Raw genomic sequence first — 52,727 nt, 5'->3', positions numbered from 1 at the left:
AAAAGGTTATGCTTTCTGTGCCAGTCAGCAGTTTACTCATGTAGCCTATACAGGCCCATTTATTTTATAATAGCCTACATAGTCCAAGAGCTTGGTAGGGGTCAAAGAATAATGTAATAAACCAAAACAGTAAATACAAGTGATAGGGACGAAAGAGAAACCCCAGTGTCAAAATAAATGACAATTTCACAAATGTTTGTGATCATTTACTGCAAAGTTTATACAGTGGCAAATGAGTTGAAGAATTTGGTATCAGTATATGTAGCCTAAGTTATAGAGTGTTTGTTTGAAAAGCAGAAAATTATATTATTTGTGTTGAATAGTTCAAATCTGAGATCTGAACAAATACACAGCTGGGATGATGTCATCGCCACTTTCTAACCATATTTCAATATCATTCTTTTATGTTTGAGAATATATCCAGACAATCAGTTTAGCGGTTGTTGTATTTGCACGTCATGAAGACTAAACTAATGACCTTCAGCCTGTCTTTGCTCTTCTAACTTAAGTGATATTAAATATCCGTCAGTGTATGCTGTGATGCAGACCATTCAAATAAGCTGCAGTGTGCTGAAGCCCTTTTAAACGTCAACTTTAAATCAAGACCGGCATAATCCTTTCCCTTTTTTTTGTAGAATTATGACATAATTTATCCATTCAGCATAAAAACGATTAAAAATACACCTTCAACCACCTTTCCAAAACACTGTCAAGGCTTGATGTAGTGAAGATCCACGTCTTTTGATTTACCTCTGCAATAATCCTGCCGGCTTAAAAAATCAGAGGGCACAAGAATTAATAAATCCAGTCAGGCATCTTCCTCCTTTGTCCTTGGGTGGTGTCAGGAGGGAAATTAATACCCAGATTTTATCGACTAAATTCAATTTGGAAGCATGCTGTCTCTTCGCTCGCTTCCCGGCCTCCTTGTTATTTGTGTAATAAATGAATCTTTCTATAAATAGAAACATTCTCCTGTCGTTTCATATTAATAGTTTTCCAGGGGAAGAGTCCTACATGCTAGTATTAAAAATGACACTATTGTGGTTACCATCAGCCTAATAGTGGTTACTGCGCTGTACAGAGGCTGTGGTCCTCAAGGCGCCTGGAAAGGGACTGAATCTGACTGGTGGCTCCTTATCCGACATGTTATTGTCCACTCTCTCTCTCCCTGAGTACAGAATCTATCCACAGTTCTGGCTGTAAAATAAAGACGTACAAAAGACAAAAACAAAAAATATTATATTGTACAGTGGCGGCAGTGGTTCAGTGGTAGAGTTGGACTCAACCAGAGGGTAAGGGGTTCAATTCCCAGATCCTGCAGCGTGCATTGTCTTTGGGTAGGTATGACCTGCAACGTACTTTGAGTAGTACTTTGAGTAGTAAGTCGACGAGAAAAGTGATAAACAAGCTCAAGTCCATTCTGCATTTTATAGTGTGTTAAGAATCAGATGAATTGTGTTGCCTCTGAGAGGATTTTGAAATATACATTTATAGAGCTGTGCGTCCCACCCCATGTCACTGAGAGTTAAATACTGTACTTACAGGTTGAATGTCCTCCATCATGAAAAGTGTCAATAATAGTGAGTTCAGTGGTTTGGCTGTTATGCAAATCCTTATCAGCATGTCTTTGTATTACACATTCAGAGCTCCCTTATGTGCTCCTTTGACATAACCTTCAAAAGTTACATCTTCTCTTCTGGAAATAAAATATATGGAGAACACATTATTTCCATACAATTAGATACAAAGTGTCTGTTAATGTGTGAGGCAAACGTTAGCCAAAGTGCTACTTTGACAGTGACTCATGCTACCTTACAGCCAGGACGCAGGCAGCAGCTGTCACCTCAAACTTCTTTCCAATTACAGATAATTGAATGTAATGTAAGTGCAGCCCCCTGAGCTTCCCTTATTCTAATAAGCTTTATGGCACAATAGCTTTAGGGTTGTCCAGCTAATAGGATGCTAACTGAGCGCTTTTATCTGACAATGGTGTTTAGAGTCAGTGTCAACTGGATCATGTGGAAAATGGATCTGTTTATCATGGAGCGAGCCAAGAGGACAGTGTTTTCTTATTGTTCATACTGACAATGCGATCTAAAGTTCCTGTAAATCCTCTTTTCTTCATCATAATACTGATGCTTTTTCAGCTCAAACTCTCCAGTTTTCTGTATCAAAGTAACCCTGTGGATCTAAGGGATTTTGTATTGTCTTAAGGGTGTCTCTGTTCTTCCTTTTTAACTCTATAGTAAATCCCTCCATATCTGTTCTGTCTGAGGGCGGAGCTAAGCCACTGATAGGCAAATAATGAGGACTGCTGTCTCGGGGATTTTGGCAGGATCTAGAGGGGGGATTGAGGACGCTGCACTGGGAGGCCCAGAACCTTTGTAGGATTACTGATTTCACCCTCTTTTTATTTTCCAGCTCCCTGGGATAGGTCACCACACTGTCCTGGACTCAACTTCGAAGCTAAATTTGAGCATTTCTTGCAGGGGTTTGATTAAAAATGCAGCAGTGGGGGTTGCGCATGAATCACACATTTCTTTCCGCTCCGAGGACTAAATCGTGTCTCTGGTCTTTTGTGCACTGCAGCTTGTTAATTACAGATTCATCATTTATTTTATAATGTATCATTAACAAGAGATCGCTAACAAGCTGCTGTGCTTCTATTACTGTACTCACATGCTTACATGCCTGTAGGTGCTTCATCACATGCACACACACCGATCACGTTCAGGCCCATTTTCCTCATTATTTCCTTGCATGTCTCTCCCCAGCAGATCCTTTTTTATTTACAGGTGTAGTTTGTAAGTTTGTGAGTTTGTAAGGTGATCAAAGTACAGTCGGTTACGAGCATATTCTTCACATTCTGCTGTCACTCCCCTGACCGTTGACGAAACGCTACTGTGTTGGAATGTGAACTTGTATATATTGTAAATAGCATCATTGTAATTTTGCATTCTTCACAAAAGCTAAATACTTTTTGGTTTCTAATTGCATAATTCTGATATGCAGATGTATGCAGCTGTTAATCATACTGCAGTATTGTTTTCCTCTGAAGGAATTCTCTTATCATCATGGCCCTCAGGAGGAGGAAGTGGTAATCTTATAAGAATTGTAAGGGAAGTGTTATCGCCTCTGTTCCACTCATAATATATATAATAACCAAGAAGTAGCCAAAAAAGGAAACACTGACAGAACTGATGGACACCTATAACAGTTACAGCTACATACTGTAGATATGCCCTCAGCAGCTCTGAGACATACAGAATTAATCCTGACTGTAATCCAGAGTAGAGGGGGTTGAATTAAAAACAACTAATCGTATGTAAGTGTGTGTGCATTCACGTGTGTAAGAACATCTATGTGTGTGTGTGTGTGAGTGTGTGTGTGTGTGTGTGTGTGTGTGTGTGTGTGTGTGACAAAGCTTCCCTGGAGCTTGACCTCATACCCTTTCACCCTTTGTTTATCTCTGTTGTGTTTGTGTCACTCTAAAGGAAACCCATCCATTTGACAATGAATAGATGATTTCTATCACAGACTGACTTGTGACTTTCTAAAAGTAATGAGATGTTTTACAAAAATGGCAAAGGAAGGTAAACAATCAATACACATTAAACAGTTCATGTAAAACAGGAAGTATGTGATCCTTATTTTTGTTTTGCTTTATTGGTGTTTTGTATCATACAGAATCAAATTGCTTTGTACTGCATCACGTCGAATTCACTCCTATTGAATGAAATTAATCATGTCATACCTTCTAAATCCAAATTATTGCACCTCACATAGGCTATTACAGTATTTGTCATTTTTCTTTTTTGTTGTTTTTTTCACTATGGTTATCTTGTTTTTGTTTAATCCAAATCAACAGGGGAAATTTACGTTGGCAATACTGATCAGTCTTGATACAGCTGAATGACTATTGGCTAGATGGCTTGTGATTGATATTCTCAACAGCATGTCATGCTCTAAAGAGGATGCATTCTATTAAATTTGGAAATCCGTTCTTCGTCTGGCATTTCAACTTGGACAAAATTAAAAAAATGTTCATGAAATCCTCTCAATAACTATTGTGTTAACCATAACTGGTGCCAAGAAGTTCAATCTTTTTGTGTTCACCCACACCAGCTGTTAAACACCAACTAAAATTTCAGTATCAAATTGACAGATTGTCACAACACATTAACGTTTTTTCTCAGATGAAACTCTCTGGTGATCCCTTACATTCCTGGTTTTACACCATCTGCTCAAGATTGTCAGTAAACTATGCTAACAAGTACTGATGGATTCCCATAAAATATTGGTAGTCATTCAAGCTCCTTCAAGGGCAGTTGTATGGGCTTGGCATTAGCTATATGATGTTAGCATTGTGACCTTGCTACAATAAGGTTGTGAACATTATTCCTGCAAAACCTTGCACAGTGTGGCTGTTAGCATGGTAGGCTAATGTTAGCCTCTTTCCTCTTCCACTGTGGCTTTACATTTTGCTCTGTTTTGCTCTATTGTCTGCCTCGAATTGTTTGACATTTTGTCCTTAATTCTTTCTGTAAAGTACGCTGTAACTTTTTCTACATTGAGCTCACTAGCTCACTCCAGAGGTAACATTCATGGTGACCTTGCAGTGGTTCTGCTGGTGCTCTCCTGATTGGTCAATTTAACCTTACTGAAACTTTGCCCGTTGAAGGTTTTCCTCCCTTCAAACAGAAGCAGAGGTCAAGACAAGGCACTCCTACACTCTCATTCACGTTTTTTTCCCGACCTCTGCTATTTTCCCCTGTCTCTCCCTCTCTCTCCCCCTCTCTCCTCATTGTTAGTTGTCATGGAAATGAAACCATGGGGAGGAGGGACTTCTATTATTGAGGCAGTTGTGGGATTGGTAGTGGGCTGGGAGTTGGGTATAGTGAAATGGAGCGATTCATGCACTCATAAACAGAGAGTGCGGTGGAGCAGAAGGGAGGCGGAGGGGCTGTGGGGTAGAGGCAGAGAGAAACAGGGAAAAAGGAGAATAGAGAGGGGCCCCGGGGGAGTGCGGCGAGAGGAGCCAACTCCACGTGTTTTGGCCCTGCTTCTAACTGATAGCACGTTTTAGACCATTACGTCATGGTCTACCAGGCTCTGTGCTGTTTGAGACATACTGCTGTGGAACCACATTCCTCATGGAAGACGACGTAATGAGCCCGGGGTAATGCCACCTGTTGTCAGAGAGGATGGAAAGACTGTTCAAGGAAGATCAGTGCACAAAGTGTTTACGAGCAGTGGTGGGCTGTGTTAACTATTGGATACCACATGGGAAACAGTTTAAAGTGATTACACTTGAAAATAAAGACACAAGCAGAGACTGATTATTCTATTTATAGTTTAAGACAGCAAATACTTGCTGCTGGTTAATCAACAGCTTTGAAAGTATAGCCTATACACAAATTATTTTGTTGGGGGAAAATATTAATGTTTCTCCTTTTTTAATGATTTAATGCTTAGAGGACTGTTGTCAACTCTTATTTTTTCAGACGTGAAGATCATTGAGTTCAAGTGCTATGAAGCTCATCAAACTATAGTTTTATGATGTTTCTTTTTACTTTAATAGAGGCTCATAAAAAATGGTACACAACCCTGATGATGTCACCAGGTTTATTACTACTTCTTGCCTTATGGAGCATGACCATACACCAAAAAGTGGTCAGGACATTTTTATAACAAGGTGAGGCAAATATGAAATATGAAAGTGCGTTAAACCTTATTGAATCAGAATAATTTTTGAATTGTCTTGGTGTATTGCTGCAGTAAACAGATGTTTTGGGGGCCTTTTGAGACTTTATTTGGATAGGAAGGTGGAGCAGGTCATGAAGGAGAGGGAGTGGGGAATGACATGCAGGAGAGGAGCTGCTGATCAGTCTTGAACCCAGGCTGCGAGCTTGGAGGGCTATTGCCTCTGTACATGTCTGCGACCAAGTGGCAACTGCAAGGGTTAAAAAAATTAAGCTCACGTGGAAGTGCAAAAACTGCAGTTCCCCAAGTATGCATTTGTAGCTTTCTGCAAAAGCCCCAGAAGTCAGAAACCAATGAGTGACATGACTGAGACAACTTCCATGTTATTTCTAACTGTTAGGCAATCAGCGCCCTGTAATTGTCCATGTTAGTACCCAATGTTTCTGGAGTATTCCTTTAATTATTGTGGGTTCATGTATTTAAAATAAATGAAGAGCTTTTTTTGCATTTTAATTTTTCCCCCAGCTGCAGCTGCAGGTGTCAACATTCAGTACCTCATTTACTGTAAAACATGAAAATAAAAACCAGACCTCTAAACTCAAGTCAAAAATCCTAGGCTACAATGAGAGGCAGACTAAATTCAGATGATTCATACTAAACAGGACTCTTTTTTCCCAGCACCCCAGAGAGACACACAAAGAAACAGGGAACTCTCCCACACTCTATGTCTCCCTATCGCTCCGTCTGCGCTTACACACACATTTTTCCAGTGTGACATGTGATGTAGTGTCTGATTAAATCACACTACAGCAAACAAAAGACAACAAGGTCGTAAATTATTTGAATCTGCATGCGTCCTACAGGTGCAGGGGACATTTGACCCTCCTTAGTCTGGACAGAGATTAGGAAACAAAGATGGGGATGCATTTAGAAACCTGACAGCTAAACTAGCAACCCAAATGAAACTTACAACATCACTTAAATATTTGTGCAGATCTGTCTTTGCTAAATGTCTTAACGAGAATAGATTAAGACAGTACCACTAAAAGATATTTCCTCAGTAAATCCATCATCGTTAATTAGTATCATATATCCACCCTTCCCTTGTGCTCCCCCACCCATGCTGCTGCTGCCATGTAGCATTTACTAGACACAGAGATAGTGTATTCAGTAGTCTATAACATCGGCTCGGTCTATACTCTCTGGGGACATTCTGAACATTCCTGCTATTGTTGTTTCATTACCAGGCCGAGGGTTACCCTTGCCATTCACTCTGGCTGACCTCAAGACTAACAGGCGGTGCTGCTGAGGTCCATGATCCTCGGAGGAGACTGATGGGAGCCCTCTCTTTACCAAAAGTGATGGTGCAAAAACGTTTTGAAAAGTAACTTCTCCTCAGGGCTCTGGCTAAACCCATCTCACTTTCCTTTGAGATGAGCATATGTGGTTTCGGTTTCCTAAATATAAATATTTGGTGAAGACATTCAAAGCAGAACATTGGTGACCCTTTTGTATATTTTTTAGTTTACACCATTTGGCAAACAATACAGAGTACCTTTATACAATCTGAACCTACATCGATCAAAATTCTGAATGTTGTTTCTTAAGCTTGAAAGGGTTGTGCTATAGCATCATGATGTTCTCTTATATGTTTTTTGCATTCTCTTACTTGTGTTATGATCTTGTGCAAAATGTGTAATGTGCAATATAGTTGTGTTTTTCTGTTTAACTTGTTGATAGGGTTTGTTTCTATTGTTTTTTGTTTTCCCCGAGGCAGCTGAATGTTTGCAGCACTTTGAGTCCAAGACAAATCTCCCAGTGGGGACAGTAATGTGTATCATATTATGTTGTGTTGTATCCTAATGATTTTAATTGATCTAAATCAGTGATTTATGACAAAACGTCATGTAATGTGAACTGTCCTCTTGATAGGGATATTGCAGGGCTCTGTCTATTTGGAAAAAAAAAACAAGCTTTATAATGTTTGATCTTGATCCTACAATCAGTTCCAGCTCAAGTGTCACATTACTCAAAGGGTTCAGAGGATGTACTCTGAATACTATCATTGCAAAGATAACTCCTCATCAGTAACTCTCTTCTTCTGCTGTATCAGTTGCTCTCTCTTGTGCCTGTTACTGAACCCTAAACTCTCCTTTCTTTTCCTTAGAACTTTTCCCAACCTTCATTTCCATCTATCCAGGCACTTCCCTTTGTTTTCTCAGTGTGTATTAACTGATGCAATCAAATCCTCACAGAAGTAATGACTTTTGTCTTCTCTTGTAGTTTCTATGGTCTCTGTATTTTCTTTTAAGGCATAAAGTGCTCATGGTGATCAGTGGCAGTTTAATTAGATGTGGTAGTGTGTTTGTATGTATGGGGGTCTCTGTGTTAGGATGGAGAGTGCAGCTGCAGGCCCAACATCAAGTCCTTTCTTGAGCACTGAGGGACAGAGAGAGGTGGAGGGGTTCCCCCCTGCTTCCTGTGTGCAGTGAAGCCGAAAGCAAGTAGTTTACAAATGGAGATGACACATGATCACAGGTTTTTTTTTTCAAATTGAAAAATGGAGAGATGGGTGTGACAAAAGTGGTAGTGGTTGTCAACAGCTCTAGCCTCAGGATCCACCAACTACTTCTTCATTGAAAAATGGGGACCTAAAATGATACAAAACCCAATAGAACAAGGAACTGAATGAAACAAACTTGTAAAAAAAAAGCACTTCTTATAATTTTTCCATGACAACATTTGCCACCCGCTGAAAATGGCCCCTCAACCCCCTTTTTGGTCCTGACTCACCAGTTGAGAACCACTGCTTTAAGGCACTAATGTGTATCTCATTCAGTCACTTCTGCGTGCAGAATGCAAAAAGGACATGCACACTTTCAGGATGTCAAAAAAAAAGCTAATGAGGGTCAAATTTGCTGTTTTCTTTCATTTGCATTCACCTTATTTTGAACGTCTCATTTGCACAGCATGGTACAGTGATGTGAGATAAACGGACACACGCCTCCCGACTCTGAGGTATGCTTTTATCCTGACTGAGCCCTTTCATTTTCCTATCAGACTGCTGGCACCTGGACTACAGTCAATTTTGGAAAGCTGAATAGTAATGACTTGGTGGCTCCAATGTCACTTTTTTTTTTCTTGAACAAGTCAAGGTTATCTCGTTCTTGGTGAAATATAGAACAAACTTCAGTGACTAAAAACTTCAGTGACTGGTTTTTATACAGATGTTGCATCCTTTTGTTAGATGTGAGTGACTTTATGGTAAATAAACCACACTGACATATCTAAAGTGAAACATTGCTTAGTGCCATGCTCATGATGGATTAATGTTGGGTCTTTGTAATATTATATAAAAAAAGAGTAGGTTATTTTACCTGTTTTTTTGTGTCTTGAGATGACATTTGGTGCAACACAATGATTGATTGATTGAAGATCAATGTTTATGGTCCATTTTTTCTAGAAGTTTTGTCTAATCGAAAGTAAAACTTTTAAGATGGTTGCTATAGAACTGCCGTCATTGTTGTGCTTTGCCTCTTTGTGCAGTGTCCGTCAGCACCTGTGTGTCTGATCAGACTGAAAGCTGATCGTTTGCACATACTGACATTGTTTCCTTTCTTCTAGATCTTTGCTTGTGTTCTACTTATTCCCCCCCCCAGCTCACTTAAATCCACAGGAGATATAAAATGAATTTGATTGATAAAAGACATTGTGTGTGTGTGTGTGTGTGTGTGTGTGTGTGTGTGTAGGTGTGTGTGTGTGTGTGTGTGTGTGTGTGTGTGCGCGCACAGGTGTTGGTGTCTAAAGGAGGAGGCACGTGCTGCCTGAGGAGCTTGGTGTATAGAGAGGAGAATTGAGTGAATGAAAGGAGTAGAGGGTTTCAATTTTGACTAAAGAGACAACACAAAAGATCTGAGAACATGCATCTGCTCCTGAAAGCAACTAAAAAAAGGAGTATTGAATGAATTTTAAGCATTTGGTTGACTTGTTTATGATCCATGACAGGAAGCTAAAATAAAAACAAAATCTGACCCTCAAAAATGAATTCATAAAACTAATCAAGCATGTTGTTTCTTCATATTTTCAAGATACAGAGGAGATGTGAAATTCTGCAGAAAAGCTTTTTTTTTTAATTTTGTCTTTTAGACAATAAAACAGAATACATTATGGGCACACAGAGGGGATATCCTAACAATCTAAACAATCTTACAATCTAGTATCTCCAATATATATATATAGTCTTTTTTCCCCCTTTATGCACATATAGTTTATTACGTTTATTTAGCTGGTTTTGAAGCATACGATGACGGATTATTAAAGGGCTGTAGTGAATGTGGGTCATAATAAGAAATGTTGCATCATTTTTCTTTTTAAATTAGAAATGCTGCAGAATTGATGCAATGACTAGGCATTGAGATTACAAAAACACAAGATAAGATAATAATTTATTCATCTCACAAACGAAGAAGTTTACAGTGTTATAGCTTTGCTTGACTTGAAAATAATTCAAACCTTACTCTCATTGCTTCCTGTTTAAATAAAAGATCCTTATCTTTGATTCAATTACAGATAGTTCTTAATCTGCACATTGTAATAACTTCAGGGAGACAAAACCACAAATGTGTCAGCATGCATTCACCAAGGACGATAAATAAGATGAATATAACAAGAACAAGAAGACTTTTAGACACGCATAGTGAACACTCCTCTTTAAACTTTTCTTCTGCAGATCCTACCATCCACACATTCAGCAGCACCCCCAACCCCCACCTCTTTCTACATCCCCCTTTTCCAGTTGCAGTGACAGGTGGCTCTTGGGGGTTTGGGGTAACACAGTTCAACAGCTGCACAAAAGAGCCCCACTGGGGTCCTTTTGAGGGGGTGTCCACTCTCAAGTGTGCCGGTCAGCCCCTGGCCCAGCCCCCGCCTTGGCAGATGCTTCGAGACATCCACAGGTGGTGAATGAGTGGACACTCTCTAATGCTTAAAACATGTTGCGTAACAAAGATTCCTCAGAGGTTTAGGTTTTGTGAAAATCTTGGTGCTGCATCTGGCTTTGACTTAAAATAAAATCTAAAAATATGTGATGGTGGTTTCTCATCTAGGGTGGAGTAACTTGTTTGACGCATCCAACATCCATCTTCCAAAACAAAACCTGGCTGACAGGAATATCCAGTGTTCTTGTTACACTTAAATTACATGCATGTACAATCTATTTGCTTAAACACATTATTAGCATTACATTTTGTTAAGTCTCAGTAGGTTGCAAGTTTTCTCTCTGGTGCCCCAAAATATTTTGGTTTGGAGATTTCTGATTTCATGCATCTGATGAAAAAGTGTTTTGCCAACTTTTCTTATTTCAATTTAGCCTGTAGAGTTTTTTGTTTTCTGCAAATGAACCCAGTGATGGGTAAATGACATGTATATTATTAAATGTTTAAAATCCAGGTATTGTGGTTGATTTTGCCAATTAAATACTGTGAATACAATAAGTTAAAACACCAATGATCTTAATTCACATGGCCTACTGCAGAAATATAGATGTTAAAAATGACTTTTCACAAGCAGGAATTACATAAAATGAGGATAAACATTATGCCTGTCGGTCAAAGGTTTTTAAGGGAAAAGGTTTAATTGAATGTGAACTGTGAACTGACTTGGTTGTGTGAGCGTTGTAGTTTTGCGGGTGGATGAGCCAACCAGAAGAGAGGGCGACAACTACTTTACTTCGATGAAGAAAATAGTTTTTTTCGCAAAAAATATTCCCTCAAAAATACAACAGTAGTTGGTTTTTAAGTGCTTAGATTATGTGTTTTTCTTTCATGACCTTAAATCTGGCTAGCAGTAAACCAACAACACTGTAGTTGGTAACAGTACCCCCCCCCGTTTGGCTAATGGTACAGTCCGATCCTGAGGACTCAGGCGCACGAGCGAGGCATCAGCTGTAGAGTGTCGGAGAGTGAGAAACTTCTCCCACTGCAGTTTTCTCTCTGATACCTTTTTTTTTAAAAATTATTTTACTTCTCTTAGTGCCCTTATGAATAGGCGGTAACAGGTTTATTATTTTTTTCTTTTAACCTTATACGTTGTCGTATTTTTTTTTGGAGGGGTGGACGCAGGGTTTCTAGCCCCCGGTTCGTTCAGGACTTCGGGTGCTACACTGGAGTGACTCGACCAAGTTTCACCCCCCCCCCCCACCTCTATTCTGTCCTGAGGAATGAGAGGAGTGCCGGAGAGGAAGAGCCGAAACTCGCATGTTTGAATGAACAAAAGAGCAGAAAGCGAGGGTATTGCCGCCGGAATGGAGGATAATATTCTGCCAGGAGCAACATGTAAGTGTTTATTGGCGCTACTTCATTCTACCTGGAAGCTGTCTGAAAGGAACTCACTGACTGCTGCTTTGTTATTTACGTCCTCTACGTAACCAAAATGATTTTTTTTAAAAACGTCTCGTCTGTGTTAACTTTATTGTCGGCTGACATGCTGATTTAGGGTCTGACAAGCTCTGGTGCAATCAAGGTGAAGCAATAGCCTCCAGTGCGGTCTGGAATAAAAAGGACTGATGAATTATGAATAATCCACTGTGCGTTTCGGAGACAAGACAGTCCACACATATACACAGGCTAATGCAATGTTGTTGTCCTCAAGCTTAACACCTAAACCTCCAACCAGAATCTAATCCGGTGACAGTGAAATATGGTTTAACAATCTCAAAAAGCTTTTGATGATGAAAACTAAACACTATGATCATCATCAGCTGCACGACTGATGATGTCGCTGAAAAAACAACATCAACAACAACAACAACGACGTCTTTTCTCTTGCACAGAGCTCAGTCAACAAGGTTATAATAACACAATTTGCTCTAGATGAGGTAATCTGACTAGTCCCACCCCATCCCCCTCCGTATGTTATGTTTAGCTCACTACTAACGTGATTCAGACCCATAGGAGGCGATCTGGCATCCTTTCATATCTCCTCTTTGCTGCAGCCTTCCCACAGGATGTTTTTTCTTCTTCTTCTCCAAATGCAGTGGATGTAGTTTTTGTATGCATAGATGCAGTCAAGCTCGTTTTTTTGCATCTGGTGCAGAGATGCATGTCAAACAATGCCTTACATTGATTTAAAGAGATGCACAGATAAAGAATTCAGTTCAAACTCTGGATAAATCTGACAGATTTGCTGTGTAATATGTTCCATTATAAATACAGCTGTCATGTCTGCTCACTGAGCTTTGACAACGTCTCAGTTTTACATGTTGAAAACTTGCCAATGTGAGCTTTCAGAACACCCAGCTGTGGTCCGATTTCATGCCTTAGAACGATGCACTGACATGTTGCCTCATTCTGGAAATAGAAGTGGACACACAATGTCACCTCCTCCTTCTGACAACAACAAAAAACTTCCTTCCTGCCAATAGGGGGCTTTGTGCCGGGAGGTCAGCTTGTTTTTGGCTCTGCATCAAGCAGGAGGAGAGACGTGCTCCACCCTGATCGTGAGAATCTTGACCAGATGGAATAGTGTGGGAAAAGATGTGACATAGGAAGGCCGGTAGCATCAGTGTTGGGACTCACAGCAGAGGTGGGCTCTTGTTTCCTGTGATGTCAGCCTTTGCTTCTCGTTCTTACTGGGAATAAAGTTGTTTCTGCAGCTTTTTCTAATAACTTAAAGTGCATCTGAGTTCCAACACTGATTGTGCATTATTCAAGCTGGGAGTGCAATACTCAAAGTCAGCCTATAGGGAAATATTTGGACTTTTACGATATTCTCTCCTGAAGGGAAAGTGAATGAATGTCCACAACTGAAAATCTTAAAAAGAAAGACATGTTTTTTCTTTCCTTTGTATTTTGCTAAATCTTTTGAAAAACACACCTCGAAGCAGTCAGGAAATCGGAACCGTCGTCTTCTTTTGTTGAAATACAGGCATAAAGAAAACTCACTTGATCCGTCTTGCTTAAATCTAGACTTAAACCGTCGCTGTTGAAAGCCTATAGCCCAGCATTGTGAAAGCCTTGCTGTCAGGAGATCGTCTAATCCCTCCTTTCTTTACGCAGTTTTCTTTTTTCAGTGCTCTCTGTTCTGCCGGTCTTTGACAGTCAGCTCTGTTTGGTCTTCATCTTTAATCTCCATATACCTGAGCAGCTAAGCTGTGACCAGCTGTGATGAATAGAAACTCTGATTTGCCTCCTCTGGGTTGAAAGTGGCTGCTCCATCTGGAAGATTCTCTCTGGAGGCATCCGTGTCACTGATCGAACCTTTATTCAAACTTTAGTTTCAAGCCGAAAAAGAGCGCTGCGTTGCTGTGGATGAAGGACCTCAGCAGACCTGAGAGAGACTGCGTTGTCCTTCCGTTGTCCTTGCCTTGTCGTGTGCTGTCAAGCCTGTATACTGTTAGTGAACAGGATCAGCCAGCTACACATCTTCAGCTGCTGGACTTGTTATGTAATCAGGGGGAATACGTGCAACCGTGTCCCATTTTTTTGGCAGGAGAGCTGCTTTGGTGTTTTTGTAAATTAGCAGTGGGCAGGGTCCTGATGAGCCTCCCAAGATTCCCTGCCTTATAAAGGAGCCGGATTACAGTGGGATCTGCCATTGTTTCATACTCAGGAAGAACACAGAGCACTGCAGTGGTGGTGTGTAACGCTTTAGTAAAAGTATAAGTTAGATATTAATCTGACTGTCGATGTCACTTGGCAGACTTCCTTGTACTATTATTTTTGTAAACTTGAATATTTAAAGACAAGTGTTTGAGTAAGCACAGAGTTCATGTGCCTTAATGAAAGGATAAACGCTCAGTGATACCTTTCATAACCTAGTGGCGATGAGTGGTCACAAGTGTTGCCACCTTCAACAGATCCAGGCTCAGCTGAAGCGAGCCAGCAAAGGAGGTGACAACACTTCGTACCCGAGTACCTCGTGGTCCCAGTCGTCCCTGACTAACAAAACACAACTGTTCATGGAGCCGAGGCTAACAGCAAAGAGAGCACCAGAGGAAACAGAAAGAGGAAGGGGGAAGTCGACTCCCCCCAGCCCCCGCCAAATCAGTTTGAATTAAAGTTGAATAAAAAAATCAGATGCTTTATACATCAGAAGCAGACAAAAGTGCCGTCACATTCAGACTATTTTGGCTATTTATATGTCATTATTATCAACCCATGGTGCACTGATAAGTAACCCACCAATGTGTATGCTTCTTACTTCCTTAGCCATTTTAATACACTGTATGTGGCGGCAATCACAATTTGCTCAATCAATCAAATGGCCTTTTTCCAGGCATGCATGGCTAAAAGGATTACCTGAGAGTGATCACCACACTCTTTTCAAAAGATAGCACTTTTCTTTGGGTGTATAGATTCATTGGTGGACTCCTGTAAAGCCACTTCAGGTGCTGTTGTTGGTTTAAAAAGAACTGGGAGTGGGGGGGAGGGGGGGGCTTCCCAGTTCCTGCATGTTCTCCGGAGTTCAAAGCCCCCCTTAGCACATTATTTGAGCCTTGTGAAGTCTGGAGAGAGAAAGGGAGAAGAACAGAAACATCTGAGTCACACAGAGTGGACTGAAGTCCTGCCAGCACTGTGACGTTCAGCTCTGCACTGCAGTTTTTTTTCCGAGACAGATTGAAGGGTGTTCACAGTTCGAGCGGTGCTGTATCACTTTTTTTAATTTATTTTGGTCACAGCCTGCATTTTGAAGAGCTCACCAGGATGTGATGGGGCCTCATTCCCTCCCTTCAGTCTTCATCCAGTTTGGATTACAGCGGCGCGTACACAGAGAGGTACAACATGAAGCTCCTTGTTTAACGTACAGATCAACCGTCCTGTGACTGGACACTGTTGTTTAGTTACTCTGCGCGCTTCATGCAAAAGCTGCACAACGTCAACGGAGGCTTCAAAACAAAGATTGAACATTCTTTTCCCTTCAAACTGAAATGATCTCGTTGGCTGCTTTGCTTTGATTTGCACTTTTTTTCTCAGCTGCTACGTTTCATCCGCAGATCCACTGTCTCCATTCGTGTCCCTCTTTGAGTCTCAAAACACTTGAAATCACCTCACAAACAAACTTGACCTTGATTGTTTTGACTTTGACTGTTGACATTTATGACTGGAACGTTTGCATTGAAAATATGAAACTATACAGCATGTAAAATGTAACTTATTGAACTTATTTTAGGTTAAATCTGCAATTAAAAAACCATTAGCCTTGCAGCTCTCTGACAGACTCCCTGAGAGTAACAGAGATGTGCAATTAATCTGTGTGATCATATTATTCCTCGTACAACAAGAAGTGTTTACTACTCTCACGTAAAGGAGCTTCATCAACATATATGTTTTCAACGCTTTATTACAAAAAACAGAATTTGAAAATGTACCTGGTCCTGTTCTGTTTTCTTCTGAAGCTCTAAAGTCAATGCAGAGAAGACTAAGGTGCTAAAACATCGCTGAACAGCCTTCCCCTGATCTAAACTCTCCACACAGAGGAGGCATCACGTCACTGCTCGTCCTCTCTGTAACACCCGGATGGTGGAAATCACACGGGCCTCTCATGAGGGAGTGTGGAGACAGAGCTCTAACCCAGCACTCTGGAAAAGCAAATCATGTTGAAAGCCTCCCCATTAGCCAGAACTGTGTCTGCCTCTGTCTGCAGAGTGCTCGACACTGTGCGTGCATCAGGCACCATGCATGTTCACTGTGAGAGCCTGTAAGACAGAGATCATTTCTTCAGGGGAAAACAAACTTGAAAAAAGACGGATTAAGGCCGTATTAAAGGTGAACTGGTCTAACTTTGAACGACCTCCAACCAGCTAACAAAGCCTGTTTGTAGTCTCACCTACAAACTCCTCTAATGCTGATGTAGTACAAATATTTGATACTGGCTCGTTCTTTGCCTTGGACATTTTGCACAGTAATTCCCTCACCTGCCACAGCTCGATTAAAGCCCCTCTGAAAAAGAACCAGGGGCGACTGTAATGGTGAATCAGACACAGTTACTCCACATATGAACCCAATGATCTGTCTGCTTTGTAAAAAAAAAAAAAAAAAAGACTTGAATGATCTATAACCTGTCTTCTCCCCCTCAGCTCCTTCAGTCTTTTCCCCCACAACAAGACTCTTTGATATCTAATACAGCTGATCGTTGAGGGAGCTCGGACTTGTCAAGGACCGCCGGGGGATCTAAGAACAGATAGCACAGCTCAAAGCTTTAGTGTTGATGTGTGTCTAACAACCCAGGTCAAACTGGCTGAACAGGGTGATATTTGGAGGAAGTCGGTTTCTTTGCATATAAAAAAACATGACAATGTAAACAGTATACATGTTGGTGGACAGACTTTAGGAGCTGAAGGTCTGTTTGCTAACTTCTGGATGAAGATGTATAGCTTGTGTTTTCAGCATCTTGGCTACTTTCAATTGATCGAGAGAAAACATGTTTAGACAATAAGTTTGTTGCGTCATAGCATTATTAAAGCAGGAAGGCTGCTTTGATTGAACAAATAAACTTAATGGACAGAAATAGTTGGCCTACAAAATGCTTTTAAACCATTGTTTACTCCTTAAATACCAAAGGAGCAGAATTCAAAGGATGTTCTGTTGGCCAATTTCTGGTCATATGCCTGACAGCTGCAGCAGCTGTGTAAGAATCTGAGGCCAAAAAACCCCCCAAAAAACATGACGTTTTTACCAATAAGCCTACACGCGTGTGCACGTGTTGAACACATCTAGTCTTTAACCCTTTCTGTCTTTCGGCCCTCACTGTGACTTACAGCGAGAAGGTCGATACCGCTGCGTGAACGGCCTTTACATTTAGAGTGGTGTCCTTGAGGCACGAGAGGAAAGGACAAAGGGAGGGAAGTCTCGATGTGGAAAAAGTCGCTCTCTCCAAACGCCTCCACTAAACGCTGGACATATCCCAGACGTGCAGCTCGGTGCTCTCCTGTCGTCTGACTGATCCAGTCACCAGACTGATCTGCTAATATTAGAGCAGGCCCTGTTCAGCTAAAGGGCACGCTTCCTTTACTGTAAACACATGTTGGACTCCGTGCTCATTGGCAGGTGCTCCACATTTCATCTGCAGCTATTGTCTGACCTATTTTTACAGTTACTTTGGTTGTCGTGTCTGCACTCTTTGGAAATGTTGAAATGGGTGCAGTAGTAGTTGGATTTGGACTTTATCACTGAAGCAGAAGGAGTTAGCTTGTTATCATTAAACCAATGACTGGACCCTGATGCAAGCTGAAAAACATTGTGTTTCTTTGAGAGAGACAGAAGTGCAGTTAATGATAACTGTTAGCTGTAATTGTACGTTTTTAAAAAAAGACGCACAAGACTGCTGCCTGTGCTTCATTTCGCCTGAGGTAATGTTGACAAAAACAACAACTCTGAGCGCTATACCCCAGACCTGGACACACACAGTCACCGCTCGTCTCAGCTGTCAACAAGGCTGTCCTGATGATAACACACATCTGAATCTACTCATTGATCCCAAACAAACTTCAAGAGCAAAGAACACTCACTACTGCTCTTCCTGCAGGGTCGTCGTTTAAGATGTTTCATCCGACAGTCTTTGTGCTCAGAAATCAGACTTCCATACAGACAGTAGAGTCTTATAGGGGACAGATACAGATGTTTGAAAACGTGATGTTGTATTTTCAGTCACACCAAGCTTTGTGAGCGCTTCACCTTCTGAGCTCAGCCCACCGAAGCCTGACACATCTATTTCTAATCTGGAATGAACTTTTCAGTGTAATGCTGCCTTCACGCTCTCCTCTGAGTCTCGTTCTCCTCAGTCGCAGACTTAAAACCACCTTTTACATTTTTTTGCTCAGAACTCTTCAAGTTCACATGATGGCGACGGAAAACTTTATCTGCACTTTTGAGACTATGAACACGTTTGTCCATCCAGCTCATGTTGACGTTGTTCTGCTGAATCTCTTTGTGACTTGACCAGTCAGATACTAAAACAGTCTGTCGTTCTGATATGAGGAAGCCTAGTTTCAAATACATCTTTCCCTTTATTTTGCTAACATGTGAAGGCAGGCTACAATTTAGACAACTCATCAACACGTTTCCTTGTTTCCTTCTTCCTCTCATCCTGTGGCTTGTCATCAGAGTCATTTTTAGAAATCCTGATAATGTTGCTGTTTGCACTTTAAAGCATCCTTCCTCTTGTCAAAAGATTCTTTGCCGATGTCTGGGAGCCAAGTAAACTCCAAAAGATCAAACTCTTCCCAAACTGGTACAAATGGATTTAATCCAAGGGGCCCTGAAAGCCCTGTTGACACCAGTAAGAGTTCGAGCACGCTGTCACTTCTTAACCCCCCCAAAGAGAGGGGGGAGCTGGTTGCCAGGAGCGACGGGATGCTATGTGGATGTGCTTCAAGTTGTGAATGGCAGCTTGTGCGTCCTCAGATGTGACTGGCTGGAGTTTGGCGGTTCTTCTCTCACCTATCCCCCCCGACCCCCCGCTCATTCATTTGAGGGTACTTATCTATTTCTGTTGGAGCAACAGAAGAGAGTGTCCTCAGGCCGGCCAGGTGGGAGGATGAAAGCTGCTCGAGTCACTGACACTGAGACGCCAGCTTTTCATACAACGCAGTTTTATGTCTTCAACTGAAACTTTCATGAAAGGATGATATGTAACTCTGACACGTATCCTTGATACTGCTGTTCAATTCCAAATATTAGCGAGGGCTTTTTTTCTTTCTTTTAGAAGCTCATATCCTTCATTGTGAACATAGTAGATGATCATACAGTGGAAACACTCATTTCCGCTCAAGTCAAAATCATCCTGGTGATGTCAAAGTGCAGCTTATAACATCTGTCTCAGCTTCTGTTTAAATTGTAGTCCTGAGTTGTTAGCAAACGTAATGAAACCGTGTTCTCCAAACACACACACACACACACACACACACACACACAGGGCCTGATTTGGCGTTGGGTCAGTGCTTGCTGTTTACACTGCGCTTCCTGTGTGTCTGGGCCCCCTCTTACATCACCCCTATTGGGTGCAGGAGGGACACAACAGGGTGAAGGGGCGACGGGTGAGGGGTGTAAGCGATGAGGTAGTTCATTAGTCCCCTGGCCCATCACAAATGAGATGCACATCCATTCTCTGTGTGTTTTTCCGAGTTCCTGCTTTCTTTATTCGGCTGTCGCCGCCCTTTTCCTTTTCCAGTCTTTTGATTTCACCCTTCGTTTCCTCGCTGCTTGTTTGCCTCCGTCTCTTTTTTTTTCAAGACAACATGCCTCATCTCCAACCTGTTTAACAAATATTTCTTCATGTGGGATCTGCGTCGTTGAATTATCCATCTTAAGTCCTTCCTGGTGGAATGCTGAGAGTGCAGCGTCTACTCTTCTTATCTGTTCAGCTGGAGACACAGAAGGTTGTGTTTGGCCTCATAAATATTCCATGCCTTGCTCTATATATTTACTCTGCCCAGTGTCTGGGAGGGAGAGTCTGGCACGAGCTCTGGTGGATGCTGCATTGAAACGGAGCAGCAGTTAGAAGTTGTAATCATATAATTGAGGTCATTAAAAAACGACTCAACATGACTTATTTGTACCGGTTTCGCTGTGGCACTGTCGCCTTGTTTTGGTCATCAAGTGGCTTCACATTGCTCTTGCTGTTTCCAGCTCTAGTCAGCCGAAAGCACCCCTCCCTAAGCCGTTCATGTGCTGTCATAGTTTGCTGATTCTGTCATACACTGAGTCATGTGTTTTGCTGTGCTGTTGAGGACACCAGCCTTCACGAATGTGAGCTAGGTGAGCATGAAGAGAGGGTTAGAGCAGGCAGATTCTAAAGCCTCTTCAGACAGGGGAAACCTTTTTTTAAAAGCTCTTTCACCCCCCTAAGACTTGGGGAGAACTCTAAAAATCTTATTGAGTGGAGTTGAGCTTGCACTACATGAAGAAGCCCTGTGTGTGCTGTGTAAACTGTGCTGACAAATGAATATATCTTTGCTAAATCATAATTAGTGTGGCGGTTATTACCAGTCGTCCCAGTTTGAGCTTTGGCTCCTTGCGCTCTATGTCATCAGCCAAATTGTAAAGTACTGAAGTGCTTTGTGATTGCACTTTGGGAGCGAATGCTTAATGAGCTTTGCAGAGCCTGTGCTACTTTTCCCCTAACCAACACACACACATTTGATTCATCCTAACATGCCGTGAACTGGAAAGTGGAACACAGTCTGTGCTAATTACCTGCTGATTCCCAACCTGCCGCTCTACCTTCACACTGTGCTCATGCATGCATGCATATCTACCCGCCTCTGCGGGGGTCCCTCCACCATTCACTGCTGACTTCTACACATATCTTATTCTATTGTAGCACTTTGTTTTGCATCTTAATCGCGGGTTCAAGCTTTGTGCTAAAGGCTTTGTTTGACACCGGCGGCTGGAGAGAGGCACCCAAGGGAGGCATGATGAGGCTAACGGAGCTGTGGTGCAAGGTGACTGTGTGATGTTCAAGCGGTGATCGGGCACAGCATGCCGCAGATTCCTGAACCTCCCCTGACCCACTTCCAAGGGTCTCATCCTGTCGCTGTTAAATACCCATTAGATAGTCGGCCACTACATCCCCACTTCAATGTACTCTTAATGTTGATGTACTCCTAAATAAAACCTCCACATTGTTAAGAGAGAAAACTAAGGTCATCATAGGGAAAGTAGTCGACTTAAATAAAGTGGTCTTTTAGAGGGATTGTCAAGTGTCCTCTGAAGAACTTAAAGCCCTCCAATATTTCTTTAAAAAAGATTATTTTGAGGATAAACAATTCTTTCTTCCCTAAAAGTGTGACTGGGCGAGGCCTTTTATCAAGCTCGGGAAACGCTGAGCAAATGTTTGTCCTCCCAATGATCAGCTTCACCAAAGTGTTTTTCCGTGTTCAGACCTGATGGAGACCGGAGCCTCTCTGAAGACGCTGGTGTGCATTGATTTATAACCATCAATAATGTAAGTGATGTGACAAGAGGGCGGTCTAATGGCTTATGGCTGGTGTGGTCCCCTGGGTGCAGCACCTCCTGGGGAATCTGGAGCGTGAATGTTGTAAAGAGGCTGTTATTCTCAAAGGGTCTGTCCGTGCGCTCCGCTGATAGACTCACTGCTGCAAGAGGATCAGAGAAAGAGGCTGATTTGTGCGGAGGATTTCTCCAGTAAAAAAAAATGTTCACAACAACTCTTAATGACTAAATTACCTCTGTAATTAGATCAGCTTGGCTCAAGCCGTGTTTGTTTTTGTCCATGACAGCAGTCAGGACACAGAGTCCATGGACCACTGAACAGACTGTGTCATTGCATTCAGTACATCTGTGTCAATATTACTGAAACAGTCTCATCAAAGGCCTGCGTGAATGTCAGCCATGTTGTTTGCTGTCAGGGGTCACTGGGCAAACTTTCCCAGTTACCCGTCACAATGTCAGCTCGGGACAAACATCCCACAATCCAAGCCATCAGACTTTCAGTGCTGACTTTTCGGCATTCAGTGTTTCCATAGCAACGTGCATCATTTCTGACAAAATTAAAAAAAGGCTCTCTGCAGAAAACATTTTTAAAACTGTTAATATCTGCACATTTTGCTTTACTTGCAGACTGATATTCAACATCATTGCAGAGTAACGTTTGCTTGCCTGCAGTCTTCTTACTGCGTTTGTTGAATCATTCGTATGCTTACCTGATACTCTTATACTGTCAGTAGATCATTTTTATACTGAGCAATGTTCTGATTTTCACCATTCACTCTGTGGCACACTCTGTCCCCGCAGCAGTCTGCTGGTGGAGACACAGTCTGCAGAGAGCTTCATCAATCAGCGCTTGTTTCAGTGTCTTGCAGCACAGCAGCAGTCCTCTCCCTCAGCTCACATCCCGTGTTCCCCCTGAGAGCTTCAGGTTTCATCGGTATTCATTGTCTGTGCCACCAACATACCAGAGTGCGTTACATTCCCATTCTCCTCGTCACTCAGCGTATAGATCGCAGCCGTTGTCCTGCCACAGAGACACTTCTTTGTGAGGCATGTTCTCCGGTGTGCAGCTCACTCTCACAGGATATGAAGAGACGCATCACACCTGTCTGTCAAAGCTGCACGTATACAGAGCTACTCCCACCTTTAGAAGAACAGCTGCCAGGTCTACCCTCAGAGATGTGTGAGAGGATGTATTTAGGGACTGAAGTTCACCTCAGCCGTCAGTCACAACGAAACACCTGCGCGTGTTGTGGAGCATCGTTTGTTGTCGTCGGGGTTTAAAAGATAATTACAGGTCCTGTATCTCCATGAGGAACGAAGCAGCTTTACTTCATGTATTCATGTTTAAATGAAGCTGTTTACAAGCAGTGGGCGCTGTGATTGAAATACTTCGCCTTCGTTCTCGTTGTAATCAATGTATTTTTGTATCTCTCATCACTGAGCACATTTCTGGTTTTCAGCTTTTTCCCCCACAAATTGGACTGAACCCGTTCCAGTGTTCATCTTCTCCTTTCAGTTCATCTCAACACAATCACACCCCCCCTCGCTGTCATTGCAATGTTTTGGCTGCCGTCCCGTTGCCATGCAGAGACCACAACAATGGCCGCTCTCTGTCAGAGCACATCGCCGCTCGAGGAATGCTTATTTAATAGTGGCGCGCTTCTGCAGGGGAGGCGCAGTGTCTCGTCTCCCACATGAGAGCTCTTTCATGGACCCGCACTGCTGTCGGGCTGAAGTCTGACTCAGGGTCATCAGAGTCATGACACAGACACTCTATGTGAACAGATGAGCACAGACGCATCTTTGCCACAGGGCCTTGTGTACTGTATCTCACTGCTGCTAAACATTTGTAGTTGTAGAAGTGAGAAGTCGACTTATTTATTTGGCCGGCAGCTGTTGACGCAGATCTTTGTCCTGACGTTGCCTCTTTGAGATGTTTATAGCTTAAGAAGCACAGTAGCACAGCATTGGTCTCGCTGCTCATTGGTGCTCTCCTTCACAACTGTTGAATAGCATTTCTGGAGTAAATCTTCAGAGCGTTCACCATCGCAGTGTGACGGCCCCCCTGCTGCCTCCGATGTTTTTAGCCAAAGTCTGAATAATTTACAGCATGTTGCCCCAGTGTTTACCTCCAGAGGAGCACGCAGGAGAGGCTGTTCTCCGACACGGTTCCACGGGGAGCGTGGGGGTACAGTGCTGAGTGGACAAAGCCAAGTCCAACCCCCCTCCCCTCCAATGAGGGTCTTTGTTTGGCCGTCAAAGCCAGGCCTAACTAATGTTTGAGCAAGAGATTCAAGTTCAGCAGCCTGCCAAATGTGAGTCATGGTGCGGTGAGTGAAGCTGCTGTCCCAACAAACCGGCAAAGATTGTTTTTTCTTTTCTCTTTTATCAAATCACTCCGCCCGACCTCCGACAGTACACATGACTCGTGAGCCTGAACCGGCTCCCATCGAGGAGTTTTCAGCAGAGAAATCGTTGTTTTGGCGTCTCCTGGGAAGATGATCCCTCTGATTCTGTTTTCGTAAGCAGTTCATTTCTCCTCAACAGAATCATCAGGATGCCAAAAAGTAATGACAGTGTTTTTGTTCTGCTAGAGAGCCGAGGCCGGCACGTCGATAAATCCATCATGCAGAGTGGAAATGGTTTGAGACATCGAGTTGAAGGAACACGCTTCAGACTTGTCTTGTGTAAAGGTTTTTATCTCTGCAGCAGATGAATAACGTTGTACTGAAATAGAGGAATTTATAAAACGTCCTTGGCGGTGCTCCATTGCCTTTTGTTGTGACTTATCAAACTGAACCTACAGAAAACAATCCTCTCCCTGAAGCAGGGGGACCCCACCCCTCACACTCAATACTTGCAGCTCTGCAGGAAGTTTACGTCATCCCAGTGAGTTAGCTCACAGGCCCGGCCGTGAGAGGAATGAAGACCAACTGGTTGAGTTGTTTCTCCGTGCTTGTCTCACCTCTTGCCTTGTTATTTTCTCACTTGTTTTTATTCTTCGTCTTCTTTAACCAGCTCCCTTCTCGGATCTGAAAACAAATCCTACCAGGCCCGATCCGGAGGGGGAGAGCAGCCCCCCGAAGACAGAAGACTTCACCCAGAGAATGGAGTCGCCGGTTAAGAAAGAGGCAGAGCAGAAACTGACCACGCCGACGATATCTGACATCATCCCTCGCTCACCAGGGTCTCCTGCATCACCTCTCCCCAGGACCAAGAGGAAGGAAGGTGAAGAGAAACTTTTTTTTTTATGTGCTTAGAAGTTATATTTAAGCTGTAGCTAAATGTAGCCTGACATGGAGCAGCTCCTCTAATGGTACCATTACATCTGCAGTCTGTGTTGGTGTTCGGTCAGGTCTCTCAGGGAGGGGGGAGGATAATGCTTCAGTATCTGACTAAAAGTGACCACATGCTTTCAGACGTGAAGTTAAATCCAATAAAGCTGCTGCAGTTTCTCTTTGAGTGTCGGAAACAAACAGAACAAAAGCCGCTGTGTGGAAACATCTGAGCTTAGCCATCAAAGACTTTGGCAGAATTGAATTAGCGAAGAAAATGTGGCAGTAAAATATGGACAAACGAGCGTCCTCTCGAAGGGGCGAGTTACTGATCGCAGCCTCGTCGCAGCTTCGTGAAAGGTGGGCTAAGGGAACACGCTAACGTCCCCCATGTCAGTCAGCAGTGCCAAGATGACATTTAGTTTGACCTGGTACTGCAGAGTTTTCCGCCGTGCCACTACTTGAACTCCTCACAGCCGCTGGAACAAATCACATAAAACTCTAAGGAACATGTTTGAGGGAGTTTGAAGTATAAGCCTCTTTTCTCTCTCTCCCCTTTATTCTTTATCCATTAATCCATTCTCTGTGGTCATGGTCTATATTCCCTTAGTGTGAGGTGACATGGATAACCCCCCCCCCCCCCTCCCGAGTCCCAAAGTGCTCCCGAAAGTCTAACAACACTTCCACTTCTTCAAGTTCTATGAAGCAACATCACTCTTATGGTGTCTTGTATCTATTTTCAAGAAATATATTCAATATGGTCGAGTCCTTCGTCTCTGAATATGAACCTCTGCGTCATTTTCTGCTGGCTTTGTAAAGCACTTCACTTTGTTTTGGTTTTGCAGCACCTAGAGGAGCATGATGAAGATAAAAAGCATTTCGTGTCTTTTTTTAAAAAAAAAAATTTTTTTAACCCTTGACACCTTCTGTCGCAAATTTGCATCAAACCGCTTCGGCTCCAAATGCAGCCAACATAGCGTCTGTATTCCTCCACTGCCGGTTGATGCACTTTCAATACATACCATGGAACCAAGCATTAGTTTGTCATAGGACCAGTCAGAGACGGAACAACATCCGCTTTATGTGCTATTTCTGTGTAATATCTATTTTATGTGCTGTTGTCAGATTGACTTTCTCAACTTCATTTAGCATCTACTTGAAAGCAGAAACACATGTAAACTTGGAAACATATTCAGGCGTTAAGGGGTTAATCAGTCAAATGAAACAGGAAGGCTTGCACTTCAGACGGGAGCTGAAGCCTCGGCCGGGCTGTGTCATTTTACAGTCAGTTATTTCCCCCCCTGTCTGCTAGAATACCCTTCTGCAGGTGGTGTGGGCGATTTCTCCAATGTTAGGTTTGAGTTCACCGAGTTGGATTTTCTTGCTTCTTGCATGTGCAGTATGTATTTGGTTGATTAAGGGTTGCACAGAGCGCGGTGTGTGTTTATATCTTACACTGCTGCTTTTGCCCCCTCATTCAGAGACAAACAAACGAGTGCAGAGCTGACATTTTGAGAAGAAGCCAGGCTGCGTGAGCGTGTGAGCGCACAGCCAAACAGCACAGCCATTCTGTTTTGGTCTCTGAAGCTTTGAGCATGTGACGTTATGATTAACATGGTGCTGGTGGTGAGTTCCACACAGCGGCACATCACACCGACACATGGCCTGTACATGTTCCTATAAATATCAAAGTGGGTCAGAGGTTTTTCTTAGGCAGGGCTGCATGTGTGTGATACACGCCTCCACCTATTAGACACTGCTGAAGGTGGAGTTCCTTCATGTTGGAGATTGAACATCTGCTGTTTGAGGCGGGAGGGGAATGAAGTGTCATGAAGGCTGTTCAATCAGCCGTTCGAGAAATTCTGCTTCGAAAAGACCAATCCCAGGTGGATTTTAAAAACACTTCTTCCCTGTAAATGTTCTTCCCTTTGATTTGCTTGATGAATTTAAATAAACGCTTCCGAACCTGAAACATGAAGTGTTTCCATCGGGATATTCTTTGGAGGTGAGGATGCAACGTTTTCTGTTGTGTCACCTCAATTTAATGTCGGCATGTTAAACACTGAAGGACTGAAGAGTTTGGACAGAAGAAATCCCCTGTTGGACTGAACTGATCTTTTTTGTTGTCAAACATGTTTGTAGGAGTCTTACACCGAAATAAGTCATAAATAAAAACTGTACAAACATTGCTTTTAGCTTTCAGTATTGTGCCAGGTTTTCACAATCAGTGCATCTCTATTTGAAGGACCCCCCCCCCTCCCAAGACACACACACACACACACACACACCCACCCCAAAGTGCAAGCAGTGTGTTCCCCCACGATGCAGTTTGCGGTTTTCAAATATCTTCGTTCAGTGTTTGCTTACTCTGCTGCTCTACATTTCCTCTGAGAGGTTCCCCTGAGGTATTTGGAAGGACTGATGTGTATGAGCACACATCAGCGATGTCACAGGGCGAGGAGATGTACATGGAAGTGCCCCCTGTAGTCATAACGTTTCACAATCAAACATAAAAAGCATACGGTACACACACATCCAGATGGCAGAGGAGATTCAGTGAGCCTGAATCATCCTGCAGCTGCTCTTTGAACGAGACTGGCCTCCATGTAGATGGAACCTGCTACACATTGTCTTTAGTTGTTTCTTTAGCGTAACGTTGGAAATGATGATGTCCTCAGTTTCCTGTCATTGTCTGCTGGCATGCATTTCCTTGTGTTGGCCTGTCAAGTGAACCGTCTCTCATTTAGAGGATTCTGGAGGTAACTGCAATCGACCCTGAACTAAATCACTCACTGCCTTATTGAAACGATCCGGGCAGAGCACGAAGGTCCTTCAACCAGCTGCTCCTGGATGTGCCTGAGACGGATGGAGCTTTTCTCTGCAGCTGCACCAAACCAGCGGACCTGTTTACATCTTCATATTGCCTTGAATATTAAAATCCACGCTGAAGACTTCTCTCTTCTCTTCACCATGAGAGCGTTTTTATTCCAACAAATGAGTTTTTTTCATCATGATTTTAACCCTATAGATTTTATTATTGAAGGACTTTGGTCAACCTTGAGTGTTTTCTATGTAAATGTTCAACATTTTTTATCAGATAATCTGAATCTTAACAGGACCAGTCTTACACTATCATCTTTAATGACTCGATCATCCACACTATGGAAGCTCCGGTTGTCCTCGAGGAACTTAACTAAACACTTTGAATTATCTTCTGTGTCTCAACTATTGTTGTTTATTTCAATGAAGGTATGTCATGCTGTAACTGAGATGGAAATCCTACAGCTCTCTTTTCTAATAAATGATATAGCATTTGTTTCTTTTTGCTGCAAGGTGACATAAAGAAATGAGTTAGGTACTTTAAAAAACACTGTTTGACAAAAGTGTGATTTCATGAGACCTGACGCAGTAAGACCCCTCTCATCTCATTTACCCCCTCCTCTGTATTAAATCTTTCTCCCCCCCTTCTTTCTCATCGTAGACATCATCAAGTCAGAGGACAGGCAGAAGCTTGCCAAGGAGCGAAGGGAAGAGAAGGCCAAATATCTCGGTAAGTGGAAGAGAGTGGAGGGAGGAGATTTCTCTTTGCACAGGAAGAGAGCGCCCCCTAGTGCCGGGGTAATGGATGTTTTTAGTTTTATGTTTGCAGCTGGGTTTTGTGCTGGTTTGAGTCCACGCTGCTGCAGATGGCATGCACATGTTGCACAGGGAGGAGAAAAAAATGGATGTTTGTGCTTCTGCCCTAAAGTGGCTAAAATGCCAAACCACCATTTCATCACAGCCGAGCGAGCTTTTTTAATTTTTCTTTTTTATTTACACTGACCAGCTGTGTCACAATGTTTGCTTTTTGTATTTCTGTGTAGCCCATCTCTCTTTATTTAAAATGTATCTCCTGACATGGAAACACATTTACAACATTTTGTCAAGTTCGCTCTATTTTACACTTTTGTCAAACCTCTCGCATGACGTCCACGTTTGAGCTTACTTTGAGTTGTAACTATAAAAACTTCGATCACGAGCGCTTCCTTCTGCGCTGTAACCACTGACGTGACTTTACTTGCTGTGTCCGTTGATTTTGCTTATTGTTTGAACTGCCGTCTGTCACACTGGCTACACGCTGCTTGTACACTGCTTTGCATGATTGACAGTTGCCTCTGTCTTCTCTCTCACCTCTTCCCTCCCCCCTGCAGAAGAGCTCAGCATGTTACAAGGTAAGCCACTCACCTATGTGTATGTGGTGGTGGTGGTGTTAGTGGTTACCCTGTATGATCATTCTTCTCCATTTGGATGTCTCGATATAATAAAGATCAGTAGTTTTAACTAGAGGTGGGCAATAAACCAAAACACTTCCCGACTCATCTTTTTCAACCTGATATGCTCTTTGCATTTGGCTGCAATAGTTCTCTTTCAGATGTATGTTAAGTCAAATACATTAGATACATGCACAATAAACATCTTTCATGTAAATGCTTCTCTACTTTAGAGCGTTTGGAGGATTTCCTGTGGGTGTTTTTTTTTTTTTTTTTATCCGGATGCTCTGATGGAAAGTGAACACAATAAATCCTCAAAAAAATGACACATAAGAGTGAACATGTTGAGTTTTGGCCCCATTGCCCAGCACTAGAACAGTTTCATTCATTTAATCCCCATGGTGTTCATCATTTTAAAATCATGTTGTGTTTTTTACCCTCAAGGGAAGTTCGACTGAATGTAACAGCTGTTCTCTCTAAACACCATTAATGTGTCTTTTGGGAGAAAAAAATCATGTAGACATAGACTGATCACTTAACCAATCACTGATCTGTAAATTCATGTTTCTATTGGTTGTTAAAAACGGGCTCAGTCCTATAGATATGAGACGACCGAGTTTGTCCTTTGTCCATCCACATGTTCCAGCTGCAGACAAACTTCAGTATGACATGTTTGATTCCCATCTTACTGGAGGAGAGGGTTTAAGACATGCAGCTGTTTCTCTATAGTCTGTGAATGAACATGTAGGATGATACGTGTGTGTGAGTTTGTGATGCCAAACAGAAAAATCTCCCAGAAACACAGGCAGGAGAATTTTCGTTTTCTTGTATTTTCATAAATATGACTGTTTTTTTATAAATGCGTCTTTAAACCTGAGAGAGAGTCCAAACATGCTCGTCATGAAAAGGACCCAAAATTTTGGCCTGCACTTTTGAGTCCCATAGATAAACACGACTTCATCATGATGACGTAAAGCTTCAGATGACACTGATTTCTTGAAACTTTCATACGTGTACTTCAGTGAATCCCTCCCTCTGTGTGTTTTGGTCTGTATTAAGATGACTTTGACACACTTTGGAGCGCGGCTCAGTCTAATTGGACGATCGCCGGGCTTGCCAGATGGCACGTCTGATCTAATACTATGTCGGACCTGGATGAAAGATGATAAGCTTGTGTTTACGACACGGCTTAAAAGGAGATCTTAATAACCATCACCAGTCCTGTTACTAGTTTGGTAACAAACTGGTAACAGATTTAGAAACTTGCATCGGGGAATTGTCTGCACAGGAACTGGAGCTTCTCTCTCTCCTTGTCTGTCTTTGTTGAGATGATTTAAATACTTAATGCACTCGAGTTAGAGCAGCACTCAGTTTATGATTCTTTCTTGATCTTACGACAGCAGGCCCTGATGTCACATGTCGACACCGACTAGTGTCTGGACAGATTTAGAAATACATTTCAAACTATGTCATCTTAAGATATTCAGAAAGAGACGCTTTAAGTCCATGCATAGATGCATGAATGACGAGAAATAACACGGATTAGATTAAAGAAATGTGCAAAGCAGGAGATGAAATCATTCAGAATAACTGTTTTAATGTTAAAATGTCACCAGGGGGGAAAAGTTGTGGAAACGGAATCTAGAATCTTTCTTTCATCTGGCCGTAGAAATGCTGTTTGTTTGCAGTTGAAGCAGCTTTCTCCTCTCTTTTTTCATCACAGCCTATCCAGTGAATAATGAAGCAGTTTGCACTGCTCTTCACTTACAGCGCGTCCCTTCAGAATTCAATCACTGGAAGGTAAAAGTACGGCTTAGCTCAAATCGAGGCCAAGGAGCTGCGATGAGCTGAGATACGCACTGCAGCAGATTTTTTATTTATTTATTTATTTTTTCCAACCGACAGTTGCTGGCAGGCAGCGCCTCCGTATAACTCAGCTTTCTGTTCCCTCACCAGATAAAAGCTGAACCGTGTGCCTCCCCATACATTTTAAACCCTCTCGCCTGCAGCATCTCTGCAATGATCCTCCACCACAGTCAGAAATCCATAACCAGTTGCTTTTGTTGCATCAAGTGCTGTAAGAGAGTTGAGCCCGGCGTCTTTGCAGAGGTCCGATTCTTCACGGAGGTTTTTCTCTTTGTAGTTCAAAAGAAATATGGCGGGTTGTGTACACACAGAGGCAGCTGCTAAAGGCTTCTTCACGCCTGCTTTGAATGGCTCAGGCAAAAGGAGAAGATTTCCATATCACAGTGTGTGGTTTATTGAAGCTGACGTTGAAGATTAGTGTGCCACAAAAGTGTCACTTCAGAAGTGTCTGAACAACTCAGGATTACTCAGCATTTCATGACAAGTCAGGTAATTACAGTTATTTATGTAGTTCAGACAAAAGGCAGGATTGAGGTGATGGAACATTGAGCTTTAAGTACAGCAATCATCAAAGGATGAACATCTAGGAGAGGGCTTACTTTGCCTACATTAGTATGAAGGGACAGCGAGGAGTGAGAGGGCTTCTTTTGTCCTGTGCTCCGGTGGCAAAAACGTTCCTCGATGACTGTACGTTTTTCTGTCCCTTCTTAGCCGCCAAAAAGACGCAGTGGCTGGAGAAGGAGGAGAAGGCTCGGCAGCTGAGGGAGCAGCAGCTGGAGGAGCGCCGCAGGAAGCTGGAGCATCAGAGGATCAAGGCGGAGAAGCGGAGAGCTGCCCTCGAGGAGAGACAGAAACAGAAGCTGGAGAAGAATAAAGTAGGTTTGGACGAGAGCGCTTGTGATCACGTTGTGATGTTCGTGTAACACTTTTAGAACACGTGGCGTGAGCGCCCTCCTTCACTGGAAAAACTGCTGAACAGGTTTCGGTTGCAAATGAGTGGATTTTAGGATTTTGCTGAAGAGCACGTAATCCAGCCTGAGGGATTGAATCCAGCTGAATGCCATCACATTCTGGATCCTGTGTTTACTGAATTAGATATTTTAATAACGGATTCATTCCCTGTATCCTTTCCAGGAACGCTACGAGGCAGCCATCCACAGATCGACCAAGAAGACGTGGGCAGAAATCCGACAGCAAAGATGGTCCTGGGCCGGAGCGCTGAGCCAGAACTCCAGCCAGAAAGAAAGTGAGTACAGCACATTGATGAATCTGCAAACCTAAAACAATCAATTGTAACCACTCAAGAATCTTATAATAGGCAGTGTGTATCTCCATTAGCCTTCCATCAGCGTGATATACAAACCTTACTATGGCCATAGATTCTGTCATTTGGGGGTTTTATTGGTCATCATTGGATATTCAGTTCTAGTGCCATTAACCTCATAAGCCCATTAGACTGAGGGACTTCATTTCCCAGTAAGCATGCAGCTTCTCTCCGTGGTTTCCCTGAACATCTTTAATACGGTGTGATGTCCTTGCACAGGTTTCTTTTGAACTTTGACGGGAGGTTTACTTTCTAACGATTGAGCCTTTTGTTTCTAACTTCAGAAATGTTCCTTTCAGATACCCGATGTTGAGAAAGCTTCTTTTGTCTAAAACACATCAAACAATCTTCTTTTGAAATTCATTGGACATTAATAATAAACAGAGTGGCAAATGTTTCTACTTCTGCTTCATCTCTAATTGGTTGGTTGATTTTTCCCACCCTGGAACAATTGGTGGACATCAAACAGTGCGGCATAAAAATAGTGAGTTTTTTTAGTTAAACAAAACCTTTTTTGTTTGTTTGTTTGTTTGTTCTTTAATTCCAACAGCGAAACGGTTGTGTTGTTTTGGTCTGCAGTGTTTCATGCACAGTGCTGGCTCGGGATCATGACGGTGGTCGATGCACATCAGGGATCCAAACAGACTCTGAAAGCATCAGGTGTTTTTTTTACACTTCAATCTGAAGTGTGTTTGTCAAAACTTCAACACAGCCCTTTTCCTCATGTATAATAATAATGATATTAATACATTTTATTTGATGGCGCCTTTCAAGCCATCCAAGGTCACCTTACAGGGGATAAAAGCATCAGACTCGTAAGCTACCACAGCTCTGTTTGTTGCTGTCATCGGCCTCTGATCTTTACAGGTCTGTATTGATCGACAGAGTTCTTGATTGCGACGGATGCAGTATGCAGGGTTCAGTGGGTGAAACAGAGTCTGCAGAGGCCCCGTTAAACTGTAGATATGATGTTTGAACAGCTTGATAGACGCCACAAGCTGCTGCCGACTGACTCTCTAATCGATCTCTGCCTTCCTCCCCCCTCGTCAGTCTGTTGTCTGTCAGATTTTGGAAGTAAAGGAGCGTACACAGGCGTCACAGAGGAAATGCTACAAGGAGCCGTCTTAGCTTCTGTCCAAAGAGCAAACAGCCTCATCATCTTAAATGGAAATGAAAATAAGAAAGTCCTGCTCCAATACTTCACCTGTGTTACAGTAATGTTCCAAGGATTATTCCTGACAACATTCATGTAGCTTTTGTTTGTTTTTTTCTAATTCACTTTTGAAATTAAGTTTGTTGTTAGGGAGACAAAAATCTTTGTTATATTTTGTATATAGAGAGAGTTTTGAGAAGAAACGCACACACACACACACACACACAGTTTCTTCCTCAGTGAGGTTGAATGAAGTTAAATGACTCGGTGTGGACTCACGGCACTCAACACAGGGTCGAATAAATGCAGTGTCAAATATTACTAAGCAACAAGAGATGCCTTTCTCACTTTCTATCTTCCTTCTTCCACCACCTGAAGTGAATAAATGGACAGGAACATTTCCAGTGAAAGCACTTTTCAGAGAGTTAGGATAATGATGTTGAATTGTTGCTGGTGAAGGTTATAAAGTTATAGGCAACAAAAAGTCAAAGGTATTAAACTGAGGAGGATCTCACATAAACATGTTAAACAGTGTGTGCTCATTTTAATAGTGTAATAGAAGTACCACTAGTCTACTATATATAAAGAATAACTGTAGTGTATTTTAACACCAAGAGTTCTGCTTTCTTCGTCTCCTCTCCTCTTGTGTAAACCAAAACAACAACACAAACTTCTCTGCACTAAGCCTGCTGCTGATTCTGAATATTATACAACCCTGACCAATGCTGATACAACTACAGTTATGTAAAAAAAAAAGAAAAAAACAAGTATTTCATTTGATTGAACTGGAAACTCAGAATCCTTACATCTCATTTCTGACACGCTTTCTGTTGTTGCGATATAAACAGTCAGTAATCATGGTGGCTCTACCCACAAACTCGTTCTTGCAGTTTCCTCTCACGATTGTGGGTGTTTGTTTGTCGAGGGAGATGATTCAAGCGTAACGCAGGATGCCACAGAATCTCCCCCCCCCTCCCCTCTCCCCTCTTCCATGTGCCCTGTGTGAACATCTGTGTGGCGCTCTCTTGGCTTCTTAGGCAGATGCTCTTTGTCGACGGTCAACCTGCCCAAACACGTGGACACTGTTATAAACAAGCGACTGTCCAAGTCCTCCGCCACGCTCTGGATCTCCCCCAGCAGAAGTAAGGCAACTCCTGGAATGACCCCTCCCACCTCCTCTCCGTTTAAATGTATTCATCACTCCGCCACCGTCAACACTTCCGAACCCGTCCATCATTGTCCTCTGTTTTTTCAGTTCTTCCCCTTTCTGATTTCAGTCCGTCTGTGGTGCTTGATGGTTGACAGGTGATCCATTTCCATCTCCCCAAATAACTCAATTCTTTTTCACTTTTCAGAGTTTGGGCTGAGGCTTTGTTTGACATGCTCTGCATGCTCATATTGTTATTTGGTTATTGTTATTGGTGTTTATTTTTTGTGGTTTTGTTGTCTTTTTGCTGTCCTTTGGTTGGTTCATTTTGTGGTAATGACATCTGTTTGCATCGTCCAATGGATCCCTCTGTGCTCATTGTCATCATTACAAACTGGATATGGGATGTCTCTTATGTTGTCTATGTTGGCTTTCTTGATTGATGATCTCACAGGTGGGTTCTATCTTTTAATCGACCATCTCTGATGTGTACTGCTCTCTTTTTTATAGTGGAGGTAAATAAGGTCACCTTGTATCCGTGCACAGGATGAGAAACTCCTGAGTTTGAAATAAAGTAAAGTCAGTGAGTGAGTCAGCATTTTTCAGGAGGTAATGTATTCTGAAAAAACCTCCCTGAAGCAGGTCCTGTTCCTGTGCTGCTCAGAATAAACAGCTAGGTAACTTTTTCTTCTCTTCACTCTCCTGACTCCTCCAACACGCTGTAACATGCACACCGTAAGCCAAAAAAGACAATGTGTCCCCCGCAGGAAGTGCAGAACACTCCTCCGATATTCTCCAGTTCTTCACTGTTTGTAAGCTCACGGCTGTGGTTATAAATAACTGACTCAGAGTCTAGACGAACATTTCAAATAACTCTCTCTCTCTCCTGGGTGGCACCACTGCAGCCTAAGGTTATAGCAGACACAGTTAATCAGCTCCTGTTGGTTCTCTTAGATTCTCTTTGGGTGGCACTGAAGTGTTTAACTGGGACTTTGTGTGTGATGGGGTGTTAAGGACTTGTGGGCATGGAGGCACTTTTGAGCTACACCCTGGTTTCTTCTCATTTCCCTGTGGTGACAAATTGTAGATTTTTTTGGCCTTTCTTTGTCTGGGTTGTGAATAACAAGTTTATGTAAAGGTCGATCTCAGATCGGTTCCTCTCATATTTCAAATGTCACTACGGTTTGGGTCGATAAACTTCAAACCTTTTACTAAACTGAGGACATATTTAAAATAAAAATATCTGCTGTCCTCCCTGCAGCGCGCGGCCTTACACTCAGTCCGTGGGAGAGCAGTATAGTGGACCGCCTGATGACGCCAACGCTGTCTTTCCTCGCAAGGAGCCGCAGTGCCGCCAGCGTCCTCACAAACGGCAAAGATGGTCGTAAGTTAAAATCCAGAAAGAGGGGAAAAAAAGGACTTACATTAGATCAGCATCTTTCAGCATCATTAACATCAGCCGCTTTTACCTCAGACTCTCCTCTCTGCCCCCGTTCGGCCTCAGCCAGTCCGCTCACTTTGTGCACCAACCAGCCCCACCACCGCTGCTCCGACCGCTGGAGGGTGACGTCCAGCACGCCAGACATCACGCAGCGCCAACACAGACGGAGCTCCACACCCGTAAGTCTGCCTGATTAACTTCTGCCCTTTGGCTGACCCCTGACAGTCATGTTTTCTCAAAGTTAGTTCACAGCACAGTTTAACAGCCAACAGAGGTTTTTAACAGTAAGCTGTTACCCAGATAAAGAGCGTAGCTACTCAACTCAACTTCATTTGTCCCCGGAGGGCGATCTGTTGTGCAACAAGTCAGAACAATGACAGCAGACAACACAGGGACAACAGACGAGAGTACATAATCAACTCAGTGACAATGCCAGAGTCACCACATTCACTATAAATAGAGCAACAACCAGTCATGATCACTAGCTGAGGCTCAAAGCAGCTCAAAGTAAAAGTAAAGTGCAGTGTTGGCAGCACACTGTTAGATGTACATCCATAGAATCATTTTATAAAGTGCACTTTACAACACGATCAATACATTATACAAAAACCCCCATGAAGATCAGCCTGCGGAAGAAGACACTTCTTCTCTTGTACTGTATGTGTACAGACCAATAGCATATGTAGTCATTTTGAGCTGTACACACTCAGACTGACATTTGTGAACCTTATATTTCATCTCTCTGACCTCCAGATGGATAAAAACAAGAAAGAAAAGAAGGATAAAGAGCGGGAGAACGAGAAGGAGAAAAACGCTCTCAGTAAAGAGAAGGTGCTGAAGAAGAGACAGTCTCTCCCCAGTATGAGGCACAGACCTGATCCCAGGTAAAACACTCTGCTAACATCTAATAATTGATTGATTGATATTTTATTAATGATTTATGAGTTGGAAAAGACTTTCCCATGAACTATTTCCCTCCCTATGATGCGTTTACCACCTAACTGGTGACTGGTGTTTATCTCCTCGAGCTCTTACTGTGATAGTAAAGGTGATGACAAAGCCCATGATTAGTTACCTCAGCTAATGTTGGACAATCAGACTTTTCCATCTCAATTTTTGTAGACTTAAGTAAGAAAATAAAAAAAATTAACAAAGAATTATACGCACTTCATGATGAACATTTTTGTGATTTCTAAATACGTTATGTTATAGTATATTGTGTAAATAATGGTCTTTATATGTAATCCAAAAAATAAACATTAGTTGCGGGAACACTGTAAAGTAGCAAGACAAGTGTGCCCCTTTGTTATTGAAGAAATATCCAAGAAAAGCTTCAAGTCCCTCTTTAGAAAACGTCCTGATACCCTACAATGACCTGAGAGCCGCTCTGTGAAACACCAAGGTTCACCTGACGTCCCCGCGTCCTCGGCTCGTTTGTGCTCTATGGTTGGACGAAGCAGGACGGCCATTTTTACGTCTGCGCTGTAAAGACCTCGTATGTAGTGCTCTGTTAGAGCACTGGGAGTGACATAAGGTCCCGTCACGCGAGGTCATCCCCTCGCATGTCCTCAGGCAGCTGAAGTAAATGACATTCATGGTGGAAAAGGAGAAAAAAGTTACTTTGAGTCAATTAAAAAAAAAAAAAAAAAGTATCAAAGAGCTTGGCAGAGCTGACAGCACCTTAAGGCGGGAGGAAAAAAAAAGTCTTCTTTATCATAATGCATGTCTTTCTACAAGTGTTGCATTGCCTGTGTGTAGCTCACTGATGTAAGGATGATGCAATGTCTGAGTGCCTCGTCTGCTCTGCCCGTTTGTCAGGTTTCATCAGGACATCTGAATTCCTAAATTTCATTTCAGCTTTTGTCTGCAGAATCAACAAATGGGACAATTTCACATCAGTTTAATCATTTCTTCCCAAATGTTCCTTCCTTCCAGTCCTAGTCCTTTATCAAGACAACGGACGTCATCTCCTGTTATGTCTAAGGGCAGACCGGCCTCGCCCAGCCCTGCCGCTTCTCCGAAGCCGTCATCCACACGTGGAAGCCCCTCCCCTAAACCTTCATCCACACGTGGAAGCCCCTCCCCTAAACCTTCATCCACACGTGGAAGCCCCTCCCCTAAACCTTCATCCACACATGGAAGCCCATCGACCCCTAAAAGTCGGCCCAAAAGAGCCAGGACCCCTGCCAGGATCGACCACCGTACATCCTCCCCCGCCCCCCTCGAGAGAGTGAAGGAGCCTCGCAGGCCCGCAACGCCTGAGGACAGAAAGGGTGAGTACGAAACACAGATTTGGTGTCGTCGTGGTTACGATCAAAGCCAACAAAATGACAGTCAGCCTGGCTGTGCACAGATTTGAAGGTCACCTCCACAGAGAAAACATCAACTTGTGTCCCTCTGCTATGACTCATAGTGATCTCAACTCTGTGCTAGAGGAGAAACAATGAAGTTCAATTTGTCCGTTTTTTTTTCTGTAACATGATGTAGGACGTTTGCTTTGACCTTGAAACACTAAAATCAGAACGGTTTTGTCTGAGCTTTCCACCACATCTCATTGAGCCGCATTAGTAGCTGGAGTCAGCTGACATGTTAACCAAGAGAGGAACCTGTCATCACATGTTGAGGGAGGTTTCATAATGACCACTAAGTAGACCTCATGTGATGAAGGAAGATCATGACGTGAGTCTGAAATATGTGGAACAAGCAAGTCAAAGGACCTTCAGTAATAAATGTTATAATGTCCGAATGCTGCACGATCATCTGCACTTTGTTGCAGGTTCTTCCCTCCACAGTAATCCACTGTCCTATTTGGCCTGTGCTGTGGTTCAGAAGCCTTCTCTAGATCTGAGTCACACTGTGTTATTGTATTATGGCTCGGTCTCTTCCTATGACCGGCCAGAAGACAAACAATTGAAGGGAAAAAAAGTGAACAAGCGTCTGGAAAATCTGTGTCTCTTTTCAAGAGCCAATAGACAGAGATTACATCAGGCTTAATTAGCCATGCAAATGGATTTAGAGCGCCACACAGCTCCATACGCTGCGTCTTGCCACACACAGCACTGAGAGGCAGCACTAATCAGCCTTAATGACGTAATTACAGACTCGAAGGCTGAAGATATTGCTTTTTCTATTGTTGAGAGAAAAAGTTGCTGTTGAGCATTTATTAAAAATGATGGATCAGGGCCTGAAATGTTATACTTTTTTTTTTTTTTTTTTTTTAACAAAATCCAAAATGTGATAAAATGCTGAGTCCAAAGCGTAAAAACAAAAATTTTGGGTGGGCTCTAAGAGGGCCGCTTTCAAACTCATGTATGTGTCTGTCTCTGTGTAACAGCTGTTTCCCTTGTTTTTAGGTTCTCCTCTGGTTCCTGCCATCCTCGTTGCCTCAGCTGCCTCCTCCCCTCATGCATCGAGCCCGACACTTACGACCGCTGCTGCAGCCTCCTCACCTGAGCCGGCTCACTCAGCTCCTTCTGTCCCCGCAGCATCGCCTGCACCCTCTCCGTCGGCCAAGCCCATGGCAGGCACCAACGACGCCGAGGAGGCGGGTCGCATCCTGACAGAGAGACGCAGACAGGCCCGGGAGCAGAGGGAGAGGGATGAGCAGGAGCGACGTGAACAGGAGGAGAAAGACAGGTCAGAGGATTAGAAATAAGCCTCAAAACACCTTTTTTTTTTTTTTTTTTTTTCAAACGTGTCTGTGATGATGTTAAAGGAAAAGTTCCCAAGCTGTGTTTTCAGCCAGGAGAATTGAGGAAAACAAGCAGGTCAGAACTGTACAAAAGCTTATTGTTGGGAGACTAAAGGATCATGACAATGTCAGCGTCATTAGCACATTTGAAAAGCACTAAAGCATCATCGAGAAAATTACAAAAAAAATGCCAAAGTGTCATTCTGAAATCACAGGTGTAGAATCTGCTGTTAAAGTCATTTTGATATTGAAAACAAACCTCACATATGACATTTTTGTTATTTCCCTTTTTGAGAAATGAAACAGACATCTGTCAAACTAAGCAGGACTGCTCCATGCATTCTCACATCAGGTGTCTGAATGAGTCTCTCACTGAGCACTGGCCATAGTGTGGAAGCATTAGGAATCTGATAGCCTGTCGACTGATTCTTACAGCGACAAGTCCCTATTTACAGCTCGGGAATGGATATGATCTCCTGCTGGCACTCATACTTCCGATTGTTTCCATGTCCTGAAATAGTTTCTTGTTGCTGGTGCTTCAATCTCCACTGAGAAGACAAACTGAGGAAGTGTCACCAGATGAAATGATTTAGTGAAAACTGCTTTCACCTAAACTCCCGTCCATACTCTTTAGGATCCTGCGAGAGGAGCGGATAGTGAAGGAGGCAGAGGAGAGGCGACTCCGGGAGGAAGAGGCCCGTGCTATGGCGGAGGAGCAACAGAAGAGGGACGAAGTCCAGCGTCTGCAGGAGGAGAAAGAAGCTCAGGAGAGAGCCAAGGCCGAGCAGGAGGAGAACCTGCGCCTGCAAAAACAAGTACGCTCCCCGTCTCCATCAAGCAAGCAGAGAAAGCAGCGGAAGTGAAAGTTTTTGGGTGTGAACACAGTGCAGTGGACGGACCGTGTTATTCAGATCAGGGCTAAAGTAACTCACAAGTACTTAAAGTACTTTGTTACAGTGATGAGGTCCATAAAGCACAAGTGTGAAAACGATTGCTACCTTTTGAGTAAAGGTCAAGCAAAACATTCATGCTCTTACACTGCAGCCTCACATTATCCCCGGGCACTTTGCCCATCACACCACAAATGACACGCTCTCCGACGCAAACAGTCTGTTTTTCTTCCACTTGTTTACTGTTTCAGCTGCTCACTTCACCTTGACCTTTTTTTGCAGTCATATATTAAACCAAACTGGCGAGCTTGTTTATATGTTTACAATGTTTCAGAGTTTTCTCATCGACGTTAGCTTTTTTTATTTCTTTGTAAATATTGTGGATGTCATCCTGCAGCTCGAGCAGCCTTGGCGTAGTCGGCTCTCTGTACATCCAGTTACTGCTCTGTGCCACCCCCCTGTGGTCTTTCCCAGAATTGGCACTTGTGGTTGAAAATGATCCAATATAATTATGCAAAGGCATAATTAAGAAACTATTGTGTTTCGCTTTGAGTAGTTCTCACAAAGCTGTAAAATTTGAAAATAGACCACGTTGGCTTAAAGATACAGAAAAATATTCCCTTTATGGCTGTAGACAATAATTGCAGCGTGCAACCACACCCTTGTTACGTAAAAGGCATGTTATTTTGGCTGAGATTTTTTTTCCCTCACTATGCTGGCATTAACATATTGTTTGGATTCTCGCCTGCGTGTGTGTGTGTGTGTGTGTGTGTTTTCAGAAAGAAGAGGCTGAGGCGAAAGCGCGGGAGGAGGCAGAGAAGCAGCGTCTGGAGAGGGAGAAACACTTCCAGAAGGAGGAGCAGGAGAGGCTGGAGAGGAAAAAGGTAGGGCAATGCATCTGTGCTCCCCTGGATCCTTCAGTCAGGATATAAAGTTACCTATTTGAGACTGGAAATGCACTCAAGCTCTTCTGGGTTTCTTTTCTTAAAATCCTTGCCTGAGCTTTTAAGCGGGAATAAAACACCCTTAAAATGTCCAAACTGACTGACTGAAAGTATTGAACGTCCCTCGTCCCGTGTCTCTTCTCAACATCCACCTCAAGGTAACACTAAATGAATTCTGCAGTCATTACACAATAAGCTCTCCTCCCTCAGTGGAGGTATCATATTCTGGGATGCATAAATCTGTGGTCTGTCTCCTGACATGACAAGAGCAGGCTTGAAAGTTGAGTCCCTGAAACCAAGATGAATGATGTTTTTGGCTTATCCAGGATTGGCCGTCTGCATGCCGTGATTTAACAGGGCTCAGTCTGTGTGTGAGCATGGGGCTATATTTAAACAGTAATAATGGAGGCCTTGCTGTGCCAATCATTATCTGGGTGGATTTGTGCAGATCTGTCTGTGTGTGTGTGTGTGTGTGTTCTATGACCGTGACCATCTACTCGAGTAAACCACCCACATCTTTCTCTGTATGCTAGCTAAGCTTTTCTTTACCTTCGTCTTCTCACCATATGTAAGAGGCTCTTCTCTCCAGAGGCCAGGCCTTGTTCACACGGTCTGTGTCTGGATCTGCGCTGGATTTAGCCCCATTGGACAGCATGTCCTGTGTTTCAAAGACTTCCTGCTTAGTCACACTTAATCAAATATTGCTGCAGATTGACTGACTTCTCCCGAAACTAACTCTTAAAAAAGACTTTGTGGTGGAGTGTTAAGCATAACCTGATGGGAAAACAAAGCAACTAGACAAAGCAAAATGACTTTCCACAAATGCATGAGCTATCAATGAAATATCTTGGATCTGAAAGTGGTTTCCCTTTTATGAGTGGCAGCTGCAGTTCAAGTCTTGTAGTCTCAGGCTAGCTGTGTCCTCAGATGAAGGTCGTCATCTTCAGACAAATCTCTCCATTCTGTTGGCTGTAAAGCATCCATCTTCTTACTGTTCATTGTTCGACCATCCTACGCCGGCGTTCCAGCTGAAAATACAAGTACTCATTATTGACGCAGCCCTCCACCTGGAGACGTAAGGGCCTCAGTTGGACTCGGTTCATTCACCTCAAGTTTTTTCCCAGCAGAGAACAGTAAATGTGAAACACGAGTTTGTCAAAGTGTGTCGGCACTCTACCTTACTATAACCATATTTAATTATGCATTTGTGATCATGTGTGATGAAAAACAGAAATCCTCAAATCTGAACCTCGTGAACATATCTGTCCTGCTGTGTTCTTAAAAAAAACAAAACACTTAAGTGCTGTGATTGGCATTTTGTTCTTTGTGGCATTTCCTTTGTCTTATTTTTCTGTCTTTTATTTGTTTTTTAGCGTCTGGACGAGATTATGAAACGGACACGCAAGACAGATGGCGCCGACAAGGTACATTTGCGGTTCAGTTTTTATGAAGTAACAAAGTAAAATGTAACAGGACAAAAAAACTGACTCAAAATATCTACTTCACAGAAAGAGACAAAGTCTTCCCCGCCCACGAATGGCAACGATAAAGAGGCAGAGAGCAGCAGAGGTAAGAGAAACAACGTCTTTAAGGCTCCTGTGAGGACCTTTCTGCTGCCCCCTGCAGACAAAGTGGGGCTTCTATGTATTTACATATGTTGTCCTGAACATCTGAAGGTAGTGTTTTTGTCGAAAAACTCATCCTGCTTTCTTAAACAATCACATGTGTAAGTCTCATCATAATTGTTATTGTTATTGAAAATGTACACAAAGGCCATTTCTTCAGCATGCTGTTAAATGGTTCGTCTGACCCCGTCCCCCCAGCAGAGGTTAAATGCATGATAAATAACTTTAGAGAGAGTTGATCCTGTTGCTGTTGGTCATATTTCCCTTTGTAACTCATAGGATTAACGTCAGTCTGTTTCATAACCAGTTCAAACCTCCCCATAGGGGCTTTAAGTTTTATATCAATACCCCACTAATATTCTTTAAAGGTCACCAGTCTGTCTGCAAACCCCACAATTATGAGAAAAGTCCATCTCCTGTCTTTTGCATGCTCCACTTTTCAGAAAATGTAAGCTTGAACAAGCCAGTTGGACATTTTCCCTTTATGACATCACAAAGGGCAGTAACCCCGCCCCCCCCTTTGGGTGACACTACCACAGCAGGGAGTTTGTTCTGCCCTCTGAGTTCACCTTTCCACTGTAAACAATAAGGCACAGTGCAAGAAAGCCCAAACCACCTGAGCCCTTCCAGAGAGGGGCGTGGTCAGACACAGCTCATTTACATTTAAAGCTACAGACACAGACACAGACACAGCCTCTTCTGAGCCAGGTTAAAACAGAGTGTGACTTTTAATCTACCTGGATTGTGAAGGGCAATGGTTTTAACTGATGTTCAGTTGTTGTGTACGGTTTGTGACCTGTTGGTTTACACAATCCACCCAGAAGTTTGAACTTTTACTACTTGTGCGATTAGCAGATGGACCTTAACTACGAACACATGCCATGTTCGACAGAGTCTGACTCATGTCATTGCTCAACAAAGAACTCTTTATTATTCATCCTTGGGGGCTTGAATTATATAACACAAGACTGCATCGTCTCTCCCCTGCTGATTTGACTTCTTTAATGTGTGAGCTTAAACCAAGTCACAGGTATTTGTTGCACTTTAGTTCTTATTTCTGCCTGGGTCAGCTTGTCTTCAGACCATTTTGTAGAAACGGAGTTATTAGATTATACACTTCTGCTTCACATCCTGCACAGCTGCAGTTTAACTAGTTTTTTCTCTGTTAAATAGGACCCATGTGTGCTTACTTGTTGTCCAAACTGTGGGACGGAGGGACTTTTGAGAGGAAGAGCCTGCAGCATTTATCAGATATTAACTATTGACACAAGCTATTCTGCAGGGACAGGTGTGATGTTGCAGCTTCTAATTTTGGCAAAAAAAATCCTAACTAAGCTAAATTGAGACGCATAGACTCTCTTTGCCCAGACTTCCACGTCACGCACAGTAGATGAGTAAGATAAAGGGGATCAATGTGGTCACAGAGATATGCTGTTTGAGGCAAAGTTCCCCATCACAGAACGGCAAATGCCAGCCACTGATGTGGTCGGATGTCTGGCAGGCGTCCCTCTTTTGTAGTCGGCGAGTAGAGATCTGTTTCAACCACGGCCGTGTCCTCAGCAGAGCGGAGTGTGGGGGGGATTACACAGGAAGGAAGCCCATGGAAAATGTAGCTCCCATTTTCTGCCAATTTAGGTCGGCCTGACACAGTTTGAAGACATTCGTTATTGGTTTTGTGCTTTTGTTTATGTTTATTTAAAGGTTCTTTATGTGAGATGATCAGGTTGATGTTACACTGGCTAAATGGTTGATTTGTTTCCTTTAGCCTCTGCTGAATATCCGCCAAAGCCAGAGGTCAACCTGCCCAATCACAAGACAGACAACGGACAAACCAATGGCAAAGAAAGGTAAAAAGTTTCAAATCTGTGTGCTTTTTCTTTGATGATTTGAAACTTCCTTTCTGCCGAAGCCAGACAAAAGCGTAACACTGACGGGTAACAGTAACAAATGGAAGTGTTTGGAGAAAGATATTGTTTCTTGTAATGTTTATTTTCTGTATTTGAAGCCTCTTCGTGGGGTAGGCTGAAAAAAAACTTGTTGTGATGGGACAATGGTGGGATGACTCATTTGTTACATGAGTCACCATTAATAAGTAAAACCACATTTTTCTTTGTGTTTCCCCCTTTTTCAGCAGCCCCTCGGTTCCAGTGGTCAATGGGGTCCAGCCTACAAGACATGAAAACGGTCTGTCCACAAAAGGAGACACCGCCAACTTCGGAGATATTCTCCATCTCGCAAATCATGGCAACACTACCAACGGAGCGCGGGAAAACTCTGAAAGCAGCATGGACTCTGATCCCATCCTATCGTTTGAGAGTGAGGATTCATTTATGAAAAAGGCCGGCCCGATGAAGCCCCAGCACGTTGCAGGTACACACTGACAACAACACCCAACATGATTATAGACACCAGACATCAAGTCAGGTAAAAATCAACAATCAAGAGAAGAAAGACGCGATCAAAGCAACCTGGCAAGATGATGAAACTAGCCTAGCATGAAGAGTGGTAGCCTTAATGATTCTCCTTACTTTCAGAGTTAATCTGTACAAAAACATAAACCTACTTTCCATGCTAACTTTATGATCTCATAATTTGAGTAGAATAGGTGTAATAGACATTAGCAGTATTTTCACATTTACAGATTAAATTACTTTTTTGGATTTTTCTTTAAAATCTTACCTACATGGTGCAGGAAAAACTAGGAGTGCTCCTAGGCACCTAATTCAAAGTCGATTCAAATTGCATATTTAAATTCAGACTAACCAAATAGTGTAAAGATAAGAAAACACTCAGAACAACTTACCGGTACTTCCAATTGTCTGCAAGTAAATAATGTCATTTGGTTTGTTGAGCGTGGCTAATGTTAACAGTGCTAGCATGCCAGAAGAGAACGTCCATTAGCCAGAGCTGCCGCCTAGTGGTGGACGGCTGCGTTACAGTTTGAACGTAATATTTGACGAGCATTTACTGTTGAGTAGTTTTGGTGCCAACGAGGGAGGGTGATGATGTTTAGTATCGTCGACTAAATGTGTAGATCTGTATCCAAAGCTTACAAAGGGTCACACTTTTTTCCAAGGTCGGGGGAGTAAATCTTAAAGTTGGGTTGATGCCAGACGTGGAAAAAATAACTCTAATATGGTTACTTGTGTACTGTTAATCTACATCACAGAATTATAAGCATTTTTACAATTCAACAGCCATGTGTTGTGTGAAAGGATCTGCTTAAGCCAGGAACACTAGTGTGTCGGTCACAGTGTGTTCCCTCTTCCTCCCCTCATATAAAACAGCAGCAAACATAGCCACGGTTCAATTCAAACTGGCTTGTGCCAGATACACACTTCCAAGTTGTCATTACTAAAGAGCAACTGTAGTAGAAGGAAGCATGGGCACACAGAGACCAAAACTAGAACGTGTTCGATCCCAAACGTGCAGATCATCACACCCTGAGGAGAGGAGGGTGTGGAGACTCGCCTTACAGCCACAAAGTCCCAGAGGCGGCATCGGGGAAAAATAGTGAAGTGAAAGGAGTGAAGAGGAGCAGGGTATCTTTATCCTGATGACAGCTTTTCTCCAGCAGCCCCCTCTGACAGGGGCCTGTGAGGAATTCCCACAATGCCTGAGGTGACGAGGAGACCCTATCCACAAGTGCTTCACGGCGAGGGGGTTAGAAACAGGACCCCGGAGCGATTAAGCACCATATCACCCCTCACTCAACCAAACACCCTGCGTCAACGTCAGCAGCACCTTCCTCTCCCTCTCCTGCGAGATCTTAACCTGCACCTGATAGCCTGAAGACAAGCCAGAGGTCGTAAATATTACGGAAAGCAAACAGAGGCAGTCCCCTTAAATGTTATCACACATTAATTAACACTTTACTTTCCTCTATCTGCGTGCCTTTGACGCAGGCGTATAAAAAGCAAACATTCACTCTTGTAAATGTGGACACATGAGACACCTTTTTTTGTAACTTCATCGGACTTCATTTTATACATCGAAGCATTCTTCCAGACTTTGTTTGAATGTTCGTATGTATTTAGAGTAGGCACATGTGGCGTTGTCAGTCAAATCTTCTGGCGTAACATCAATAAGGAAGTAGTTCCCTAAGTTGGCTGCGTTTGACTCTGACAGTTATTCATTTGAGTTCTTACAAATACTGCCATGTTCACAGGACAGTAAATCCTAACAAGCTCTTGTCGCTGCTTCGTCTTTTACGTTTAGTTTTGCCAAAAGGTCAGAGGTGCACAGACCATCTCATCACTCAGATCAAAGAGTGAGACCCTCTTTTGAATGCAAACTGAACAACCTTCTGTCTTTAAGCATGTGTTGATGAATCCCCGACGTCTGCTGATCTTTAACCCTGTTCTCTGCTCCCTCTCACAGAGGTCCTGTGACATGTTCCAGTGCTGAAGTGCCCGTCGCCTTTAGGCCACCAACCTCTCCCAGCCCTGCCAACGCTCATATGGGGGACTGCTGTCACCTGTGCCAATCAACCACCCTTTTTTCCCCCTGTCTAAGCCCCTGAGATGAAACGTACTTATCTCTGGAGAAGAACCGGGCTGCAGAAAGTGACAACCGAAGCATCAGGACACAAGCAAGAAGTCAAAAACAGGATGCAGTGTAAACATTAGTAAAGATCTTTGTGGCAGAAATCCCATGCACCTCAATAAGTGATGGCCTCATGCTTTGTACATTAAGGTACAGCTGTGTAATTTGGATTACAATAAGCTGAAGTGTTGGTTTTACTTTGTTCTTTAGTTATTTAACTGAAAGAGAAATATAAAAGACTGGGTACATATTTGTGAATAATGTAAATGAACTGTGTGATGGACAGAGGAGGGCTGATGTGACGATTGCAGGTGAATGAAAGGGAGTCATTTTCTGCTCCTCTGCTCAGAGTAGAAAGCCAAGTATTGAACTTCCTCCTGTGTATAAAGCCACATGTAACAGTTTTTGTAAAAGCGAACCGAGAAATCACAGGACGAAGATTTTGAAATGTACGTTCACACGCAAGCAGCTTCGTATTATGTGTAAACATCTGCTCGAACCTCAGCTTTGATTGATTGTATGCAGAACTGGATGTAAAGAAAGAGAACGCAACCACGACGATTAACAAAGCAGAAGTCTTCAAAGGTGATGCTTCTTAAAACAGAGATTTACTCCACTATTTAACAGTTAGACACTGTTTGATTTCACATGTGCAAGCATGACACTGTCTTCTCTCATGTGCATCAAGATTCCATAGACTCATATGTGTTTGAAATGCTGGTGCGTGTATATGCTATAATTATTTTGATGTGCGTTACAAGGTCAGGTGGAGTATCTTAAGTCTTATTAAAGACAAGCTGTCCAGTCACTCGCCTCTGCTTTTATTTTTCCTGAAAAAAAAATAAAAAAAAATGCATTTGATGGTATCAGGGGATAATGTGGGAAGAAAGAAAATGCGGCCTAAATCTCAAAGAGAAAACATTATCAGGTTCTTTCATCTTAAACAGCCAGGCATGATTAATAATGTGTTATCAATTTGATAGTTTGGGAAAGTTTTGCGTTTCATTTTGCTTCGTTCTAATTTTGAAGTTGAACAATATTTTGACTTTGAAGGGGGGAAAACCCACCACCGCTGAGAGTCGCAAAAGATGGTGCATGCTAACGGCCAGGGAAACAGATTTAGAGATGGGACCAGAGGGCCTTCCAGTTGATGTAAAAGGCATGCGAGTTGGCTCAGCTGTCCATTTCAGTTTGGGTCTCCTTTTACAAAATCCCCACAGGGGGTACATGCCACTCACTGGGCTGCCCCCTCCCTTCCACTTTACTCTGGTGGCCAGCGCGCGGCCTGGCACACTCTGTTTCCAACCTTCAAGTCAGCTGCAGTGCACTAAAAACACAATTTATGTCCCCTTCTATCAAAACGAAGACACACATCCTGCATGGTGATCAGTGAGGCATGTGATGTAAATGACTTATAGCTGCCTGTGAAATGTAGTGAGGTCCAGTTGTAGGAGGGAGTAGGTCGCTTAAACTTGTGATGCACCATGGATGGCCTTCTTACCTCCCAGTGGGCTTCAGATTATTTCATCACCATGCAATGGAAAGCTCTGTGTAACGCATGGAGACTTTATTTTAACTGTCATTAAGAGGAATGTTTTCCCAAAGATGGAAAAGATTTGTCATAAAGGAGACTCCGCATGCATGTGACCGACGTTTAAAGTAAGTGAGAACTTTGTTTGTAAAGCTTTTAACAGAGAATCATGGCAGTTTTCATTTAAAGTGCTAATATTACTACATATTTACACCATAGTGTTTGCAAATGTCACCTTTCATTAAGCCCTGCATTTCTTTTCCACTCTGAACTGCCATCAGAGCTTTTAGCGCTTATACTGAAGATCTACGAACGCTTCACCTTGTAGCCTATAGCTCACATGGACATTCTGCCACAGCCAGTTGGCTTCCTGAGCTTCCTTTGAGAAAGATGTTAAAATCCTGCCAACACCTAGAGTGTGTGTTTCAACAACATGATCCCTCTGGTCTCTTGTGTTGCCACTGCACTTGTCCACTTGGGTCTCCTGTTAAAGCTGTATTAATCAACCCCAGCAGAGGGTGCAGCAACGCAGCAAGGTGGTGACAGAGAGCAGGTTACGTCCCGCCTGCTTCATGCATATACTCTGCAGTTTGACACAACAGTGTGACAACATGGTAATCACTTTCTTCCATGTCTTAATGTCTACATCGCAAAGATGCACAGTTCAATTCAAATGCATCAAATATGCTTCAGAGGTTTTGGACCAAGTACATGTGCTGGGTCAATGCCTGGTTAATGTGTGCTGCATCTCAAAGGGGGACTGGAGGATTAGTGGGCACTATTTTTAGGGAGGTGTCAGCAAGGCAGTGCACAGTTACAGGATGAGTAGATCCAAAACTCTAAATAAATCAATAAATACAAATTCTGTGGATATCGAAAAAAAAATGGTCAGAATACGTGGATTGAAAGGAAGCTCCAAATGCCCCTTGTTGTCTTGATTGTGCGACAAACTGGCATTGCAATGCACCCCTCCCTCATGTCGATGCCACTGTGATTGATGGTGTATTATCTCCTCAGCCTGTAAGTGTGCTGCTAGGTGCATTGGAGGTGTCACTATCCATGGCTGGGCTCTAATTATCCTCCTCCTGGGATGGATCATAAAAAAAGGAGCAGAAGATCTAACCACATTCCGTCGCATGTGACGACTTTACAGGCACGTTGTCAAACCTTTGTGTCAGTGCTGCACTGTGCAGAGCATGCAGCCAGCATACTTTGGGACACGAGCTCCCTGTTGTTTCAGACATAAATCTATGCACTTGAGGACAGGGAGGAATCTTGCAAATGTTTCAGAACACCAAGTGTGCCCGCTCAGCCTCCATTTTAAACAAGATGGGGGGGACGGGGGTCAGGTCTCGGTCACAACCCTCCCGATAAGACCACCAGGGCGACAGTTATTCATACATCACAGCCATCAAAGCGCACAGCCACAACCTTTTTCAGTGTTTATGCTTACACCCCTCTTCCTTTCTCACGTTGAACCGTCTCTATCTGCTCAGCAACAGCCTCCTCGCACAGCTGCTCTCAGATGGCAGACCATTAATGAAAGGCCACAGGACGGCCAGCGCTCACAGCAAGCCTGCTACTTGATCCCTCCTGGAAACCGGTTTGGGCAAGGCAGTATTTCAGCGATGTTGACGAAAAGGACTAGATTTAAGAGCGACCCCCCCGGAGAACCCATGGCCTCACATAAGGGGTTGTCTACATAGGGCAGGGAGAAGCTGAGTCTAAATGGACTGCTGGAACATCGTCGCAACTTTTAGAGATGGGCGCTTTTTTAATGATGTGCCTCCTGAGTGTCACTTGATCCACCAAGCTTCAAGAATTTAAGAGTTTGACCTCAGTACACTGTGTTCATGTTGTTATTGAGTATTCTTTGGATACATTGACTGAAACCATGCCTTAATAAAGTGAAAACAGGTTTATTGCACAACTTGCCGTTTACTTTATGGGTGCATCTGCTAGGCAGTTGATCGGTGTTGAGATTCCTTTATTTACAACCTTGGCAAAATGTAGACCCGAGTAGCTGCGTTAATAGAAGTTGGACCTGCATCACAACACATACTATGTCGTCAGATAAAATAAAGTCATTGATACTACTAATCTCTGCTAATTGTAGGCTATGCCTCATTTTCAAGCCCTTGAAAAAAGATGCTATGTGAAACACAGAGCTCGCAATGACACACTAGCTGTGCTGAAAGTGTAGCCTCTTTTACCATTCCATTGTAGGTAGCAACATTTACATTTATAATATTCATAATGTTGAATGCTTTTTTAACATGCTAACATTTGCTCGTAAGACTTAAAATGATGTATAGCCGAAGCTGAGAGAAATATTTTTGCATGAACTTGGTCAAATCAAGTATCCGACAAATCACGCAAAATGCTAATGTCCTTTTTACAAGACCCAAATGAAAATGCTACATTGCAAGTGTTTGGCAGGTATAATGTTAACCATTTGAGACATGTTAATGACATGCTGACATTAGAAGGGTGACTCTCAACACTTCTGAAAAATGAATGAAGATATTTCAACTCTGGATTTTGCTTCTTTGCTACTCTTTCAAACAAATAGTGGAAAAATAGTTATGTTATTCAATAAGAGCAAAATGCTAACATCCACAACATGTTTGTGTTAAACAGGTGAAATATTTACAATCGTCACAGCTATTGCAAGCATGCTCACTGCTAGTCCGATCAATTGTCTGTGCAATGTCAGGACCGTCCTCATGGGGATAATTCAGTCCAGAACAAACCAGTGAAAAAACACCTGACTAACCAACATCGAATGTCCCAATAACCACGCCTCTAGAGGCTAAATACTATATCAACCACCCCAGGGGTTTCATATTTAGACATAGACACAGTTTCATTTCAAAGATCTGTTGTCTCTTCATCTTGGAGCTGACAGCTTTACAGCATCACTGCCAATCAGCACGCAGAGGACAAGCGGCTTCAATTTTGCCAGCTTGCAAGCTTGGTTATTTTCAGTTCGTGGGATAACTTAGAATTAATCCCCCATTGCAAACTCGCTGCCAGCTACACTTAGGCTTTTGGATCGCTCAGTTTTCTTTTTGTTCCATTTGGAAGAAAAACTCTCAAACGGGGGCTCACATGGACGAACTGGGGCCAAATGTTTAATGTCGAAACAGGATCCTTCCTGCTGTCTCTCTGTGTTAGCTTTGGCTCACTAAAGAAGAGCTATGGATGATTTATCGAAATGTTGGTCGGCACCACCTGTAGTGTCTAATGTCCCTCTGAGGTGTATGTTCACTCAGTTGAAATGTTGTGTCTTGGTTGCTGTGACACAGCGGAACATTACAACCAACTGATTTGTTACACGTAGCTGCACTTATTGTTTTTTATCCCAATGAATTTCTATCGATTTGATTTAT

General features: G+C 42.9%; 1 protein-coding gene across 6 annotated transcripts; it reads left to right on the top strand.

Annotated features, from left to right (window-relative positions):
* The first annotated feature begins 11,570 nt into the window (after positions 1–11,570).
* On the top strand, positions 11,571–48,612 carry map7d1a (MAP7 domain containing 1a). 6 transcript variants are annotated; one of them, XM_079344617.1, is made up of 19 exons: positions 11,571–12,035; positions 24,672–24,881; positions 28,410–28,478; positions 29,119–29,139; positions 31,756–31,919; positions 32,179–32,290; positions 34,559–34,663; positions 35,930–36,052; positions 36,143–36,288; positions 36,863–36,993; positions 38,045–38,382; positions 39,463–39,745; positions 40,435–40,615; positions 41,470–41,574; positions 43,008–43,058; positions 43,143–43,203; positions 45,025–45,106; positions 45,394–45,629; positions 47,640–48,612. In XM_079344617.1, the coding sequence occupies exons 1-19, from the start codon at positions 11,966–11,968 to the stop codon at positions 47,648–47,650; spliced, it is 2,499 nt and encodes an 832-aa protein (XP_079200743.1). In that variant the 5' UTR covers positions 11,571–11,965; the 3' UTR covers positions 47,651–48,612. The 6 variants fall into 6 exon arrangements, with proteins under 6 accessions (XP_079200743.1, XP_079200745.1, XP_079200744.1 ...); XM_079344619.1 differs by having other exon boundaries at positions 11,572–12,035; positions 36,173–36,288; positions 45,391–45,629; XM_079344616.1 differs by having other exon boundaries at positions 11,574–12,035; positions 45,391–45,629.
* Positions 48,613–52,727: the final 4,115 nt, after the last annotated feature.

This window comes from Symphodus melops, assembly GCF_947650265.1.
Source record: "Symphodus melops genome assembly, chromosome: 5".
Classification (NCBI taxonomy): domain Eukaryota; kingdom Metazoa; phylum Chordata; class Actinopteri; order Labriformes; family Labridae; genus Symphodus; species Symphodus melops.
The sequence above is the reverse complement of the archived record's forward strand: the minus strand, read 5'-3'. Positions and strand labels throughout refer to the sequence as shown.

Coding starts and splice junctions, on each gene's coding strand:
- map7d1a (XM_079344616.1), top strand. CDS start 11,966: ATGAACAAAAGAGCAGAAAGCGAGGGTATTGCCGCCGGAATGGAGGAT. Junction 34,664..35,929: donor CTGGATCTCCCCCAGCAGAA/GTAAGGCAACTC, acceptor TCCTCCCTGCAG/CGCGCGGCCTTACACTCAGT. Junction 36,289..36,862: donor ACAGACGGAGCTCCACACCC/GTAAGTCTGCCT, acceptor TCTGACCTCCAG/ATGGATAAAAACAAGAAAGA.